The 70,176-nt window shown below is 34.8% G+C and overlaps 6 protein-coding genes across 10 annotated transcripts; 1 reads left to right on the top strand and 5 right to left on the bottom strand.

Moving 5' to 3' along the window:
* Positions 1–10,396: 10,396 nt before the first annotated feature.
* On the bottom strand, positions 10,397–18,310 carry LOC117916393 (4-hydroxy-3-methylbut-2-en-1-yl diphosphate synthase (ferredoxin), chloroplastic). The gene is made up of 20 exons (XM_034832362.1): positions 18,206–18,310; positions 17,398–17,624; positions 17,002–17,159; positions 16,549–16,655; positions 16,122–16,222; positions 15,961–16,037; positions 15,161–15,280; positions 14,829–15,059; positions 14,341–14,457; positions 14,191–14,265; positions 14,014–14,091; positions 13,381–13,440; positions 13,215–13,277; positions 12,898–13,042; positions 12,650–12,788; positions 12,120–12,197; positions 11,873–12,032; positions 11,681–11,779; positions 11,460–11,564; positions 10,397–10,745 (listed from the first exon to the last, which is right to left on the bottom strand). The coding sequence occupies exons 2-20, from the start codon at positions 17,603–17,605 to the stop codon at positions 10,644–10,646; spliced, it is 2,223 nt and encodes a 740-aa protein (XP_034688253.1). The 5' UTR covers positions 17,606–17,624; positions 18,206–18,310; the 3' UTR covers positions 10,397–10,643.
* A 3,046-nt stretch (positions 18,311–21,356) lies between these two features.
* LOC117916506 (ruvB-like protein 1) lies at positions 21,357–38,383 on the bottom strand. Its single transcript, XM_034832578.1, has 13 exons — positions 38,331–38,383; positions 27,726–28,024; positions 26,777–26,965; positions 26,469–26,600; positions 26,208–26,357; positions 25,808–25,963; positions 24,186–24,320; positions 23,364–23,429; positions 23,170–23,276; positions 22,444–22,543; positions 22,240–22,331; positions 22,080–22,149; positions 21,357–21,941 (listed from the first exon to the last, which is right to left on the bottom strand). The coding sequence occupies exons 2-13, from the start codon at positions 27,804–27,806 to the stop codon at positions 21,852–21,854; spliced, it is 1,368 nt and encodes a 455-aa protein (XP_034688469.1). The 5' UTR covers positions 27,807–28,024; positions 38,331–38,383; the 3' UTR covers positions 21,357–21,851.
* Positions 30,037–32,632, top strand: LOC117917086. Its single transcript, XM_034833314.1, has 5 exons — positions 30,037–30,327; positions 30,423–30,662; positions 31,259–31,680; positions 32,147–32,177; positions 32,246–32,632. Exons 1-5 carry the CDS (start codon positions 30,037–30,039, stop codon positions 32,531–32,533), a joined length of 1,272 nt encoding a protein of 423 aa, XP_034689205.1. The 3' UTR covers positions 32,534–32,632.
* A 1,424-nt stretch (positions 38,384–39,807) lies between the features above and the next one.
* LOC117915862 (yrdC domain-containing protein, mitochondrial) lies at positions 39,808–43,138 on the bottom strand. 2 transcript variants are annotated; one of them, XM_034831593.1, is made up of 5 exons: positions 42,952–43,138; positions 42,639–42,858; positions 41,166–41,341; positions 40,474–40,765; positions 39,808–40,106 (listed from the first exon to the last, which is right to left on the bottom strand). In XM_034831593.1, exons 1-5 carry the CDS (start codon positions 43,013–43,015, stop codon positions 40,040–40,042), a joined length of 819 nt encoding a protein of 272 aa, XP_034687484.1. In that variant the 5' UTR covers positions 43,016–43,138; the 3' UTR covers positions 39,808–40,039. The 2 variants fall into 2 exon arrangements, with proteins under 2 accessions (XP_034687484.1, XP_034687486.1); XM_034831595.1 differs by having other exon boundaries at positions 42,639–42,852.
* Positions 43,139–43,645: 507 nt separating this feature from the next.
* On the bottom strand, positions 43,646–49,829 carry LOC117916862. Of its 2 annotated transcripts, XM_034833059.1 has the most exons (8): positions 49,431–49,827; positions 47,572–48,069; positions 46,561–46,726; positions 45,839–46,136; positions 44,974–45,046; positions 44,789–44,879; positions 44,361–44,440; positions 43,646–44,152 (listed from the first exon to the last, which is right to left on the bottom strand). In XM_034833059.1, the coding sequence occupies exons 1-8, from the start codon at positions 49,509–49,511 to the stop codon at positions 43,883–43,885; spliced, it is 1,557 nt and encodes a 518-aa protein (XP_034688950.1). In that variant the 5' UTR covers positions 49,512–49,827; the 3' UTR covers positions 43,646–43,882. The 2 variants fall into 2 exon arrangements, with proteins under 2 accessions (XP_034688950.1, XP_034688951.1); XM_034833060.1 differs by lacking the exon at positions 44,361–44,440 and having other exon boundaries at positions 49,431–49,829.
* A 3,683-nt stretch (positions 49,830–53,512) lies between these two features.
* On the bottom strand, positions 53,513–67,743 carry LOC117916227 (zinc finger CCCH domain-containing protein 24). 3 transcript variants are annotated; one of them, XM_034832156.1, is made up of 14 exons: positions 67,169–67,743; positions 66,213–66,305; positions 65,799–66,125; positions 65,596–65,668; positions 65,367–65,499; positions 65,136–65,289; positions 64,878–64,961; positions 64,440–64,559; positions 62,030–62,203; positions 61,810–61,944; positions 60,890–60,985; positions 60,273–60,605; positions 54,105–54,163; positions 53,513–53,986 (listed from the first exon to the last, which is right to left on the bottom strand). In XM_034832156.1, exons 1-14 carry the CDS (start codon positions 67,685–67,687, stop codon positions 53,740–53,742), a joined length of 2,547 nt encoding a protein of 848 aa, XP_034688047.1. In that variant the 5' UTR covers positions 67,688–67,743; the 3' UTR covers positions 53,513–53,739. The 3 variants fall into 3 exon arrangements, with proteins under 3 accessions (XP_034688047.1, XP_034688048.1, XP_034688049.1); XM_034832157.1 differs by having other exon boundaries at positions 54,120–54,163; positions 67,169–67,742; XM_034832158.1 differs by lacking the exons at positions 64,440–64,559; positions 64,878–64,961.
* Positions 67,744–70,176: the final 2,433 nt, after the last annotated feature.

Raw genomic sequence — 70,176 nt, 5'->3', positions numbered from 1 at the left:
TTCCACCCATAGACCTAGTGATGGTGAATGCGTGCAGCACAAAATGAGGGAGGCAGCTTCCACAAACTCATATAAAAAATGGCTATGGCTGCTAGTGGTGAATGTGTGGTGTGCCGAACAAAATGAGGTAGGCAGCTTCCACAGACACATGAAAAAAAAAAAAAAAGCTGGTAGTGGGTGTGGGTTTGGATATGATGCCAACTTCAAATTTAGGTTGTGGTCCCGTTAGGGTTTATGTGGAAATAAAAGATGGTTGGTGAGTAGATGGATAAGAATTAAGAATGTGAAGATGAATCCCAATTCAATTCAGTGCCCATTCCACCAAGAATGTGGAAAAGGTTTCTACCTTGTAATACAAAGTGGAAATGTTTTCTTGAAAGCTCTAGTGGAGTAAATGTTTTGATCCTCCTTAAAAAAAAACAAAAAGTGGTATTTATTTATTAAATTAAAAAAATTTACATTTAAAGGTGAATCATGAATGTTCCAACTAGGCTAACTGGGGTGGGTTGGGTTGGCATCCAATATGCTAAATCCAACCCCCTATCCTTAATTTTTTGAAATTGGGTTAATTTTGGATTAAGTCAAATTGGGATTTAAGTGAGTGGAATCAACCTTTGATGACTTTTTAAATTTTAAATTTTGTATATTTATATCAAAATTTAAATTGTAAATAACATACTATTTTAAAATTTTAAAAAAAATATTTATCTTTTAAAAATAAAACAAACATAATAAATTAAAATTGGCATTTTTTTCTTTTAAAATAATTTGTAAGGATAAGAATTGAGTTGGGTTGGGCTAAACCCGCTCAAATTACATCCCTAGTTGCACCTATCCAGGATGGAGTCAACTGTTGGCCTCATTGAATGTCGATCTCCCACGTTGAATGCCACTCCATGGGTGGGTTGTGCCTCGTATTAGCACCAACATTTTGGTCATCTCTAAATCATCTTGATCGATAAAATCACTTTGCAGCCATTTGATTTGACCCCTCCAACTTATATTTTAATTCTTCTTTTCTTCCTTTGTAAGCACAAATTTCGTAAATTTTTGGTCCTGTAAAAATTAGCAAAACAAAAATAGGAAAATAATGTGAACAAAATATTTATTAAAATTAAAATATATTGTGGGTACAATCTAAAAAAAAATAATATTCTTTCCAAAAGAATATTTTCCCTCTGATTTTTTTTTGCTTTGATCACACTTTGGAAGACGACGATAACATTTTTTTTTTTATTTCGAAGATCAATCGAGGGTCACAAGTGACTTATTCCCGAACGTATGTAGCAGTTCTTTTGCATCTTACCGAACTTGCAGAAAAATTTGATGAAGCTCTTTCTTTTGTTGTGAAGCTCATTTTCCGGTACGAAGTTACCTTTGGATTTTTTCCTTAAGAAATTTGAATTTCAAATTCCTGAATTTTAGTTGCTTAATTCAATGGATGTAGTTCATTGATTTTAACAAATTTTCTTCTTTGAGAAGTTTTACCAACAAGATAATAATAATAATAATAATTTTCTTCTTCTTCTTCTTATTATTATCTTTTTTATAGTTGGATATATATTAAATTTATTCATTTTGAAGAGCAAATTAGTGGTAATTTAATCCACTAATTTTTTTATGTCTACAAATGCCCCCACTTAAGACACATCATCATATGGATGGGGTGAGTCTTTGTAATAATTTTTTTTTCAAAGAAATATTTTAATAGGAAATTTTCTTCTTTTTTTCAAAAAAAAAAAAAAAAAATTCCCACTTTTATTCAAACTCCACTTCGTTTTCCTACTTGCTTTACACTTTGAATAATCTTCCAATTCGTTTTCCTTTTTGCTTTACACTTTTAGTCCTCTCCCAATTTGTCCTCCTTATATATATATATATAATATATAAAGGGGATAATAGTTGAGAAACTTGACTTGAACTTTTTCAGAGAACTCTTTTGACCTTTGGGTGTTTTTCAACCCAACTTGAATTCACCATGAAAAATCTTCACCTCTTTAAACTTGTAAGTGTTTTTTTTTTAAAAAAAGAAAAAAACTTACTTTTTCGAACACGTGTTGGCCTTCATTATTTGCAAAGACGAATTTAATTTCAGGTAATTTAATTAATTAATTAATTTTTTAATTACCTTAATATTTGAGGGGAATTTTTTTTAATAAAATTAAATATCCATAAAAAAAATGTTAATATTTAAAATTTGACTCTCGTGTAATCAAGTCGTAGTCCTGACGTGAAGCGGTGTCATATTTTCGGCACTTAAGTGCTAAAGTCTTTACTCATGCAAATTGACTTAACTTGAATGCATAGTGATATTTCAAGTTTTAACATTTAATTAAAATTGGAATAATACTTGATATTTATGCAAACAAGTTATAGCCCTGATGCTACACGGTGTTGTATTTTCAGCACTTAATACGACTTGAGTGCTAAGGTCTTCACCCATGCGAATTGGCCTGACTTAAATGCATAGTGGCATTTAAAAACTTAGACCCATATTTTATTCATCTCTTTTTCTACCTTTTTTTTTTTGTGTAGGATGACGTTCTTCAAATGTTTCAAGGAGAAAACCATAACCATTCTTGAGGATGATAGTGAAGATTTTGAGGAAGTGAGTACCTTGTTAGTGCATAAGTCACTTATTGACCTTCAATTTTTGTCAGTGCTAGTGACAAATAACCCATTACACATTTCTTCCTGGTCTCGAGTTGCATCTTGCAAGTTTACAAATATCAACAATTCAAAACTTAATAATGTGAAACCTTTTTTCTGATGTTCTGCTGTTGAATTCCTCTCACCCAAGTACTACTGAGGTTCATGATGAATTTGGATTGTTGGGTTCTCATGTTCGTGACTGAGAAGCCAAATTGGGAAGCTCATTCAAAGTACTTAGGGGAATCTTTCTTTACCGAAGGATATTGGGAATGGGTTGAGAAGGTATTGGGTCGACATGGACCATTCCTTAAAAGGATGTAAGCTTTATGAAGCTATCTTTGCATCCTTATTTAGCTATGACTGTCATGCCTTTATGATTAGAGCCTTTTGCGAATGTTGGTGTCCTACCACTAACACCTTGCATACTTCCATTTGAGAGGTTTCCATCTCCCTTTGGGACTTGTATCGTATTGCTGGATTACCCATCATTGGATCTTTTTATGATGAGATGGTATTGAGCGCGGAAGAGTTATCTAATGATGCAACAAAGTCCTCACTCCTACCAAGTTGTTGAAATTTATTCCCTTTATATCATCGAATTTGCTATGAGACAAAAGGGAAGTCTTTAGTCAAGTTAGCCTCTTGGGTGTCATTTTGGTACAAAGGCTCCATGAAGTATGCAAAACCTCCAAAGAAAAGTACAAGAAATAAGGCACAAATGCCTAAGGAGACTTATAACCCCTCTGGGGAAATTGATCATGTTAAATCTTGTACTCAATCAGAGATGAAAGTTTTTTACAACCTTGGCATAGCCGAGACAGATGTTAAAGAGACTTACTTAGCAGTTTTCTTAGCATGTTAGTTATGCAAGTTCGTTCTTCCTTGGGGAGGTGTCAACTTGATTCATTCAGGAGTCTTCAAGATAGCTAGTAGAATGGCTCAATGTGAGACATTTAGTCTTGTTGTTTTGGTGTTAGCAAGCATTTACAACGACTTAAATGAAATTGCTTGTTCTTCGAAGCCTGAGACTAATGCATCTATTTTCCCTATTCATTATTTATATTGATGGTTAGGTGAATATTTCGATACCCATTTCATTTCTCATTCTTGGAACCATCACCCACAGATGACTTATTACGCCGACGAGTTTTCTGCTAAGTGTTTTGATGATTTGCAAGCTCAGACTTTGATAATGTCTTGCAAAGGTGTAATGTTGGACCACTTGGCATTGTGCCACAAGGAACGTGTGCATTGGGCTGATAATATATCTATTAGTGTTACCAAAGCTTATTACCTCATAAGTCTTCGCTCTAACTATTTATCTTTGTGACAAGGTAACCATCGGGTGATCCAACCATATTATCCTCATCGGTTTTCCAGGCAATTTGGGTATCCTCAAGACCTTTTGGGAGGTTTGCCAGAGATTTTTCGCACTGGAACTTTAGAGACGGTGTATCAACATTGGGAGTCATGCATTAGGCTTGATACCTACTCCAAAGTTTCTATACCATATTATCATAGTCTTAAAGAGTTTTCAGTCACCAAGGCTTATGCAGATTGGTGGATCAAAGTGCGTAATCCTGATAAGGAAATTCTTACTGCTGCTTATATGGAGCCTCTTTTTGACTCTTCTCGGCAAATATTCTCAAAATCTTTAGAGAGTAGAATGCGTAATGATGACTCAAGTGTTTCTACTAAGGAGAATATTAAAGACAATGTTGAGAATGATTTTGATGATTTACCTGATGATTCAAGAGCTTCTTCTAAGTGCTCAATGGGTGGACATAAAAATAATACCTCTACACACTTAGAGCATGAGGAAACTATTTTCAATGGTGGTAATACTCACTGTCACAAGACTTTGAAGCTAAATAACAATGCACATGGTCTTTGTGTATTAAATGACGATTCTGAAAATACAAGTGAATGTCCTTCAAACGCTGAAAGATTAGACCTAACCCTATGTACTATGATGAGACTAACTCTTATCCTCTTGATGCATATGTTTTCTTTATTGACGTCCCAATTTCTACCCAACTGATGGAACTTGATGGTGAAGAGGTAATTTTTTTTTGCATTGATACTAACAAAAATAAATATTTGCCTTAGGTGGCGGGTGACAACCAATTTGTCAATGAAGGGGATGAGTCATCTCCTAAGGATCGGTTCAAAAATGTTGTTGCTACTAGGGAGTCAATGCCCTTTACCTCGACTATGCAATGAGATAATCACTCTATCATCCCATTACCTTTGTCTCATTCTTATTTTGATGATGAAGGTATTACTAACATCTTAAGTGATGTTTTGATTGAATCTCAAGGTCAAAAGACCACAATTGGAGATATAACATATGATGAATTGACACTTTTAGCAGTTGCATGTTTAATTGTTGAACAACAATCTCCATGCCCTACTATGGTTGCTCCTTCTACTTCCACTCACACATTCGACGTCGAACAAATCATTCTTAATGCCCAATGCCAAGCAGCGCTTATGATAGGAGAAGGCATTAAGGAGATGATTATCAAAACTTTCAATGAGTGTCTCCCATTATTGAAAGGAAAACTTAATGAGCTTTTCAATGTTATCACGAAGATTGGAGTGGACCCTTCACCATTGAAGTCTCAGATTGAGAAGTACATGGAAAGTGTAGATCACCCCGATGCAGTGCAACGCACCCATTCTATGAAGATATCTCCGAAAGTACAAAACGAACGTTTAACTATTGTTGTGTCTCAGATTGTGGATGCTCTAAACTCTGAGGGTGTATAGACAAACCGTCATCAATCATTAAAGGTTGACTTAACTACTCTCGATGTTAAACAGGAAGCACTTAAGAAGGAATTGGAGCAACTAGGTATACAAAAGAAGCACCTTCATAACTCAATCTTGGAGATCGATGAAATTATGACCAACAAACAGAATGATGTTTCTCGTTTGAGGAAAGAACATGTCATTATCGCCCAAACCCCCGTGCTTATTGATGTTGATGTCAAGACTTTAGAGACACTTCAAGAAGCCTTAAGGACTCAACGTGACGAGCTTGCATGCTTGGTGTGGATGTGATCATTGTACCTTTTTACTTAGTTTCAACTCTCATTCTTTTCCTTCATTCATTATTTTATTTTTATTAAGATGTAATAAAGTCTAGTATTTGTTATCCAAATTTATTTATTAATAAAAATGAGACTTTTTGTTTTTTTTTTTGTAGTGACTGAACTCAAGTGGTTTCCCTAAGTTGCCTACATACCCTTTAAAGAGAGGGGATCAAGTCAAACGTAGTTCCATTTTTTTTTTTTTTTTTAAGCTTTAACATTTGCCAAGACTAAAAGAAAGATTTAATCTTACGAGCATATGTCCTAACTTTTGCCTAAGTCACCTTATCAGGTTTTCAACTTAGCGAATTTATTTTATTTTATTTTTTTTTTGTTTCGTACTCAGTTTATGCTCACGCAGGCCAGGAGCATCACGTGTCTCGAAGGATGATAAATTCATATTCTTGGAACAAAGTTTAATTGAGGGTCAAAGATGACTTATTCTCAACCAAACTTGTGAAGACCTTTCTTAAGCATTTTGGAGAACAAAAGAAATCCTTTAAATTCGTCTTGATTTTCTTCAGCCTTAAAAGTGGATGAATGACACTTTTGTATTGTGTTTGATATTCTTTCACGACCTTGTTGAAGAATGTGTCGAGCTTGGACTTGATTTTAATCCAAGGGTGGTAAACACATGTTCTTGGAGCAAAATTTAATTAAGGGTCAATGATGACTTGATCTCAAGTAAACTTATAAAAATTCCCTCAAGTGTTTTGAAAAAACTAACCTTGTCTTCTTTAACTTTGAAGGTGGATGAATGTCACTTTTTTTTTTTTGTGTTTGATATTCTTTCACGAGCTTGTTGAAGAATGTTTGGAGTTTGATTTTGACTTTTGAAGCTTCATTTTTGGATTTAGCTTCTGGGTTGCATCACCCTTTTGAGAACGCATCATGCTGAAAGAAAAGAACACTTGTATGTAGAGAAGTTGGAGATTTTAGTTTGGAATCTCTGAATTTAACTTCTTTAATACAAAGAGTTTGTTCCTCGGTTTAAGAAGTTTGCCAAGAATGATTTTTTATTTATTTTTTATTTATTGCAGTTTAAGCTTTTGTAGGATGAGAGTAATATGCAGTTTAGGCTCATGCTTTAAGGAGCATTACTGGAATGCCGAGGTTTGAAAACAATTGTGGTAAAATTTGATGTCATGCTCTCTTCATCATCACTGGTGAAAGTGATGGTTGCACAACATGTTGCACAACTATGACATTTGTTCTCAAATTGTTTTACCCATTTTATTTTTGTAGCATAGAGTGATGGATTCCTATGTATCTGGATTAATGCAATTCGTGTTTCCTCAAGAAGTTGTAACATTTCATGGATATTGAAGAGCAAGGGTAAGCACTGTAGGTTTGCTACTACCTTATCATCTTCCTTGGTTTTGCTTGGCTCTGCACCAAAAGTGTTTTCTTCCTCTTTACCTGACTCATCTTTTTCCAAAATCTCATGACAAGAGACCATATGAGTTGATGTCACCATCCCTTTATTGAAGAACTTTGGAGGGAAGTATTCTCCTAAGGTGATAGGAGTGATAAACTTTTGTACCAATAGGTCATCAACCTGTACAATCGTTTGTTTTCTTTTGGGTTTCTTTTCTTCTTTTTTCTTCGCATGTCGATGAATATTTTGCTTACGTTGTTCTTTCCTAGGAAGATTTGGGTATGGATGAGATTCTTGCTTCTTACAAGGTCTTCTTCGTGTCACTAATGTCCAGCCTCCTTCGTTATACGACATTGATTCATTATCAAAATAGAAGTGAAGAAGGGTGTCTTGACATTACACTTGTGTTTGCTTTGGTTTCGATAACTTGCATTGGATAGTACCAGTGCATGCCCTCAGTGTCTTAGATGGAACATGTAACGAAACAGGATCGAGGGATCCAAATGTGACTGTAACATGATTTGACTCTACTATTTCATCTAGATCCAAATGGATTCTTCTTTGTTTTGCAAGTTTCATTATGAGATCTTTTAAGATGAAACATTTCTCTACCGGGTGACTGGCGATTCGATGGTAATGACAATAGTTCGGATCATTAATACGACCCATTTCTTTTGGACGTTTGCACTCAGGTAGCTCAATAACCTTTTTCTGGAGCAAGTCTTCCAACATGCTAGGCACATCAGAGTCGAGAAAATGATACTTCTTCTCCTCTAATTCCTTCAAGGTGAACCGACAACTCTCATTTTCCTGGGTTGGTCTAGCCTCTTTTACTTCCTTCTTTTTATCTCGCATTGAGATTTTGATAAGAGTCGCATTTACCGTCATTGACTTCTGGATGGGTTTTATTGAATTCTTATCACTTGTTTTCCCATTGTGTTTTTCTCTTTGTTGGCTAATGATAAGGTCATTTTTAGCACCATGGTTGGCTATGCTGAGCTCCATGTCATGTGCTTGAGCAACTAATTCTTCAAAGGTATGGGGTCGTATCCGTTGGAGGATGTATAGGAGACCCCAATGCATTCCTTGTATGCACATCTCCATGACTAATACCTCAGATAATCTATCTTTGCAATCAAGGCATAAAGAACGCCAACTGTTGATATAGTCTACAATCGACTCGTCTTTCCATTGCTTAGCGATAGTAAGCTCCATCATGCTTACAATTCGTCGGGTGCTATAGAAACAGTTGAGGAATTCATGTTCCATTTGGTCCCAACTATCGATACACTAAGGTGCAAGGTCTATGCACCGATCGAAAGCATTCCCTCGGAGTGAACGGACGAATTGTTTATCTAATAAGTCACCATTTGTACCTGCATTGTTACAAGTTTTAACGAAATAGGCAACATGTTGTTTTGGATTTTCCTTCCCGTCAAATGATTGAAATTTTGGAGGTTGATAACCCACATACATATGTAGCTTATCAATCCTCTTAGTGTAAGGTTTAGAGTACATGAGCGTACTCTATGAAGGTACACCGTATTGTACTCTAATGGTGTTAGTTATCATGTCCTGAAGTTGTTGAACAGATAATGATGCCAGTGAGGCAGATTCCGCCGTTTTTCTCTCAACTTGCATTGTCCTATACGTATGTGGTGCATCATCGAGAGGAGATGCAACATTCGGAAGGTGGTTGAGTCCTTGACTTGAATCACCCGTATTTTGTACTTGTGCCTCAACCTTGTTTATGAGAGAGGTTATCTGCATATCCTTCTCCTCAACCATCTTGGTAAGTTTAGCGATGGCGCGGGCCATCTTTGTTAATTGTTCCTCTAAAGATGGGTCAGTTGCCATTATCGACATAGTCATCGAGAAATGAGAAGTAAAAGAGTCGGAATGATTAGAGTAGTTTTCCTCATTTGACATTCCAGTTGGCGATCCGGAGTGTGAGTTGACATTGGTAACAGAGCAAAGAGATTTATCCCCAAAGTCCTGTAGTGTTGAAGGGATTTTTCCCTTGCTACGAGGACTATGGCTCTTTGCCCCCAGAGAGACCAAGGTGATGAGTGGTTGGTGTTCATCATGTGTTCTTACCTGTTTTAGCAAACAATCAGACTCACTTGTTTGTTTTGTTGAGAGTGAAGATGTTGATTTTGCTTTGCTACGAGTCATGGGGCTCGTAGCGGTGTCATGTGTCGATTGTGCAATGATAATCTTGTCATTGCCCTTGTTGACATGCACAACTTGAGTTCTTTTAGGTGTCATTGACGTAGTAGAGATCAATCTTCTAACAAAAAATATGAGAGGCAGAGATGTCCCACTGGGCGTGCCAAAAATTTGTACGCACAAATTTCGTAAATTTTTTGTCCTGCAAAAATTAGCAAAACAAAAATAGGAAAATAATGTGAACAAAATATTTATTGAAATTAAAATATATTGTGGGTACAATCTCAAAAAAAAAAATATTCTTTCCAAAAGAATATTTTCTCTCTGATTTTTTTGCCTTGATCACACTTTGGAAGACGACGATGACGTTTTCTTGATTTCAAAGATCAATCGAAGGTCACAAGTGACTTATTCCCGAATGACCTTGTTGAATGGTGAAGAACGCGTATAGCTGTTCTTTTGTCGCTTACCGATTTGCAGGGAGATTTGATGAAACTCTTTCTTTTGTTATGAAGCCCCTTTTCTCATACGAAGTTACCTTTGGATTTTCTCCTTAGGATTTTCCTTTCTGAATTTTTTATTTATTATTATTTCTGAATTTCCTTCCCTTCTTGATGGAAGACACCTCTATTTATAGGTGAAGATAAGGAATTTGAATTTCAAATTCCCGAATTTTAATTGCTTAATCCAAGGGATTTAGTTCCTTGATTTTTACAAATTTTCTTCTCCGAAAAGTTTTCCAACAAGATAATAATAATAAAAATAATTTTATTATTATTATTATTATTATTATTTTTATAGTTGGATAATATATATATATTAATTTATTCATTTTGAATACCAATTTAGTGATAATTTAATCCACCAATTTTTTTATGTCTACACCTCCCTTATCATTTCCCTGGAGTATTATTTTTAATTTGCAAAAGATGAGATTTAACAGTGTCCAATAGAACCCACACAGCAAACCCAGCGTGAGCTTCTCTTTTTCTGTGACCATTAGTTAGAATTGCAGGGAATATGCCGCCCAAGACAAGTTGCCTTGAACAATAACTCAGAATGGAGGAAGGGATTCCTTACTAAAAACATTGAAGCGAGAGTATTTCTTCCAAATGTATGCATTCTGGTTGATAGAATTTTTATAACCTTGTATGAAATTTTGCAATTTGTTTTGTCAATGAGAACACTGATTGAAGAACATAATTTACTCTGATGGAAGATTTTTTCATATTTGTACGGGCATTTACTATATTGATTTCAGCTTTGAGAACCCGATATACTGTGAGGAGACTCAAGGATTTCTCTTTAGCTGACTCTTTATTCCATCAACCAACTAAATCTGCCAAGGTTTACTCTTCTGCGGGAGGGTCCACCCAGCGGCCATGATCTTTTATAAGCTGGATCAAGGCATCAGTTGCATGCTCCATAGCAATTCCTCGCTTTACAACCGTCTGAAATACAATCCAATTCACCATTAAGTCTAATTGCTGAAGATAGGTAAACATCATAATGGCCATAAATAAGAAATAAGGTGCTTGCCAATAAACCATATATGAAACCAGCAAGCCTACTGATACTAGTGTTGGTTTGCCTGACTTCTTATTCATTCTTAGTCTCTATGAAGTGAATAGTGTGTGTGCGGGCGCATTATTCATTCTTATTTGTTATGCTTACATGTTTTTAGTTTTGCATTTGTGTATAACTAACCCATCCACAAAGGTTTCATCCTGGACTCCTGGTGTACAAGACCAAGAGTGGATAATTAACTAGATCTTTTAACTGCCCTGTAAAATGCAATTATAGATATCTTGGCTTGTGAAATGGACAGCATGTTGAATTTTCGACTCAGACATGCTAATTTTGTTCACAAAAATGCTAGTTTCCACACTCCGATCTTCAATTGTTATTCCTGAAATGAAGCTGGTTCATCTTGTCTAAGAAATTCTTTGCCTATAGCTTTTCTACATTACAAAAAAATTTTAGAACAGATTTTGTCAAGTCAATTAATGGGGAACACACTACATACACATGCTGCCATTTTCTCGTACTCCATAAAAGTAAGACCAACATGCAACTTATTTCAGTTTCCATAGGCTGTAGAGATTCTTAAAGAATATTCCAATTTAAACCACATTCTATGTCAAAGTAGAAAAATATTACGGTACCTTCCCGACATAAAGGTCAATCTTCCCTGGAGCGCCACCAACATACCCAAAATCTGCATCAGCCATCTCCCCGGGTCCATTTACAATGCAACCCATGATAGCAATCTGCCATGGAACATTGAAAAAGAAAATGGAAACATTGATTTTGTTTTATCCAAGATTAAAAAAGTGGCCTTTATAATGTCATCTGATTGTCATGTAAAAGAGGATTAGGAAATTACAGAAACACCAGGCAAGTGAGATGTTTTCTCTCGTATCTGTGCACTTATTTCTTGCAGATCAAACAAAGTTCGACCACATGATGGGCATGAGACATATTCCTGTAATAAAAATGGTATAAACAGAAATATTATCAATATCACTAAACCAGATATCTATTCTAGTCCTTTTTTGTCTGAAGAAAATCTTTTTACCGTCTTTGTATTCCTCATTCTGCAACCTTGTAGCAGATTGAAAGAAGTATTCCTAAGAAAATCGAAGTCCTGCTCTGGGGCTTCTAATAGAAGACCATCCCCAAGACCATCTACCAAAAGAGCTCCCGCATTGGCACCAGCACCGATAACCAAGTCATCCCTGCAAACAATAATAGTTTTGAGCAAAAAATGCTCATACCATGCATGCTGCATTTTGGTAAACAACTAGTATGAATTCTTTAATTACCTGTGAATCCCTTTAGGAAACTGTATGTGGTGAATTACAGGGAAGTTCAGAGCATTGTCAGACAGATACTCAAATAGTCTGCAGCCAGAGAAATATCCAAATTATCAATACCAGAGGAGATGGTATATAAAGGCACTAAATTTAGCAATAAATTTAGTTAAAAAGGATCTGAAGAGGAAGAAAGACATTTGATACTATTACTTTTATTTTTTTATTTTTTTTAATAGGGTTGCCTCCTTTACTCCCTATGAGATACTATGTTCCATTCACTTATTTCAGTCAAATGCAGGCAGGAGTTAATCTGGGGAAACAAGATTCAAGATGCATGTAAAATAAGATAAGGTATATTGCTGTCCACGTTTTACTGATTAGCATCAAGGCACAGTGGTAAGAATCACTGCACCCATGGTCTAGCCAATTGGGAGAAAATCAATAGATTCCTTTTCCAGGGGACATGCATGCCCAGGCTTTGCTGAATGGCTTTAACTAAAGAATGATTGATAAGTTTGAACAGCCAGTGACATTACTACCTCCTTGCTGAATGTACTCTGCTGATTTTTTCTTCAGTTAATGGCAGGTCATGAAGAATCATTGTAGCATCAACTTCTTTGAGGATTTCTAGATCTTCATAGGGCTCATCACCACGTACAGACACAACCAAGCGTGTGCCTGATAAAGCGAATTGAATAATATGTATGAGCAATAACATTAAGCTGCATGACTGGAGTGTGACTAATTCAGGAGTCAACTGCTCAAAAAATTGCAATAGAAATGGTACCTTCTGGCAGAAGCTTGTAAGCACCAGTTGATAATTCCTTCAGGTTCACCAGAGCCATGGCATTGGGCAAGGGTTTTGTCAACTGCTCTGACAGAGGAGTTATAACCCCCATACTTACATCTACCAGCCTTTTGAGAGTTAGCCGCTGATAACAATACAAAAGGTAAAAACAGATCAAGCCATATATTACTTGAGCTTGTACAACATTACAGTAAAATAGTTGTAAGATAAAACGAGGCATAACTGATGATAAAAATAAACTAGATCAGGAATTCTTAGCCTCTCTCTACTGAAGCAAAGGGAAATAGGGCCCTTACAGCATCATTGTCGTCTACAGGGGGAAGCTCTCTCAATAAAATTGAGTCCACTGTTGCCAGATCCTAAATCAAAGCCAAAATTTTATCAACAAAATTATCATCCCAATTCCTCATAAATTAAATGCATTACAATCTTGTCATGCAATAAAATGGAGCAGAAATAAACCTTAAATGGCATGCCAATGACAAGCTTTGCTGCTAGTGATTTATAGAAGAGTTCAGGTGTCTGGCAAAAAAACAAAAGAAAGAATCTCAGGAGGCAATTAAAAAAAATTAAGGTAGTAGTTAGAACCAATTTTGATGAATAAAAATGAGTATGAAATCAGGCTAAGATAAAACTGCTTGCCAAAAAACCATAAAGAAGGTTAACAAAATCATAATACAATCAGAGTATTATACATATAAATAATTTTGCATCATGACTGTAACTCATCATTTCAATAGGTGAAAACTCTTAAGAATTATTACATTATGACATAGTGGGAGGCAAAAATGAAAAAGGATAAGCTAAATATGTAAAAATTCTTCTTTATTGAACACCACAGTTTTGTGGTATAAGCATAACATAACTGAGCTCCAGGCTCAAAGCCTAACAATTTCACCAAATATACATGTTTCTTTGTGCAGCAGACATCTCTCTTTGCTATTAATGACTGAACAAAGATTCTCCATGATATCTTTCAACGGAGATTTTGATTTTGAATGTATTCAACAATGTTGAGATACAGAACAAGAAACGTGACAGAATATACAATAAAAATAGGCAAATTGAATGGGAAAATTTAATGGCAAATGTTACCTTCAACTGATCCAGAGAGACTGACATGAGAACAGAGCCATCACGGTGAAGGACACCCCTATAATCCACCTCTTCACCCTGTATTTAAATGAAGTGACAGGTCTCAGTTTCAGAAGCATTTATAGAGCAATAATAAGGCAGAATATAACTCCAATTTTTCCATAGAACAAATCGAACCTCCTTTTGCACTGGCAATTGACCAGTTCTGCGTTGGAAATCAAAATAATGCCTGTGCTTTTCTTCAAATGGAGCCTGGCAGAGAACTCCACAAGGTTAGAATTTTAAGTGCATAAGCACATTATCATATAAAGGGTTGTAGAATTGTACCACTCCTTGCTGAATATCAGATGCCTTCATACCAAGGTTGGCCAGCCTTCTGCAGGGATCTATCTCTTCTTCTGGTGGTTCTGTAAGAGAGACCCTGATTGTATCACCCAAACCATCCTGCATTCAAATATAGTTTCTGAGTTCCATTATGATCACTGCAAAGCCACTGTATGTGATATTTCTTCACATGTCATTAAATACAAAGAAACAAATATGGAGAAGAAGTTGGCAGGATAGCATTCAAATAAATACAGTTCCACATGTCAACCCAAGATACAGTGTGGAATTCACAATAAACTGTGATCACATGTCTTCCCTTCCAAAGCAGCTACAACCTAAGGAGGTCTGAAGAACACACAACTTGTAATCCAAAATAGCAAAAAAGCAACTTGCTGGTTGTGGGATTCATCAGAAGACCGTTATTTGAAGCAATAATTTTTTGTGAACTTGGGACAAATATACTGTTAATAATTAAAAAAAAAAGGTACCTGAAGTAGGGTTCCAATACCAATTGCAGACTTCATCCGTCCATCTTCACCTTCACCAGCTTCAGTAACTCCTAAATGTAATGGATAATCCCACCCTTGAACATACATTTCAGCTACAAGCAGCCGGTATGCCTGGACCATAATGATTGGGTTGCTTGCTTTCATTGAGAAAACAAAGTTGTGGTAATCCAACTTCCGGCAAATCCTTGCAAATTCAAATGCAGATTCAACCTGTTTACTTCATGCATGAGTATCATGCCACTGAATTTCGAAGAATGTAGAATGAAACAAACTTAAAAGTCTTTGTAACATGAAATAGAATGACTTTTCACCATTCCCCTAGGTGAATCCCCATAGTAGCTCATTATACGATCCGAAAGACTTCCATGATTGGTCCCAATACGCATTGCCCTTCCATATTTCTTACATTTCTCAACCAACGGAGTAAAAACCTGGTGCAGTTGAAAGCAGAAGGATTCAATTTTCATGAGGATAATACATTGATAGAGTTACATGCCAGATACTTATTTAATGTTTGGCAATTGGCCCCATGCCTTTTGGCATTAAGCCTCTGTTTGGATAAACTAAACTTTCTGCAAAAGTGATAACAGATATATGAAAAGAACAATGGTGGAAGAGAACATGGCCCCTATAGCAAGTCCTTGATGTGGATTCTAACGTTACTTTAACATGGGTGTCCATCAGGCCTAGTGACATGAATAATTCCTTTTGTTAAAACTCCGTAGTGATACAGCAATTATGGAAGACTCAGAGCAAGTGTTGCTCACTTACCATCAAAGACAGATCAGGGCAACATTCAGACGTTTTTGCCATAATGTATGTTGCAAATCATAAAAAGGATTGTTGAGACAGCTATAGATATAGAACTTTGATATTAACTGAACTTGAAAACAGCAATGTACTGTAGATTGCCTAATTCCTTCTATCTCTAATATATTTACTCTAATACTTTCCATTTGAAGGGAAAAAAACAATTCATATTTCTATGGTAGATCTAGGAACTAACAAAGTGAAATGGAAGTTTATTTGGTAGGAAATTCTGTTTAGAGAATTGCAGGTTCGAAATAAGATTAATAAGGGTAATAAAAAACTGTTTAATAAGTGGTTTGACCTGCTCAATATGCTCAAGTTCTTTTTGATAGTCCTCATCTGTGAACTCTAGCTTCTCAAACTGTGCTCGTCTATCAGCTGCAAGAAACCACTTCATTGAATATGGCATGTCCACACATATCTCTAAAGAAAAAATAAAGTAATTAATTTTGGACTATGTACCAAAGTTTCCTGGGTTGACACGGATCTTGTCAAAGCATTCAGCAACTCGCAATGCAACAGAAGGAGCAAAGTGAATATCTGCCACCAGAGGTATATTATAACTGTATAAACAGTAAACTGATGACATTAGATTTCCCCATATAAAATAGAGACACTTGATTAAAAGGGATAAAATAATCCTTAAATAGGAAAAATATAACCCTCATTTTTTAAAAACATGTCCTATCAAAACAAAATTTTTAAAACATGGAAGATGACACTTTTAGATAAAAATACACTCCATTTTTTTTATACCCATCTTGCATCAAAAAACCTTTTGAAAAAAAAAACCAATTAAAACCATTTTTCCCAAAGCAGGGATTATTTATGATTTTGGGCCAAATATATAGAATATAATATTGAATACAGTTGAATAAAAAAGACCTACTTTTTCTGAACAAGGGAGTTCTTAATTTCAAAGCATGCATCAGCTTCTCTCTTCCCTTGAACTGTGATCCTAACAATATCTGCTCCCTTGTCTGCTATTTTCATGACCTACCAAAACAGCAGTTAATCTGATAACTGTCTGGACATTGCCAAATCATGACAAAGCATAAAAAGATCATCAATGCTCTTCCATTATTTCCACCAATTTGATTTATACTTGGTTTTTATAGTTTGCGATGGTTAAATTAGTTTGCAAAGATCACTCAATGCTATTAAAGGCTTTGGCAGTGTTCTACAACCATAAATCAGTGCTTTATGGACAGCCATTCTGTGATTTAGATTTAACTAAAACCATCACGTTTTTCCAAGGTTATACTGAAGGTCAGTCATTTATGCAATTCTTTGAAATGAAGAAATGTTAGTAGAATAGTAGGAAAAAGCTAAATAAAAAAACCTGTTCAACTGTTGCAGCAACATCCTTTGTGTCAGTAGTAGTCATCGTTTGAATTCTTATAGGATGCTCACTTCCAAGAGCCACATTCCCAACCATCACAGTGCATGTTTTCCTCCTCACAGTTTTGTGAATGGACTCACAATACTTTTGCCTGGGAACTACATTCAAACAATTGGTCATCAGATACACAACAGCCTAACAAGGCAGAAATCATATACACATAGTAGCTAATACTTTCTACCTTGTTTCTATGCTGATTGCTCAAAGAAAATGCAGAGAAAGATGTTGAAATGAAATATATAAACCTTAATTTATGAGAATTTCAAACATCAAGACTCCACAATTAATATACTAAGCAAAGACTGAATAGCAAATAATAAATCATAGAAATTATACCTAACAGAGGGCTCCCTTCAGATGAAGCTTGAAGTTCTGCGATGTCTGAACTGGGGTTTGAATTCCTTATCACCGACACCTTCCTTCTTCCATACGTAATCCTCTGCATATCAGAAACTCTTACAAAATCCACACTCTTCGAAGACCCTAAGTTGCAATCCATTCTCCTCAAGCCTGAAAACGAGGTCGGAACAGATCCAGTCGCCATTTCCCCTGTTTGCCCTCACCTTAGAAGACCCAGAACACAACACACAAAATTCAATTCAATCCGTACCACTAAATTGATCGAGCCAAAATACAGAAACAACTCTGAACTGTGAAAACACTAATGGTCCGTATGGATGCTCAGGAACCCGAGGAAGAAAAGGCAACCAAAAAAAAGGAATTTCGCTTTCTCAGTAGACTGATAGTCCGTTTGGTTGATCAGAAACCAGAGAAGAAAAAAAAAAACAAAAGAAAAAAAATAAATTTCTTTTTCTCAGCAATTCTAGTAAGCATCGCACTCGGCTTAGTTCCGTCAATAACAAAAATATGTATTAAACCTCCAACTTCTTTTCCTTTTCCTTTTCCTTTTCCTTTTCCTTTTCCCTTTCCCACCAATCAAACAACAATTTCCTTTTTCCCACATGAGATCAATTGAACTAACAACAAAAATAAATAAATAAAATCCAACAAAAAAAGGAAAAAAAAAATTAACAACAATATTATCACACAGTCTAATTAGGCTTCGATCACTCCCAAACCTACCACTAAAAACATCCAAAAAAACCAGATTTCCGAAACCGAAAGCGTTTACGAAATCATTTACCTGAAGCAGTTTTGGAAGCTTGGAGGACCAGAAGAGTGTGGAGGTGGAATTGGTGGTGTGTGGAGTTTCAGACACAGAGAGACGGCATGTGTCTGAGGATTTTCACAAATTTTGTGTATATAATTCATTTTTGCCAGGTGGAAGACGACAAATTTGGATTTTCGGCATCTTTTTTTTCATAATCCATAAAAAATGGACTTGAATTTATGATTCCGGTGGTTTCCATATATAATCTTGACCCCTATATTTTCGTCTTATTCCTTTTTATGTCTGTAATTGTTTGTGATTTCTGATTGTGACCCCACATTAGGAAAATCTTTCCATTTGTGACCCATGGGGAAAAAACCAAATTAAAAAAATCGTTAAAAGTTATGTAGGCCCGGTTTGCAGTTTTGGAAAACAGTTTTAAAAAAAAGTTTTTTAAAAGTTAATCTTTAATATTTTATAAAATAAAAATATATTTAAAAATAGGAAATGTTTTAAACTTATTTTAATATTTTTAAATATATTTACAAATAATTTTTATATCTAAGTACTTTATTTTAATCATTTTATATATATAATTATTTTTTAAAATAACTCTTAAAAAACAAGTGAAAAACAATCCAAAAATAATTAAATTATGTTTTCTGAAAATATTAGGAGTTGTTTGATCATGTTTTTCTAAAATTTATTTTTAAAAATAAGTTTTAAAAAATATGATCAAATGAGTCCATATTTTCCTTTTGTTTTTTAAAAATCGATGAAAATAACTTTTACTTGTTTTCTAAAAATTATTCTTTATTTCACTTTGTTTTAAAAAAATATTTTCAGAGAACAATGGTCAAATAGAAAATTTTAAAAATAATTTTTTTTTGTTTTTAAAAAATAGAAAGCTATTTTTAAATCACAAGGTCAAACAAATTCTTATACTTCCTATTTTTTAGAATAAAAAATAAAAAATAGTTTTTTTGTTATCAAATATATTTTTCTATTTTTTTAAGTGAATAAATTGTGAAACATATACTTAGAATAGATGGAAATTAATGAGAGAAAGCTAATGATGGTAAGCAAGGGGAATGAAATCAAAATAATATGGAAAGAAATATTATTTTTTATAAAAATAAATTCATGGTAAAGATTGGTATCAAGTATATATGGATTTTCTTTCTTAATATATATTTTTTTCTTTTTTTGTTTCTAATTAATTAAATATTTAGCAAATAAAATGAAAAAAATTAATTTAATCCCTTTACTCCCCTTATATCCATAAGAATATAAAAAAAAATGTATTTAAAAAAAAATAAAGGGGTTTTGGATGAATAGTCAAACATGTAGATTATAATTTGACTAATAGTATAATGTTACGGGAATGGTTGACTGTAGTCAGAATATTTCCCCCCGGCGTTGGCATTTGAAATATGATTAAAAAAAAAAAGGGGACTTTTGTGAAATTTTGAATCCAAATATTAATTTATAATTTGTTAGAATCCTGCGCTGGAAGGAGTCTAATTTTGAAAAGTTAAAGGGCTCAAATGCAAAACGTATGCCACGCACGCGCCGATCAATTTAGGAGGAGGAATATTCCATTCGGGGAAGTGAATGGCTAAAAGCCGGCTCCATCTTTGTGCACGTGGGGGTTTTTGATTGGGCCGTGACATAGTAAGAGTGCCCCTTGCCAGTTAGAATGTAGATGGGTGGCATGTGATGCACGAGCCCGTACCGAGACTGATTCAACCACGTGAACCCAATGGCCAAACCCTTGGGTCTTGGCTTTAGTCGTAGCTAGTGGACCCTGTTTATACTTTCCAAAGATGTTAACATCTAAATCAATCACCACCCAAAATATTAATTAAATAAAATTAAATTAAAAAAAAAGTGTAAAAAGGGTAAAGAAATAATAAAGAGGATTTAAATAAGGATAAATATTAAATAATTTTTTATGAAAGATTTTATTTTATTTCTAACTTTAATTAAATCATAATATATTAGTGCCTAAGGGTGAGCGTTATTTTGTTTTTTTTTGGACGATATATTATGTCGTTATAATTTTTTTCTAATATGTTTAGACACAGAAAAATTGGAGGAAAAATGTAAAAAAAATAAAATAGAGAAAAAATAAATAAATAAAATTAAGTTAATAAATTATTTTTATACACTTCTTTAAATTTTCTAATTTATTTTCTTTCATTATATAAAATTTAAATAAATTTAAAATATATAAACTTTTAATTATATTTATATTTTTCTCTTATTTTCGTTTTCATTCCAAAACCTAGTAAATGAATTCAAAACTTCCTTTGAATTCATGAGTCATACATTTAACAAATATGTTCACATTAAGTTGGTGTTTGATAAATTAATATATTAATTAAAAGTGACTTAATTTAGTTTAAGTCATTAAAAAAATTTAACCTGTTTGGTAAAAAAAAAACATAATAATATTACTTAAAGTTAAAAATAATTTGAAGTAAGAAATAAAAATAATTAACTTATAATTTAGTCCATATCTTCATTTTTCATTTTTTACCCTATTTACTTTAATTATCTCAACAATCTCCTTTATTATTCCATGATGTCTTATGTTAATTTATTTTACTCTAATTATAATTAATAAAAATAAATATATCAATTTAATGATTTAAAAATATTATTTAAAGTTAATTTTATCAATAAACCTTATATTTAAAGTAAAAATTAAATAATTTAACTTAAAATCAACTTAAATTATTAAATAATTATTATTAAATTATACCAAACACCCCCAAATAACTTAAAGTGAAAAACACATGGCATATAAGAATAGTAATGCTAGATCTGTTGAGTAGACCATTCAACAACAAATGTGTATGAATATTATTTAAAAAAGGGTAAAAACAAAAGGCCACTATGCTTTGAAATATATATCGTTTTGGAGCGAAGTGTAGTAGGTGGACGACTCAACATAGAAATTGCAATAATCGTGTAATGTCTGAATTGACTATTACAAATGTCGTTTTTTTCCTGTGGACTGTCAATATGCTAAGAATTAAGGACAAAGTTTGGAGCATTAACACATGGGCTCCCACGCTTCAACTCATGTGAAACATGATTCTAAGGTGCAGCTCCCCATCACTCTGCCCACCAAAATGGACTTTGTTTTTAATGCATACCTTAATTTTGACAACATACCTCATGAAAGGAGTGCTACCCCATCAACCAATTTGAATTTCCCAAAGGGATTTAAAAATAGAAAGCAAAAGAGTCGATTTCTAAGTTCAAAATATAACAAGATTAAGGCTGCTAAGAGCAGATCTACCATGCAAGAAAGTAATCTGTCTTTTGGGGTCTATAAAGAGATTAGTCTTTGCAAATACATCATCAATCAACAAAAACTCTGAGACTCCTTCATATTTTTGTTGTCTTTGCAAAATAGGTAATTGGTGGGATACCTCCGGTGACATCCAGAGGATTCAAACCAGCTCCACTTGGGAGCAACCACCACCCATAAGGCACCGAGAAAATGCTGAGCAAGTTAATGGACAGCAAGGACTGGATCGGATGTAGAGGCAGGTGCTATCCATGATGTCAGAGTGGCTCCTCCTTGTCCTCTCAATCACTAAATGCCATCTCATATATGGTTCTTTTCAAAACAAAAGCATGCATTGGAAGGATTAAGTTAAAATTATCATGAGATGTATCTTTCCTGCTGCTCCTGCAGAAGCCTTGCTGAAGACTTTGCGTCTAGATATAGAGCTTTCACTTCCTCCAGATCAGCCTATAGATTGTAAAAATAGAAATGTAAAATTCCCATGAATAGGGTGAATATTTTTCAAGACAAGACACACTAGGGGGTTTTGTTGGTAGAATTGTGAGAGCATGCATATATCAAATGATTCATCAAATCTGTAAGTACCTTGCAAATGTTGTCTCGACCATTCATCCTGGCCATAATGCTAGCAGGTGATAAGAGCTGAACTGCATGCCTGATGGAACATTATGATTAGATTTGAGTATTCATGGGAGGAAGGGTAGCTAGGATCCTGTGTACAGAATATGTAAAATGCAAATCAGACCTTAATGAAGCTTCTTGTCCAATTTCTCCAAGGTAAGCTAGACTTTCTTCATCTATAATCAGTTCCTCCACCTGTGCACGGATTGCTAAAATCTGTTCGATCAACGAAGAAGAAAAACATCAGATAGGAGGGAATTTGATAATGTGTTCCAGAAGTTGAAAGTGGGTTAAACTAAGAACAAGTCTCCGAATGATAGACGATGACCTGAATCATATCGGCAGGACCATAAGTTTCCGTCCGTACAATCACCAACCGGTCTAACAAGTCAACAGGTATGCCATGAGGACTACTCATATCAGTTCCTCTGCAAAATGAGAAGGGGCCATGTTCAGAAACAAGAGCTTAAGGTGATCGAGGAATCCAGGCAACGCCTAGATGTTAACTTCTATAAAAATCGGAGTACTTGCAGTAAGTTATTTATACATGTTATAATAGTTAATACATCTTAATTTTTAACACAATGGGCTTATTGTACTGTAACCAACTTCACTATTGTCTGGTGCAGCTGTGGGTTCTAGTTTAAGTGTTCCTCTGAACAGATCTGTATAGAGAAGAGGTTATAAATTAGGTTCACTGCTTGCAGTTTTTCAGGTAAGTCTAAAGGATGTCCAAGCCCAACAAATGGATTGAACTAAAATAATACACTCTGACCAAAACAGATCACACCAGAGTCATTGTCAAGCCCATCTCCTCGCCAATTTGTTGGTCCATTAGGAAACTCATAAAAGGTATATATGGTCAACTAGCTGTAAATTGTGCATTCACTGATAGATTGTCTTATCTTTCACTGGGGTTCAATATTTTAAACACATCAACAAACAGAAATTGATTCCAAAAGAAAAAAAGAAAACTGCAATGGTCAGAAAAGATAGGTAATTTTTTCATCCTATTCCAAGTTATTTGGTCATTTTCACAGGTAGAATGCCATACCTTACATTACATATTCCCCTATTTGTAGCGAAAATTACTATTGGAGACAGTGAGCTCTCTAGAGCACGATTCAAATATGAAAAACACTCCATATCCAGCATGTGTACCTATGAAAATAAGTTCAGAAATCCAAGATACACAAAAGCAATTTGGAGATAATCCAAAGATGAAAAGGGATTAAATGAGAAAAAGACCTCATCAATAAATAGGACCCCAGGAACAAGCTCTGCCACACCTTCATCGATGTAACGGTTAACAACCTGTCATTCACAAAACCATTTCATTTAAGAAATTTATGAGTCAGGAAGCATGAAGGACCTTATCATCTTGGCAAAATTTTAGTGGGGAATGAGTACAAGATGAATATGTTCTGGTGCATGGGTTGTGCATGTGGATGATGCTATATGCATGGACCTTGGGCATGGCCAAGGTCATGGGATCCTACAGCAAATGATGAAGAGTTTTGATGCTAAGCAAGAGTGGCTTGGTATGGCACACTCATGTGCACATGGGTGCATGCATACACACCTGAGGAAGTGGAGCATGTGACAAGGCTGGCACTCATCAGGGGCATGTTTAGCTGAGGCAAAAAGAAAGGGCTTATTGAAACCTAAGTGTGTGGGTTATGGCATGACATGGGCACACCTGGGGCACCTTGAGGCACATCAAGACTCTCCGGAAACAAGTGCAAGGCATTATTAGGCCTGCATGCACCCAAATATGCAATGGCTTGGGCAAGGCATAGGAGCATGGCACATATCAGATATTGTGTGGCTGATACACATTGTGGAGTTTCAAAAATAAGTATTGGTTGGTTATCCTATGCAAATACCAACACTCGTGAATAGTTTGAGAACAAAAGAAATATTTACGTATGGGTTAGGCTTTATGAGATATAACTGAGGAGTTTAAAAAAAAAGATTGTTCCCCAATTAACCTGTTTGTATAACTACAGATTTAGTGTTCAAAAGAAATGAAAAAATATAGGTTAATATCTCCCATCCAGAAAATGATACCTTGTTAATTTCCTGTCGTAACTTATCAGTGATTTCTGTTTTCCTGGGCTTCATCATCTGACCCATTAGGGACAATATATCTTGTCCACCTTGAGGCCGTGCATTTGCAGCATCCAGGTCATGAAGTGTTACATCCTGATTACAGAGAAAAGAAAAAAGCAATGAGAAGATGAATAATTAACATGGGGAACCCACTGTGTCTCTGAAACCACACCTTATAAAGATGTAACTTTAGTAGTAAACAAGGGCTTAAATCTTTGTATCAATAAAGATAAAGGGGTTGGACATATGAAGAGAGAGATTAAAAACTTAGGTGAGATATTACTGAGATTTAACTAAAAGTTAGCCGAGTGAGGCCCCCTCATTTTGTCTCAACCTTCATTGAGAAGTGAGAATCACCCATCTCAGACATTTAACTCTGTGGTAGCAACCTCTAAAACTAAGGAATATAGAACACACCAGTCAATCAAAAGCACCACTAGAGGGCTTTACATGTTTGGTTGTGTTTAATTCAAGAAAGAAATGAGAGAAGTTTCAATCCATCCTTAAACCTACAGAACAGAGACATTCAATGCAAAATATCACCTAAAATATGATCAATGGCAACTAAATTTGCACTTAAGTTTTGATGCGTAAGCTCCCTGTCCCATCATCCATGTGCCAATAAATTCTTCTGCACTCACCACATCAAGTCCAGGAAATCAAAGCGGTATATGAATCATGTGTCCCCTCAATTGTTTCTATCACATTTTTGACACAAATGAATTAGTCTCAATGGAAAGAAGAATGCAAATACACTCTGATGCAGTGTATTTGTTACTGAGATTTAACTAAAAGTTAGCCGAGTGAGGCCCCCTCATTTTGTCTCAACCTTCATTGAGAAGTGAGAATCACCCATCTCAGACATTTAACTCTGTGGTGGCAACCTCTAAAACTAAGGAATATAGAACACACCAGTCAATAAAAAGCACCACTAGAGGGCTTTACATGTTTGGTTGTGTTTAATTCAAGAAAGAAATGAGAGAAGTTTCAATCCATCCTTAAACCTACAGAACAGAGACATTCAATGCAAAATATCACCTAAAATATGATCAATGGCAACTAAATTTGCACTTAAGTTTTGATGTGTAAGCTCCCTGTCCCATCATCCATGTGCCAATAAATTCTTCTGCACTCACCACATCAAGTCCAGGAAATCAAAGCGGTATATGAATCATGTGTCCCCTCAATTGTTTCTATCACATTTTTGACACAAATGAATTTAGAGTCTCAATGGAAAGAAGAATGCAAATACACGTGTGATACATGTAACAAGTTTGAACAATTCAAGAAGAGTAAAATCTGAACTATTTTGAAATCTCTGATGCAGTGTACAAGCCTGAATACTCAAAGTCAAAACTGTAGCTCTGCATAGCTTCAGCCTGTTTGACCTGTTTAGACTTACAATTCTTCATAATAAACTAATTAAGAACACATGCAACTAGAAACCACATTATTTTGATCACATGACAGTTTACTCAAGAAGGCAAAGCACCCAAGATACCATTGCAACTGAGAAATGAACAATGGAATCAAGTTCCAAGCATGGTTCATGAAGATCCCAGAATTTATCAAAAACAAACCTGAACTATCTCCTTCTTTTTGTGAACCTCTCCTTTAGGAAGTGGAACATACTCTTCCGCCTCAAGGTCAAATTCTGTAGCAAAAGCATCACTTCTGCCCACCCTTTTAACAGCTCCACTATTGGCTTCAACATATATAACATCACCAACAGCTACCTGCAGATTGTATTGAAAAATAATGAAACCATACACAAAATAAAAAATAAAAGAAAAAAATAACAATCTAAGCATGCAAGTAGACCTATAAACTAATGATTAACCCCATATACTCAAGTGCTCATGCACAATGTCATGACACTATTCCTATATGCAAAACTTGCATTTAAAAGCTTCAACAAAAAGGTTAAAATTCTTAAGGATATAAACAAACAAACAAAAGGAAAAGAATCCAAGACCTCACCTTCTCCTTAATCAAAGCATCATAAATAGTTGGGTCCAATTTCAGCTGCTTGGTTCCCTTCACAGTTTTTAATCCAATAATCACATGGCTAATGCTTTTTCCATAACCACCTGTTGTGCTCTCAGTTTCTTCTGGGGAGAGTTCTGTCACCTAAAAAAGAGAAGCTACTTGATTTAAAGATGATAATACAACAAAAAGATCATGATATTACTGGCAAGTCAAACTATTAACAAAAAAAACTCATAATCAGTGATAACTTGCCTCTCCTTCATACACTTCCTTATTTTCCTTGATACGTAGACCAATAGCCCGTCGGAAATTTTCCATTAAAATCTCAGTTTTCTTTACCTCTGATGAGTATACCTCTGATCCCACCATTGGGCAGAAAGGAACCTGTAAATCAGAAGTAAAAAGCAGATCTCAGACCCCTGAAGAGTAAGGCATTCAACATCCCAGAGCTAGACTGAAAATCAACTGGAGAGAACCCCAGAATCTAAATCTACAGCTCTGATAAAGAGAATTCAAGACACTACTGAACAAAAAATGGTAAGAGTACATTTAAGTTGTACCTTGCTACCGAGCTCTTGGGATATGCCAAGGGCCAGTGCTGTCTTCCCAGTACCAGGAGGTCCAGCAAATAGAAGAGCCCGGCCAGCCATCTTCTTCTGCCGTATCATATCAACTACAAGACCAGAAGCCTCTCTTGCCCCAATCTGTCCCACAAAGCCAGCAGCCAAAGGTATTGCATTTCCATTGGCCTGGAAGTAAACAGTAACAAAACCCACATAATCATATCAGTTAGTTAAATGGAGATCAATCCAGAGAACCAGTTCATCAATACATAATTACACGGGAAAGATAGTACAGTGCACTGTTTCATACTTCTATTTAATATTATTTTCCTTTTCTGCCAAAAAAAAACATTCATAATGGTCATCAAGTCCCTCAAAGTTCTTAAAGATCAATTTTTTTGCATATAAAGCACATACTTTCATCATATCAATACCCCTCCAAAAACTCCCACTCCCCAATTACCCATACAATGATATAAGCCCCCTGGAAACCTAAAAGTCTACAAAATAACATAGCTACACCAGCAAGCACACTGAAACATTCAATTAAAATGGCAGATAAAAAAAAAATACAAGACACTGAGTTCTTAACATAGTTACACTGAAGCAACCAAGCAATGCCCCCCATTTTGGGAACCTTACTACAAGCTGTTGAATAATTTTATTTTCCTGAAATTCGGGGGAAAAAAACACAAAAAAACTTGTTCAAAGGTTGCCCATGCCATACAGCGTAAAATTCTCAAAACCACACATGACCCTGAATGCGCAGCTAATCTTACTATGATCAGAGAAAAATGATGTCTTAGCTTCACAGTAGAGAAGATACACAAATGCCCAGCGACAAACAAGCAATAAATAAAACCCTAAAATCTCGAAACGTGGAAAAAGGAAAAGAAGAGAAAGGAAAATCAGAAAGAGAGAAAAAGATGAAAGTGAGTAGAAATACCTCGAGACCGAGACCTTTGATATGGGTGTGAGTGGCGACCCTCTGCTTCTTTGTAGTGGATTGAACCTCCTCTATCTTCATGCTTTCTCTCTTTCAAACTTTGCCTTCGCTTCCTTCTGGAGGCTGTAGCTCTGACTAGTATTCTCTTTATGGGGATGCTTCGGCGGACGAAGGAATTTCAAAGCCGCGCTCCGAAGTCCATGGGCCCCCAATTCCTGTCATGGGCCTTCTTGGTATTCAAGTCTGGCCCTTGGTTTTGCATGATTTTCTTTACTCCACCAAGCCTGGACCTCCTCTATCTTCATTTAAATAAAGGAATTCAAAACAATTTATTTTTCACTTAAATAAAAGAGATATATATATTCTGACATAATTCCGTGTATAACCGTTAGAATAAATATAAAATGGGATAACCGATTAAAAGGGACAAAAATCCCTCAATATTGCAAAACTAACCCTTTACTTATTTAAGTCTCAAAAATGACCTACTTCGGACAAAAATACCCCCTTTTTCAGCCATTTTTCCCTCCAACTCCAATTTTCTCTTGTGTTGTGTCTCTTCCTTACCCTTCTCTTGTGTTGTGTCTCTTCCTTACTCTGCAAACCCATTTGTTCCATCTGTTAGCCTGCGAGAAAGAAATCATGAAGGATTTTTCCGTTTATTGCAAGAGAACAAAAAGGCAACACAATACAAAGAAAAAACAGAAAGTAAGTTTCACTGTTTCATTCTTTGATTTTAGTTTTTCGAACTGTATATATGAATCTTCATCTATGAAATGAGAAGAAACCCTAAGTATCTTATTTTGGTTCTTATTATTATTATTTTTTAATCAAACTCTATTTTTCATCTTTCTGATATTGTGTATTGATTTAGTTCATGAAAATGGAGGAAGAAAAAAATTCGGTGATGAAAAATACGAAATAGAAGAGGTATAAAATTTTGGGAAAAAAGAGAAGTGAAAGAGAGCCAGGTTTTGAAACCTCGTCATCGTCATCAGAAAATGAGAAGAAATCAACTGATTCAGTAAGCATTAATTTTCTACTTGAAATTTTGATTTTTAATTTTTTTTAATTTTATCATTTTTAATAGATTATTATTATTTTTTATGAATTTATTTTTCATGAATTGATAATCTAATTGTTGGAAATTTTCTCAGTGAGGTTATAGTCCAAGGTTTAAAGCAATATTTGAATGATTAGAAAAAACTAAACTTAACTACTATCAAGTTTACCATCAAAAGGTTTTGAAATTTTGTGTAATGAAGTTATTTGTTATGAATTTATAACGTATTTGAATATAATTTTTATGAAATTATTTTATCCAAATATTTAGAATTTTGATTTAAATATATATGTTAAGAAAAAACTGAACTTAACTGCCATCAAGTTCACTGTCAACAAGTTGCAATTTCAAAATGGTTTTGTTTTGTTTCAAATTTCAATAAACACTAGAATAATGTCTCCAATTTTTTGTAACTGCAACTTAGTAAACTATAATAGCTTCAATTGCATTAGTAAAATAATATCTTTAGAATATTAGCATTTGACATGACATCCTTAAATTATAGGAAAATAAAGTCTATGTTAAGAAGTAATACAAAATGATGGATTTAACATAGTTGGATAAGTTTGGTAATATAATTTTGCTCAATTTATATTAATATTTTTACAATTTGTTATTATCTTGCAGATTGACATTCCTCCTCCTCTCTTATCTTTTATATCTAAAATATCTAAAGAGGAGTACTTTCCTGGAAAAATTGCATGTTTGTCTCACTTGGTAGCCATTGAAAATATTAAGAAGAAATTGATTGAACCACAATTGGAGATGTTTAGAAAATCATGTTTTGGTCATTTTTTACTCCTTCCCAAACTTAGATTTTCAGCCCAAATTGTTCATCAATTGTTGTTACGTCAATGTGAAACCAAAAAAGACAATGAAATTTGGATTTTATTAAAGTCAAAGGGCTTAAGATTTAGTAAAGAAGAGTTTGCATTGATTACGGGCTTGAGTTTTGGTCCTATTACAAAATGTGATAAAAAATCATTACGAATAAGGGACACATACTTTAAAGGAGAAAACAAGGTGCGTAATGATGAGTTGGAGAAAGTTTTTTTTTTCTTTAGGAGAGGAAAAGAAAAAGAAAAAGAATAAGAAAAATAAAAAAAAAGAATTTGAAGATGAAGAGGTGATAAAGTTGGCACTTTTGTATTTTTTAGAGCATGTTTTATTTGGGAAAGAAGGAAAAAATTTAATAGATATGGAATGGGTTGCTTTGGTTGATAATTTGGAGGCTTTTAACAAGTATCTATGTGGGGGGGGATTTGTTATGAGAGGACACTATTTGGTTTGCAAAGAGCTTTGGAGAACCGGGTATCCAAATACCAAGATAAAAAGAAAGCAAAGGGAGAAGCTGCAGTTGAAGCATATAGTCTTGTTGGATTTCCATATGCATTCCAGGTTTGGGCATACGAGGCTATTCCACTTATTGGATTGAAATATGCCACTCATGTAGCTGAGAGCTATCCTCAAATATTAAATTGGAGTGCAACAAGTGCTCAAAGGTCTACTGAGGTTGAAAATGTATTTCTAGAGCCTCATGTAAGTAATTCTTTACCTTTAAATTTTAAGAATGCAATTATAAATATTATTGTATTGTTGTTTATTAATAATTATATTTGATTTGGACTTTATAGTTAACTTTTCATTCGCTTCTAACACCCACTTTAGAGGAGCAACAACAAGACTATTACAAACATGTAGATAAACAAGGAGCTTCAGCAGAAATGTTGCACCAATCAAATGCCTCACAAGATGCCAAGAAGGATGACTTAAGGCATGAAAAAAACTCATCTGACACTGCTGCATATGTTGCTGCTGCTACTTCTGCAATGGCAGAAGAAACAACAAATGATGCAATCGCCCCATCAATAGAGGTAACTTAACCTAAACTTAGCCATCATAAATAATGCATGCATTTTTTTTTTTTTTGGTACTTTATTTAATATAAGATGTTCATTCCATAATTAACATGTGGAACTTGACCTTAACTATAAATAAACTTATAGGAAGTTAAGTTTGTAGGGATCATGAAAAAACCTAAATTTAACAAGTGTGTTATTTCAAAGTGAACAAACTTGTCATAATATATATATATATATATATAAATATTGTAAGTGTTAAATTTTTATTTCATTTATGTGCAATATGTGCAGAAATTATGGATGGAGTTTGTGAAATTCAGACAAAGCTCAGAGTTAAATTTCAATCATCTAAAGAAAGAAATTGAAGGACTCAACTTGAAGATGGATGAATTGAAACAACTTTTATTAGAAGTTAGTGACATGTTTACTTGTTTAAATTTTCTAATACTTCAATGTTTTGACATTTGTGTTTTCTCATATTTATTATTATTGGGTGGTGTATGCAATTTTAGGTTAAGAGTTCGAATGAGGAACATGGTATGCATGACACTAGATTCAGAAAATCTAGTACAAAAGCAAATGATAACAATATGGGCTTTGATTTCCAGACTGGAATTTTTGAGGATGTTACAGATGATGAAGTGGAGAGGAATGACATTCCCATGGATGTGAACATTGATATGGAAGCTTCTAGAAACCTTCAGCTTGCAGAAAAACACATGACTAAAGAGTTGAAAGATGACTACTCTATTGATGATCCAGTTATTGATATTGCCAAGTTGTTTGGTACCCCAACTATATCGGGCGAGTTTTCAGTATATGTCATACCTCACCATCTATCTCCTGCCATTTTTAAGCGAAGGCGTGAGATTAAAAAGTCTCATATCTTGCAGCACCCTCTTACAGATCCCACCAAGAGAAAGAAACTAAGAAAAGAGATTGAGAAACCATTAACTTCATTTGATCCTTTGCGTCCAATCTCTGAAGAAGCATTAGAGTCCTTTCAAAAGTGGATGAGTGATGACCAAGGGTAAGTTGTATACATCCATACTTGTAAATTTGTGTTCTTCATAAGTTATAAAATTACTAATGTTTTTATTTTGTTTTATGTCAAAGGTCCACAATTGACATTGACTACATACATATAGATAAAAAATGGTTTCAATCACTGTCTAATCATGGTTCATGGCTTGCTGACACGGTTTGTAAATGATGCATTTTGTTTTTATTTTTATTTATTATTATGTTCAGCTTACAACCAAATAATATAACTAATTTACTTTATTGTAATTGTTAGCACATTGATGTTGCCTTCTTCTTTTTTCGGAAGCGGTGAATAGAAAATCCTCATATTTTTTCCCAAAAGTTTACCACAGTGGATACTATGTTTTGGGTATGTGTAGTTTGAATTTTAGTTATCATTTTTAATTTTTTTGTAATAATGAATCTTATGATCTTGGTTATTTATTTATGTATGTTAACTTTATTCTATGTAGCAAAATGCTCAAGCAAGATGGATTAAGCATGGCAAGAAGTGGAACCAATTCAAATTACCAGAGAATGACATCCTTATTGATTATGCCAATGGTTTGCAGCCTCTTTATTCTGTCAAATGGCCTGATGTTGACATTGTGTATGTCCCTATCAATGTTCGGGCTAGTCACTGGGTTTTAGGAGTTGTCCATCTTCATCGAAGGATTATATACGTATATGACTCATTGATGGGCATCAATAATAATGCAAGATTGCAAGTTGCCATTAAACCATTAGCCAAATTGTTGCCGCATATATTGAATGCAATAGCATATTATGGTTTTCATGGTGACACAAAAGTTAACTACCAGGAATGGGAAATTGAACGGCTGCAAGATATTCCTCAATAGGAAAATGAGTAAGTGATCTTAAATTTACTTTCATAACTTATACACTTAATCTTTAATAATAGCCCTAACATTGATTATCTGTGTACCATGCAGTGGTGATTGTGGCATGTTTGTTATCAAATATGTTGAATACTTAATGCACAACCATCCATTGAAGTCATTAACAAGTGCACGAATGGACTGGTTTCGGGAAAAGATGGCAGTAGAGTTATTTTATATGAAATACTTGCCTATGCAATGAATTCATGTTGATATTTCACATTTTGATAATGTAGTTGGATGGTTTGTTATATGTAATTGGATAGCTTCGTATATGTAGTTAGACATTTTGATAAATGTAGTTGGACAGGTTGATATATCTACTTGGATATTTTGATGAATGTTGTTCGATAGTTATGTATACAATTGACATTTTAAACTAAACTTCAATGTTGTCAAGTTGTTATGTGTACGAACTTGAAGGTAGTTAAGTCCACAGTCTTAATAGAACACATGAACTTAACTACTATCAAGTTAACTGTGAACAAACTTGATAGATATTAAGTCGAAATCTATTCCAGAATAACATATTTAATCTGGACTTAACAGGTATCAAGTTGATTTTCTATAGACTCATAGGAAGTTGTGTCTACAATTGCCATTTTTACTTGAACTTAACTATTGTTAAGTTATTTTATGAACAAACTTGAAGGTAGTTAAGTCCACAGTCTTTAGACAAAACCTGAACTTAACTATTGTTAAGTTGTTTTATGAACAAACTTGAAGGTAGTTAAGTCCACAGTCTTCAGACAAAACCTGAACTTAACTATTGTCAAGTTGTTTTATGAACAAACTTGAAGGTAGTTAAGTTCACAATCTTCAGACAAAACCTGAACTTAACTATTGTCAAGTTGTTTTATGTACAAACTTGAAGGTAGTTAAGTCCACAGTCTTTAGACAAAACCTGAACTTAACTATTGTCAAGTTGTTTTATGTATAAACTTGAAGGTAGTTAAGTCCACAGTCTTTAGACAAAACCTGAACTTAACTATTGTCAAGTTGTTTTATGTACAAATTTGAAGGTAGTTAAGTCTACAGTCTTCAGACAAAACCTGAACTTAACTATTGTCAAGTTCCTTATCAATAAACGTGAGAACAGTTGAGTCCATAGTTTGAGAATAAACATGTAATTTTCATTCATACTTTATACATAACTCATCATAACATATATGTACAAAAGTAACAAATATCTCCATTTCTATGGGTATGCAAAAAAAGGGGATCATTATTATAATATTCATTTATGTGCTTATCCTATCACCTTATACAAAAAAGTAACTTACATTTCTGTTCACATGGGTACCAAAAAAACAAAAAAGCTCACTATTACAATTTTCATTCCATGTAAGTTCATAGAGTGCCAAAGCTATCATGATATCAAGGGATTGGTCGTTTGCATGTTTTCCGATTATGCCCATATTGACCACATCGACTACAACGAGATGTGCGCTTGCTCTATCCACCAAAAGGAATTCTTACTTTCCTTGGTCTTCCTGTTGGGCGTCTCGTTTTAGGTGGTAACACAACTTTGTCACGAATATGATTAGGTACTACCCAATCTATTTCATTTCCAGTTGGATAAATACACATTGAATATGAAGATAACAATGTTTTAGTAGTAAAATACTTGGAGCACAAAGTGTAACATGAAATGTTGTAAAATCTACAAGCAGCAATAGCATGTGCACATGGAATATGATCAAGATCAAATTGTCGACATGTGCATGAACGAGTGTCTAAATTCACTTGAGCACTAATGCCAGCATAGTTAACATTACACTCCTTGGAGTTGATAGGTTCCACTAGATATGTTGCTGACATATTATACCTAGAACGAAGTTCTCCATCAGCCCACATGGTAAGTTCAGTTGACATTGACATTGCTTGTTGTTGACGAGTCACAAACCATTTTTGAAGTAAGTTTCTCAATTCTTCAACCAATTGCAAAATCGGAAGATCTCTAGCATTTTTCAACACAACATTAAGGCTTTCAACGATCCCTGTCGTCATGATATTATATCTTTTTCCTGTAGAATATGAACGTGCCCATCGATCAACACCTATATCCATCAAATATCTTGCTGCTCTTGGGTCAATCATCTCTAGTTGCCCAAATATAAAATTAAACTCTGAAACAAGATAAGCATGGGCAGCATCATGGAACAACTTATGAATTGTAGGATTCTTGAACTTTGTCTTCAAATTTTGTCTAACGTGATAAGTGCAGACACCATGCCTCGCATGGGGAAATACTTTATGTACTGCTTTCTCAATGCTACCATGTCGATCTGATATCACAAACAAATCATCAATGTGTCCAAGTGCATCATGTAGTTTTTGTAAAAACCACTCCCATGAGGCATCATTTTCTGAATCACCAATCCCAAAGGCTAAAGGGTATATCTAATTGTTGCCATCTTTACACGCTGCAATAAATAAAGTCCCTGAGTACTTTGCTTTCAAAAATGTCCCATCAACTGCAACCACATGCCTTATTGATGTGTGAAACCCAACAAGAGATGCACCAATCGACATAAAAAAGTATTTGAATTGATTATCACAATCAGTAACTATATCAGTAATGGTACCAGGATTTTTTTGCTCTAAAACATAGCAATAGGATGGTAAAGTGTTATAAGACTCCTCAGGTGATCCCCTAATGGAACCTAGAGCAAGTTCTTTGGCTCTCCACGCCTTATCATAACTGATTTGAATGCCATACTGCTTTCGAATGTCTGCTACAATGTCTTTTGGTCGAAATTCACAACCAACCCCTTGATATGTTTCTCTTATACTCTCACCAATCAACCAACTACTTGCATGTCGATTGTCACGAGACATCATATCTAACCAACAAGTGTGTGTTGAATAGAATTTCATTATTTGAAACATATTGGAAATCCCCAAACTTGGTAGCACGAATTCGCCACTTGCATTCTTTATCAAAACATTCAACAAGCAATAACTTAGTAGTGGATTTAGTTGTTTTGAACTCAAACTTCCTTTTCAGAGCCATCATATACAACTTCCTTTGTAATTCTTTCTTACTTGAGTAAATTTGGTGTTCTTCTAGATGGTCATCACTAATTCCACTAACTATAGGTTGTTGCATCATGTTTTGTCTTTCATTTGCTACATCTTCGATTATAGTGGGATTGTCATGTATGAACCCATCACTTGTATCAATCATGGTCAAGATTTCTGCACTCTGAGTTGAACCAGTTTTGAATGAGCCAATTTGGGTCACTTGCTTATCACTAGTAGGGTTAGTATTCATTCTATAATCCTCCTCATTAATTGCAGTCTCATTCATGTTCCAATCATGAACTTTATACCCTTCAAGTGACTCATTTTGAAATATTGGTTCATTTTCACCATCAACAGTAAGAGTTTCAACTGAATCACAATGAATGTGTCTACTTTTATGCATCAACATTGAGTCCCCATTCAATTCTTTATCAATCTCAGAAGACATATGACATTCAAAATAAGAATTGCAAATTGATTTCTGATTGTGATTATCAATTCTCTTTTCAACTGTGATGCACAATGGAACAGGCAGCTTACCATTTGTACAATTTAAACCAATAAAGAATTTCACATCCCCATCATCAGTTAGTTTTATAGGACTTGTGGGTATGTCGGCATTGAATACATACTTCATTGAAAGAAAACAATTTGTTGGATCTAGCTTCAGAATATGATGGACAACCCCTAATAACTATTTATATGATATAGTTTTCGGGATCTCAATGCCTTTACCTTTACTTCCTTCGAAATAGAAAACATTTCCATCTTGTACCCATTCTCCTTCATATAAAAGCATTATTCCTACTTCATCAACCACTGAAATAACAGAATAATTCAATTAGTGGCATCAACAAACAATATTAGAATATTTTTTAGTTACATCATAGCATTAGCACCAATAAGTAGGTATTAATTTTTAAAAACTCATTCATTATTAAATACATATTATTTCATTACACATATTTATTTTTTTAATAAACAACAAATAAATAACTTTATTAATCATCTTTACTACCTCAAATAATACCAATAATGATATAGAAATACAATGTATATAGTTATTAAATAAATTCAGACATTGTAACTCTAAACTATTTTAAACAATAAAAATATATTTATTTACTAAAAGATTGGTTATGTTGTAATTTATTTAATATCAAGGGTAATTTGCAAATGATTCAACTCAAATTGAGTATAATTAAATACAATAACAATAATATAATGTTACTATAAAAATAACTATATACACTCTTAACTTACTTCAAGTTCAACTTAACACACGTCAAGTTCAACTTAATATCCGTAAGGTTTTGATATATAACTAAAAAAGATAACTTTATATATTATGTCAAAACCCTATTAACACATATATTTACATCTATATAAAGCACAAATATGCAAACAATATCAAAACCATCATAAAATTCCATAAGTTCTATTACTTACCATCATTTGATTTTTCCATATAGACAATGTTTCTCCACACTACACTTTTTAAGCTGATTGTTTCCTTCTTTTAATCCCTTTTTTCATGGCTGCAAATGATATTAAAAAAATTATAACAATTTCAAATTTATTTAAATATTTACTACATTTCATTAAATGTTTGAAAATATTCAATAAATAAAACATGAAAGAAAAAAATATGGAAAAATAAAAATAAACGTACACTGTTTATCCAACCACAACTTAAAGCGCTTTAAGTTGAAGAAATCTGAAGAGAAACTGTGTGAGACTTGAAGAAATGCATTGAAAAGAGAGAAACGGAATAACAGGAGAAAATGAAAAAAATGAGAAAGTGGAAGAAATAATAAAAAAGAGGTGAATGGAGGGAAATAAAATTAGAATGGGAGGGAAAAAAGAGGTGATGTAGCTGAGGGGTATTTTTGTCCAGATCGGGTCATTTTGGAGGCTATTAAAAGTGGGGGGTTAGTTTTACAATATTGAGGGATTTTTGTCCCTTCTGATCAGTTTTCCCATATAAAATTTGATAATTGAAAAACTAATTATCAAGTTTAGAAATAAATTGAGAACCGTCCAAATAGTTTTTCAAAACTCCTTAAATGATGATATTTCAAATAGTCACGACATGGATTGAAATATCGGAATTTATCGGCGATATTTCGCCGAAATATCAGATATCGGTCAGCCTTGAAACGATAATTGGGGTCCTTGAAATCCACCCCGATCCAGGAATATCGTCAAAAAATGGACAAATCGCCGATATTTCGCCGAAATATCGGTGGAGGGCCGATAAATCACGAGTGGATCTGACGCGCGGAGCAACCGGAGGAGGATTTCAAAAACGCCGAAAATATCACCGATATTTCGGTATTTTTACCGATTTTTCAGGAAATTTCCCGATATTTCCTACCAGTCCAGCGGATACAAAATTTGTCCATTTTTTTTTTTTTTAAAAAAAAACATAAGATGCTATTTGGTAATCTGATCATGATATTTAGGCAAAGGTTTTGTTTTTCAGCCTGGCTCAAAAATCGTGGATTTAGGGTTCGTGAAATTTAAATCCAATGGCACAACAGCAAAGAGACCCCTAAAACAGATCCAGAAAACACAGGGAGCAAAAGAAAAGCAATTTTTTTGGTTTTCCTTGGGGGTTTTGCATGGATTTTCTCGGAAATCAAACGAGGACGAATTTTCCCGGAAATCGAATGGGGGATGGATTTTCTTGGGAATCAAACGGGGGTTGCAAAAAAAATTAGATTAGTACCTGCGAGGATTGAGAGTGGCAGAGGAAAATAGGGCTTTTTTAGGGATTCTCTCGTCTGGAGGGCAACTTCAGAAAAGGGCTTCTTGATGCCCGAGTGAGAGAAGTGAATGCCATTTTGATTTTTAGATTTAGTAGAGATAAAAAAAAAAAAAAAAACAAATCATGAGACTCTCTCTATATAAATAATTATTAATTATCGACTTTTATTTTGATTATTAAATAAATTAATATTAATAGAAAAAGTTGTTACTATACATTTTTAATAAAATTTTAAAAATTAAATTTCAAATAAAATATTTTATAGAAATTAATTTAATATTTCATTTAAAATATAATAAAACATGTTTTAATAAAAGTATTTTGAAAATTTTAAAATAAATATTGTCTTCAACAAGTTGGATTCCCTTCATGTAACAATATAATGGAACCATATCGATCTTCCTTTTGATACTAAGGATTATTGCAATGTCATATGTATTATATTTATGTATAAATTGTTTTTATTCAATAAATTATTTTTATTATTTTTAAAATTCAAATATCGAATTTACCGATATATCTCTGTTTACGTTTTTTTTTTTCTTGATCATATATATATATATATATATGTTTTTCCAATCATTCCTATGAATTTTAAATAATTTTTCTTGCACCAATATTTATGAAAAAATATCTACCGATATTTCCGATATATCCGTAAAATCGAAATACCGACGTATCCGTAAAATCTGATATTTCAATCCATGGTCACAACTATCAAGATGTTTCAAACCTCTCAAGATATTAACTTTAATTAAGGTGCAAATAAGATCGGTTTGATTGATTTTTGGGTAAAAAAATGAACCAAATTGATATAATCAATTTTATATATGATAAAAATTAAAGTGACCAAATTTAGAGTAAAAAATCAAACCAAATCAAACATTTTGAGACCGATTTGATTTGACTTTCGTGGATTAGTTTCAATCCAACTTAATGAACTTTTTTTTTTTTTTTTGTCTTGAATCCAATTGTAGATTTGAGTTTATTTTGAGCCAAATCCACATTTATATTAAATCTTAAATCTAATTTATATTTAAAAATATATTAAATGCATTTAAAATTAATTTGATCATAATATAAAAATAACGAATTATTTTAATATAATCCAATATAAAGAAGAAACTTATCAAATATTAAATAATTATACATAAATTTCAAAATATTAGTTTGGTTCAATTTTTATTGATTAAAAGACAAGAAAATTGAAAATCGACAAGAAAATTGAAAATTGAAAACCGAACCAACAAGGTCAGTTTTCAAAATTCTCAAACCGAACCAACCTTTCTTATTAGCAAAAACTCAATTAATATAATTGGTTTTGGTTGGTTATGATCGATTTATCAGTTTTTTCAATTTTGCTTATTGATCCCTATAAATATGATTCATCCCAATGCTTTCAAGACGGAATTGGTGGTGAAGCCGAACCGTAAGGAAAAATGCAAATCATGTCAGTCTAAGAGATATCATTTTTGAATTACTTGTCCAATTACAGAATTATATCTTGTGGGAAAAGTTATTCAAAAAGTACATCTGAAGAGAATACTTAAAAAGAGTTAAGAGGAATGGCAACTGATTCTCCCATGCCCAACCAGAATTCATTCCCACCCATGTGAAAAAATCTGTTTAAAATGTTGAGGGACGGCAACATATGGTTTTGAATCACCTTTTTAAGCAGCTGCTGCCTCAGGCATTAGAGAGTGCCGCTCCAGGATTGCAACAGTCTCTTCCATGGCACTGCAAATACAAGGCAATACCCATCAGAAACTCACTATTTAAAAGGCTTACAAATGAACATGTCAAGAGCTGCAAGGTGGTAAGCATTCAACTCAAGTAAATAAATGATCACTACAAGCAGAAACATATAAAGAGCAGGTGAGGTCTCTGGCATGGAGATCACCAGAGCTGGTGGCTTGCTCAAGAGCAGGACTATCTCTCTTGCTGCCAAACGAAAGCTAAACCACCAGATGATCAACAGGCATATAATTCATCAACTTCCTGGCATAGATTGATAATCCCAAAGCAACCGGAGGACATTGAGGATAATTGCCATGAACCAGAACAAACATTACAAGAAAAGAAATCTAGGCATTTGAATGCTTACCTCCCCGGTCTAAGGATCTTGTACTTCCCTAACCTGGAGAGGTCCACCACTGTTGATCCTGCACGGCCTGAGGGAAGCACACCACCATCATAGACATATGCACAGTGTTCCCACAGGTTCTCAAAATCTTTGATGCAGACACTACTAGGCTGCCCACTCAAGTTTGCGCTTGTGAGGGCCAGTGCAGTTTCTGAACCACGGGCAATGACTCTGATAAAGTCACAGTCAGGCACTCTGACTCCTATACTATCCAAGCCTGGGTTCAGAGACTTCTCAATTATGCTTAACTCCCCTGAACAACATCCAAATTTATGTTTTCAGATGACAAAGATTCAAGATATGTGGACAACTGAATTAGGAAAAGCAGTATCTAACTAATATAGTGAGGACATAAAAAAGACAATTATTATAAGATTTAACAATCTTTTTTATAGGGTTATAAAATTTAACAGTTGCAGGAATTCCTATAAATGGGTCAAATGGACACTATTTTCTTTTCTAAATTAACTACTTTAGGCACCAGAACCAAAGAAGTAGGATATTTTCCAGGAAAATTAAATGTGCTTGGAGTTCCAATCCCATATTTTATTGTCAATGATGGATTTTTGATGGTCAATTGAACAGCTCTCTTAGATCCTCAAATATTGCCACTTGTTTCTTCTTCTAAAAAGAGACACATAAGGGCTACAAACCTCGCCGTAGCACAACAGTTACAGGTCCTGGCAGGAGAGAACCAAGCAAGCCGTCAGGCAAATGGTCTGTGACAGCAAAGCGCTGTATGTCCGATACATCCCCAACACAAATTGCAAGAGGGCTTGTATGTTTGCGGCCTTTGATCTCATATATCCTATTGACTGCTTCTGAAGAACTGCAATTACACCCCCAGGGAAGGAAACAATGCATAATCAATTTCATCTCATGAATATAAATATCATTGGGTGTTGTTTCTTCATAAAGGATTATGATTAAAAAAATGGATTCTTCTAAAATTGTTTAATCAAATTGCTAAAGATTGAAAGCGGGCCCATCACAATGGGAAAGATAACACGTGCTCCTTTTTTCCTTTCCTCTTACAACATATATGCAAAAATAGGACATTTTCATGCTTAGAGACAAATTTCAGATCTCCATTCACTTTAAACTTTTCATCCACAAAATAGTATAGATGTTTGCCGGGTAGCGGAACACATTTTAACAATGAAACTTACCATAAGCAAGTTTTAGCAAAATGAAAATTGTTTATCTATGACATGGTTCTCAGGTGTCACATGTAAGCTTGATGTAAAGAAAGAGCATGACTATGTGAACTAAAAATCAATACATCTGTGAAATGGGAAAATAGGTTTGGATGTAGATGAAAGAGGTGGATCATTTCCATTTATTTCTTAGTTTGCATGACCCAGGTTATAAATGGAACTCCTAAAAACTTTTCCCACAGATCTGATGCTCTTAGTCGGGTGATCCCCTTATTGCCTTTCCTTTTCAATCCAGTTATGGGGCCTCTGAGCAAGGCACATATAGCTAATGCATTAGAGGGAGATTTTCAGAGGATTTTGAGATGAGTGACAGAAGTGTTTTGAGGAGGCAACTTCACTCAATAGTTAAAATGTGGATCACTTATTACTTTAATCTGCGTGAAATGGGATCTTAAGGTGTCTGCATTTATGCTTTAAGGTGCTTGTGGTTTTCGGATTGACTTGAACAAGAGCGAGTTGATTTCTCATAATGAAAGGAAAGAAAATTCTTTTCCTTGTTTGGATCCTATTCCATTGGGAACTTGATGAGGTAAATCCTCAGGCTTCCTTGCTTGGCCCATCTTTAAGGGGTTGTTGTGTATATCTGCTAGAACATCCATGGATGCTATCATCAGACCTACAATCAACAGGATTTTGATTGAAGAGATGGCAAATACAAGGATGTTGGCAGCTATTTAAGTAGCGCAGTAGGTTCTCTTGGTTTCCATCTACATAGAGCTTCTCCCGTGAAAACCATTTAGAGCCCAAAACATAATAGGGTCATTAATACTCTCTTGTCGAAACAGAATGATTTCCCTCTATATGCATCAAATGAAAAAAGAAAAAATAAAATAAAATGACAATAAAACTGACTTTCAACTCAAATATCAAACACCTACAATGCACAAAAATAACCAAGAAAAAAATTACCAAGCATCACAAGCGAATCCATAGAGGGTATCAGTGGGCACGGCAATGACCTTCCCTGCCTTGATAGCTTCAATTGCTTCTTCCGCGTGAGCATCTGTTGCAGGGCGAACGACCCCCAATTCACTTCCCATAACAGCCTCCATTTTCTTGGGAAAACTGACTCTAAATCTCCTGTTCTGCTTCAAAATTTGCACAAATCCAAACTTGGCCACACCTAAAACTTAATAATAACGCAAGCTATGTATCAAATTACCACCAAAAACATATATGGTTGAGGGTAGAGCGGAGTGAGGATATTCTAAGTGAAGAGCACCTCTGAGAGGAGAGCGAAACGTAAGAAGAAGCGATCTCTCCGCAAATTTCGCGGGAATATTCATACTCTGTACTGGGGTTCGTTTGGTTGGTTGGTTCCGACCGTTACTGCGGAGTCAGCCGCCAAAAACAGCGAATGCCCTAATCCATTTGGGCTGTGGCCTGCTGCAGGCTCCTGTGTGACTCCGTTTTCTAATTGTGAAACGGTGTCGTTTTATTGTAATAATTTTAGGCAATAGTAACCTTGGTGTTGCTTGCTTTCCTTCCCCCTCTATTTTTTTTTTCTTATATTTTTTTTTTTTTTGAAATGGGTTTTTCAATTATGGTTATATTTTTATCATTTTGGTAGGCATAATATTTTTTAATAAAAAAAATATCATTGTATAATGATATTTCCTTTATTGATCCACTTCCTCTCACAAAGACTTGTTATAAATATTATCGGATGTCTAGTCTCGTAATCTTGTGGGACATAACATGACAAAAATGTCATATTTACACGAGGCCGAATATAATTTCCCATGTAAGTTGGAGAATGTTCCTAGTACTATGACTATGGTTCCTCGAAAGCACTAAAGAAAACATAATCTTTATGTATAGTCAGGAATAATAGTGCTGTAAAAACCCAGCCAGTTGGGAGCCATTTCAAAATTTTATGCTCATTCAGAGCATCTAAAATCAGCAGAGCAGAGAAATACACTTAAAATTCCTTCTGTCATTATTCTCAAGCCTGTTCAAGACAATCTAAGTTAATTACTCAAAATATGATGTATATATATAAATCATCTGTTTTTTTCTTTTTCTTTGTGTGAAAGTAAAAAAGCTTCAACTTTGAAATATTACTACATAGCAAAAACATCAAGAGTTTCTACTTAGGAGGTAGATAGAAAGTTGAAAAAAAAAGCGGTAAAAAACATCAACAGGCTATTGATTCAGCTCCTACTAAAAGTCTCTGGGTTTTCAGATTCAGTATGGTGGCGCTGGTGATGTGAATTTGCATGGTGGGAAGCTGCAGCAGACTCAGCTGCTTGGCCTGGTTGCGCACCCACCTGGGAACGTTGACGCTGCTGCTGCTGCTCTGACCAGGCACGCCATCTGAGTCTCCATCTCAACAGCTCCACAATAATAGAACTCCCACTCATTGCAATGCCCAACCCGGCAAATGTAGAGAGGAGAATGGATAGAACGGCTTGTACACGAACCTGTTGAAAGTGGAAACAAAGTAATAAGAATCATATGGGAATGAAGTGCAATTTATGTTTTGGACATAGCTCATATGGACTGAGATCAAGATGATTCTGTAGCTGAATTTGCTCCACCGAACTCCATCAGGACCGATACTCATTTTTGGTTTCTCAGTATCATTCTTTTGGCAAGTGGTAAAATATTTTTTGTTTGAGAATAACTTACCAAGGAATAAAAAATATGCGCGAAGAGAACCACCAATGCAAATTGAATAGATGCATAAACCCAGATAAATCTTCTCTTCACTGTATACATAAAGGTTCAGGGGTATTGATTCAGGGAAGCATCAAAGACAAAAAATAATGTTATTGGCAGAATTTTCCACAACACTTGATGGTCAAGCAAAATCTAACAGTTGGGAGCAATTCATTACCAAACAAAAGAATATAATATTGTTGTATATTCAAAATTATTTCACTGGATTGATCTAGAGCAAGTGAAACTCAATGAAATAACCATCAAATAGTGGGGTTCTGCCTGTAGGTTCTTCTAATACACTAATGTACAGTTGTCGATTGCAGGGGAAATATTCTTACTCCTACAGGAGAATCAACCATCTCAAATATATTTATTAAGGGCCTTGGGCAGCTTACCCATGGTTGAGGCAGTCATGGAGGCAAGAAGACCCAGTACACAAGAAAAGGGAAGAGAAATGGCTATTGCACTTGTACCCATATTTCCAACCTGCATTCGGGAAAGAAAAGAAAATATAAGAAAAAATTATATAGAAAAGTAATGACTGACCTCGAGGATCTTATGTGAAAGTTGCTACTCTTACCAGAAGCTGCTCGAGAAAACAAAAGTAGGCAAGCATACTGACAATCACGAGTACAGGCAGTTCATGCCAAACCCTAATAAGATTTGCAGTAAAAAGCTTTAGGAAACATTAAACCAGAAGCCAAATAAGATGAATTCTCAATGTTATGCATGAAGATAATCTAATTGTTGAGGCTACAATATTGTAAACAAGCAAATACAGCTGCAGTACAAAATAAGAATCAGAATACTTAGTCTGCAGGCATCATTATGGAACAATTGGGAATATTAAAATTTGTAATTACAAGAGGAATTACTAATATTGTTTGATATTTGTCAATAATCATAATCTATTAAATTATGCGATATATGTTGACAATCAAGTAATTTATTTATTCATGTGCAGTGAATTAGGCCTTGTAAACTTATGGACAAATGGACAAAATTTCTCAGAAGGCACTCAAAGAATTCTGTCACGGAGACAATAAGATAACAACACCAATATATTATGTACAGTTTTATTTTTTGGTCGAGTTTCTTGACTAGAAAATTAGGTTCTTCAGGTTACATAGAACTAAATTACTTCATGATTCAATCTATGTTCTGATGAACTTAATTTGGACAATTTTTAAGTGCTATACCAAGAGGTTCTTTTATATGAAACTAAAAATAAGTAAGAGAACCAACAGGCATAAAATATGAAGAGTGCCAAAGCTAATCTTGGTAGAATGGTAAGTATATTCTTATTGAATGGTGTGCGGTTCAAACGTGGGGAGTTCCTCATGGAAAGTGGTTGTTATGCAATTGGATTATGAAACCCCCAAAAAAGGTCGAACAAAAAAATATTAGTGTCATTTTTGGGCATGCAATAATACCAAATCACTTGCCTGTATCCATTAACTTCTGTCTGATGAGCTCTATTTGATCCACTATTTCGAGTTTGAATGCTCTGGATCCTCAAAAGAGTGACAGGCAGGTTTTGAACCTCTTGCTTGCATACATCACAGTTTTTGTTACCCTTGATCCTAAACCATTTGACAGCACACTCCTGGTGGGCTAGAGCAAGTTCACCTTTGCAGCTGCACTCCATCTTGAGAGTCTCACCACCTTCACACAGTTCAACCAAACAAATCCTGCACACAGCCTCTTCTTCAGGTATATCCTCACCATCAGCTTCATTATTTTCTGAATCATGAGACTAAGATAAGATATTGGTTTGTTATCACAAGTAACAGTAAATTAAAAAGAGAAAAAGACAAGTAGTTGCTGAACACAGGAAATTACGAATAATAGGATTTAAAAACAAGCATTTTTAGTCACAGCTTATGCTCCATTTGGTAGCAAGGAAGAGAGAAGGGAGTACAAAAGATGTGGAATCAAACAGAAGGTAAAGGTATATTTCAAGTTTTGACAACTGCTACAAACTTAGTACATTCACCATAACTGGCCTAGTAAATAAACTAGGCATATGACAAGTTGCCAGCTTTGCCAGTCCCAAACTATTGAACATCAGAATAGGTATAAGCTATAAAAGGAAACAGATTTTAACCCTTAATGAACTATCATGTTGCAAATAGAGTGTATAATTTAGTCAAAATAATGAAATTACCTGCTTCCACTGCTGGACTTGAATTCATTGTCATTGCATCCAATTCCTTCACCCGGGGAGTTGAGGGAATTACACGAAAAAATGAATCCATTCTCTTTATGCTTCTATCTTTATTGTTTACAGGGACCGAAAGTGAGCGAGATATTCGCCGATGGACTCCTCTTGTCTGCAAAAATGAACAGCTTAAAATAACGGATGCTTAAACAATAGATGAATAAGACCTGATCTTAAAGAGTTTTCCAATATTTAGAGGGGAAAAATTGTTAAAAAATTAATTAGACAATGTCAAATTAAGATCTATATGTCTACATTTATGTGGTTGCATGATAGAAAAGGAACTTCACCAACCTAACTATTATCGCCTGCTTCTCTATTTTATTCTTTCTGATGACCAAGAAATTCAGACATCTTCTGTTCAATATCAGAGCTTTAAATTTTTAATATTCACAATGAGGGTCTCACTGCCACTCACTACCCACATGCACAACATGCGTTCCATGCTGCAGCTTGGGCTGTAGAGGTAGTGATTTCCAAACGAGTCCAGCCTTAACACTAAAATGTTTTTGCCTGGTGGTTCAATGCAACATAATCTACATTCAGCTTGTCTCGACTCAAGTGATACAAGTAAACTTCAAAGACATTATCCTGCTCAAATGGGTTGTCTTGATGCTTTTAATCTCTAGAATTTCTTCCAACTTAACCTAAGATGACCATGCTAAAAAGGTTTTTCAGGACTAGGCACCCATGTATCGGGATAACCACTATAAAATGCATACAACAAATAGTATAATCTACACGTAGCCAGGTGGGTTGAATGGACACATTGGTCAGCCAGGCTCATGGTTGGGTGAGTTCATATGCAACGCATCACACCCCATCCCACCACCAAACAAAAAGAAAAACAAACAAATAAACATGTGCACATAAAAATGCAACCATATCTTTATTAGAACATTTTACCAACTAAATGAATTAGATTAGGCAACTTGAAATGATAATGCAAAGACTTACATCTGATTTCAGTGCACTGCCTATGCTTCCTCCACTTACTGATTCTGGGTTTGAATGCTCAAGTGGAGTACCAGGTAGAGATGATGTTCTCTTCATTTTAGGAGTGAATATCTTTGAAAGTGACAATGACCTTGAGATTGAGGGTTTTTCTCGTGAGGTTGTAGATGAACCTCCTAGAGCTAGGTTAGCAGCCTTATCACTATCCGAAGTAGCACTCCGATTCTTAAAGCTCAATTTTGGTAGGAGGCTTTTTTTGGATGATTTACCTTTAGTAGCAGAAGGACCTGGAGACCCAGTTACTCTTGTATCACTTGGGCTAGGTGTCAGAAAGAAATTTACTTTTTTTGGAGTCGGACTTGGTGTTGGAGGCATCTTTATTCTAACAGAATCTTGAGAGGAGGCTTCCATTTCTCTTGAGGGTATCTCTAGGAAGAGGTTTTGCCGCCTCCATTGCTGAAAATGTGGTGTTTCTTCAGTTATTCCAGTTGAATCTTCAACCTGAAAAGAGAAAGAATATAGAACTGAGTTAGTAAATATGCAAAATAAGCATATAACGCTTCTCATTAGTTTCATCCTATATTCAATCTGACCAGTTCCCAAATGCACTCCAAATACACAATGGAAATAGTACTGCACCACCAACAGATAAGGACAAAAGCTTCATGCCCAGAAACAACAGATCATCAAAGGATGAAGTTTGCTTTGCGTCTTCAACTTTAAGTCCATTTGCCACAAACTGTATTACTGTTTTCAGACGATCATTTATGTAAAATTTTCAATTTTTTTCATGCTTTGGTAATCAAGCAATCTGCTTCCATGGAAAAACACATATCGGAGCTCCATGATCCACTAGAAGCAAGACCGATAGAATTTATGTCAAACAATGTTCACAAGGCCACACCCTAGACACACAAAATCATAGTCCTTTAAAAAAGCATCCCCAGTTTGCCTGAAGTCCATGTTCCATGAGGATTACCATTCACTGGGGTCTATAAGTGTGGGCCTCAATCCAAAACTTTCCTAACCCACAAGATGGAAGTTTCCACCAAACTTACAGTAAGGAAATAGTATAGAGGATAAAAAACCCCAAACCTAACAAGAAAACTAGAACAAGGAACAGCGATTTTCAGTCCTCTGGCTCTAGACATTACGTCCTGTTCTTGGTTACTCAGTTATCAAATTCAATAACCACTAGGCTTGCGTAAATTCCTCATCTCTTGTCCTAATTCAAGAAAACAAAAAACTCAGTTGCCCATCATAGGTAAAGGGATAATTTCAGTTGAGTTGTAACCAAACTCACCACAACAAGGTTGTACAAGTAGAAAAGCATGTAAAATTTATACTTTCTTCATAGACCAGGATTTCATCTTTGCAGATATAGCCATCCATATTAACTAGATAAAGTAAAATGTACACTATTTGGGAGAACTATGCCATTTTCTCATATCCAGATTCTGTATCAAATAATTTCCATGTATGTGGTAATTCAATTTTACTAGGAGAAAATATGAACAGCCAAGTACCCACTTAAGCTCAGTCATCCAAAATTTTCAAAAGCAGATTCTAATGCTCAGGAAACAAAGCAAATTCAGTCAATGGATTCAGATGAACCACTGGTAGTGGCAGTAAGGTATTACCATCAAGAGCCAATTAAAAAGTAACATATTTCTCACCCAAAATTGCAAAAAAAATAAACAGATTTTGTACTTTTGTGCCCAAGGCTAAACCATCATAAAATTAGTCTTGTAATATTTTTTTATTCCAGAAATAAAAGTTAAAAAAGAAAGGGGAAAAAAAGGAGAAAAAGAGAAGAAACAAATGAAAACATAGCAAAGGAGTCGTCAAGGGGCGGAAAATACCTCCTGAATTGGAATAGCAACTGCTCTTTCACCTTCATCCACATCATGCCCTTCAGCCACTGGTTTTTCCTCACCTCTCATTCTCTCATACCAAAACAACCAAAACCCAAAAAACTTAAGGACCAGAGGCGCCCAAAATCAAAGAATTCCGCTAGTTGAAGCAAGAGCTCAGTCAACCAAGCAACTTCCAAAAGGCCCAAACAACACGAATGAAGGGGCAGATAAAAATGGAGAGAGAGAGAGAGAGAAAGAAAGAGAGTTTGAGTGAAGTTTGAGGAAGTGGAAGTTATGATTCTTGAGATGGGGGCACTGCAGATGAATAGATCGCTGAGTTATTGCATTAATGGCAAAAGGTGGTGGGATAGGAAGGGTGGCCTACTGCCACTTCCACAGACATTTGGTGCATTCTCCATTACTAGTGATCATTATTTATCGTTACAAATTTGCTTCACCTCCCTCATCATTACATGTTTTCTCTTTTCGCAAAATTGCTTTTTAAATCAAATAAACTCTCACTTTATTAGGTAAGGAAAACGAAAGAAAGAAAGAAAAACATGAATAAATTCATTCAGTGTATATATTTTTCTCAAGATTATATGAAATATGATAGATAATATAGTTTATTTTTCTTCTTTTTTGAAGATCTTCAACTAAAATATTAGTATGAAAAAGGAAGTTTTATTTGTACTATAGAAAACCCATTATTAGTGTATTCCATTATCTATTAATTTATTATTTATTTTAGATATTCATTTAATTTGTAAAATTAATAATAAAATAAAATTATATATATAATTGTTCAATTTATAATATTTATTTAAAATAAAAAAATTATACCATATTTCTATATTTCTTATTAAAAAATACTAAAATTTTCTTAGTTTTAATAATATTTAAGATTAAAAATATTTAAAATTTATAAATATATTTTTTATATTATGGTATTCAATATATAAAAAATTATTTTTTATATATTAAATAATAAATATATTAGTATTATTTTATAATATGTTTTAAAAATATATTTTAAATTCTTTTTTAAACCATAAATTTATTTTTTTAATTAAAGTTTTTTATTTTGTAAAATAAGTAATATAAAAAATAATTAAAAAAAAACATAATAAAAAATATATAATAAAAAAATAATAAATAATATATTTCACTACTTATCGTATTTCACATCTGATTAATACATAAGATAAGAAATAATAAGTAAAAAATTACCTTCTTTCATTTTCTCATTATCATATCTTATTTCATATCCGATGAATCAAATATAACTTAATAATAAGAAATTAGGTAATTTCATTTATAAATAAAAAATTTAGCAGTACCTAACTTCAATTCACCACTTAGCAAGTAGTAGTAAAATAAAGGTATAATCAATATTTTCTTATATAATATTATGGATTTAGATTTAAAAAAACAAAATAGCATGGGTTTCCCTATTATTTCATCATCATTTTTATCATTTTACCAATGGGTAGGTATTTTTTTTTATATTTCATCTGTAATTAATCAAAATTTGTTAATTCCAAAACAAAACATGCTTTGTGAAATTCAACTTTTGATGCCCATATATTTTAATATCACCTACTTCCAATACAACTAGATGAATAAATATTATATTGGAAGGCTTTGAATAATGGAGATTACAAGTTCAATAGATATGGAATCAACACCAAAATAAGTTGTTCAAGATTTCTCCCTCCTTGTGATGGGAAAAGAGGGTCAAGATCCCATAAACAAGGTTTCCCATTCCAGAATTTTGGTATTTAAAAGAAGCACTTGAATCAAAGTGTAGTATAAAGACAAAGCACTTGAATCAAAATGTAGTATAAAGACTAATAATGGCGGCAAATTGAATGTTGTATATTAAAAGGGTCAAAAAGAATGTATGGCTTTTGCTTTTGCATAATATGCCTTTAACAGGAGGGCGGGAGAAAAACCCACTTCCCTGCTGTGGGGGAAGGGCTTTAGTTCCGTCCCCATCAACTCCAAACCCTTCCTTTCATGGGGATTTCTTTGTCCAATTCACTTCATTTGGACCATATTTACGAACATGTATACATATAAAAAAACAAGGGGGAATGATCTTAGAACAATATTATGTTCAATTATCAAAGCTAGGCAAACCCCACATCATACAGATCCTGTGTCCGATTTATCATATACTATAAGTAACAAATCACGTGGGATCTCAGCTGACCCACCGCCTCCTAAATGCCACCACCATGTAATTAAAAAATAAAACTGTGTCGAACCAGATAAGAAGACATGAAGAAAGATATGAAAGAAAATGAATGGTTGTTAGGCATGGAACTACTGTCACTACAAAGAAGAAAACACAAGGCTCAGTTGAGATGTGATTTGAAACCATTCAGTCTTTGTCTGCTACCATTTTACAAGCCAAATCACACTCATATTTTTTTTCAATATTCAAGGGAATTTTCTTTTTCTTTCTTTTTGGGGGCCATCCATTCATGTGGGTGTGTGAGACATGGGGAGGTTGTGGGTGTGTGAGACACGGGGAGGTTGTGGGTGTGTCCCCAATTTCAGAAGTGAAAATGACCACACAATGCTTGAGGATATTCTGAAAGAGGGGGACTCGATAGAAACCCCGGGATTCCAAATTCAAACAGGAACCTTTTATCCTCGCCTATGGCGATGCTCAAGCTTTGAAATAAAAGGAACAGGACCCCCTGGCCACACATTTTGCTAGATTATAAACAAGTGTGCCGCCTACAATGTATATAAAGGCCATCCATATAGGCAATTCACCAAATCCTTACCTGTCAAGTATAAGAATTTTAATAAAGATGATAAAGCAAAAGAAGAAAAAAAAGCAGAGGGCGGATGAGTCTGGATGCAGCAAACCTTTTCCTATGAAGCTTGAGCTACTTTAAAGAGTGATTAAGGCTTAAAGTTGTATGCAGTAGGTTTGGTATAGATGAGGTGGGGCTCGGAGATGTTCTCTTTGTTTCTTTTTTCTAAAGTGTCTAGGACGGTCCACCTATGGTTGGGGAACTGGTAACCCAGTACTGGATTGAAAGATAAGCCTCCAGCTCTACAGTAGAGAAGGCATTCAGACTTCATTATCAGGTTTACCTGGAATTTAGAATACAATAATTATATGGAGTACACGTAATACCGCATTAAAAAAAAAATCAACATATATGGTGACAGGCATACCATGAATTGCCTCCAATATGGTAGCACAATACACTGCAATTGGATGTCCGGGTTGACTTGAAAGTTCATCCTATGAGAGATCAGGCACCAGCACAGCCACAGGCAAGGAAGCAGCCCCACCACAATGTGTACATAGTACATATTTACCTAATAATTAATTACCAACATTCCCGTACCTATATAGGATGACATAAGGATCCATCTAGTGCTAAAATCCCTACAATCTTCAAAATATTAATAACAGCATTAGGTATGCTAAAGTTGGTCCCAAGCTTTTTTGCCTATCTCAGTTCCAAAAGGTCCCTCAAAAGGCATTATCCCCTAGGCAACACATCATCTGCCACATATGGGTATAAATCAGTTCAGCCATGGACTTGGAACTTCAATCAGGCTAATCCATAATCTAAAGGAGCTATGTTTGGTTCAAAAAAGGTTTGAGGGAAAGAAAATTGAGAAGAAAAATACAAGGAAAGAAAAGGGGGTAAGTGCAACTTATAAAACTTCTTTCGTTTGGTTTTCAATGGAAAAGCTGAGGGAAAGAAAATTAAATTGCTGAGGAATGGTAATTTCCTAAACTTTTACCCACCTTTTTTTTAAAAGGAAAATGAGGAGAAAAATCTTTTCACATTTTCCCTTTCCTCAGTGTTTTTTTTACCTTGCTTTTTTCCATTGTATCTCAACATAAGAACCAAATATAGCTCAAAAGTCACAACCCCAACTCCACTGGTTGGCTGGATATATATACATATATATATAGGGACATGCAAGAGTTCTAACAATTAGAACTTGGCAATATAATAGCCTAAAATCTTTGCTTGTATTTGTTATTAGAAATTACCTCTCCAGCCATCTAATCTGGTAGTACCAAGCCCAAAGGAAACACAACCACCAAAACAGAACCCCAACTTTCCTTTTCTGTTTCCCCAAAAGGGATCCAGTGATCAGAAAATCTCATTATGGTTGAAATTTAAATATAACAATCATGAAGTTAAATAGGCTTCAACAATCATGAAAATTTTATAAACATCAAATAAAAATAATAAACTAAAAGCTCTTATCAAAACTTCCAATGGCAAGGATTTAGAACCAACATGATCTCTTTTAAAGCTTGGTCCATTTACCTCTCCAGTAGCATCACCATTTCGCAGTGAGGAGTATGTGGAAAAAGATCAACAGCCATGGCTTTGACAGGTTGGAAAGGCTCTGAGTTGGGCATTGACTTGGCCCTATGCCGCGCCAGACCAGCACTGCTCATGTTCCTCCACCCTCTGTTGTTTTTATTCCCTTTCTCAGTTTTATCAGTAGATGGTGTGCAGAGCTCAATGGCATTTGCCACCAAGCTTTCAGGATTACAGGAAATGTAACTGAAGAAGACAAAAAGGAAGTAAAAATAAGATTCCAGAAAAGGTAGTATAACACACACATAATACACAAGCAGCACACACGCACACCCACGCATATAAGCAATAAGACAAATAATACAATGTGGGCACTGACACAAGCCTCCGTAGACATGCGTGAGTTCTCAGAGCTTTAATCACCTGCATTCACACAAACAAGAATCATATAAACAATTTGTCCCTTTATGGGTATGGAAATGCAGTCAAAGACTCATTTAAAAAAATAAAAAAACTTAAATCCAAAGTTCTAAATCCAGTATAAGCATCTTAGATTCAATTTAGGACTGCAAATGGAAGGTAAGAGTCTAACTGACAATAGATTCGCAGAAACCATTTAAGTGATCAATATGGCAAAGAAACTGGGTGATGAGCATGAGATCTACTCTATCACTAATCAATTTCATAGTTCGACAGAAATTATTAGCTTGGATGATCCAGATTTGAGTTGCTGGGTTTTATTGGAGACAAGATTGCACCTATGTAATCAGATGAGGCATACAGATTACGGTTGCAATATTTGTAAGCAACTATCTCTTAAGTCACATGGTTGAACCCAGGGTATTCCTCTTATATATCCCTCTAAAATTATTTCAGTAAATAGCAAAAATCATGTATAGGAAACTATGCTAGTTTATTCTAGAAATTTTTTGGGCTGAATGATTGAACCATGCAAACTAGAATGGATGATTGAAGGGTGTAGAGCCTATTCCCAAAGAATTTCACTCCACTCACTTAACCTTGGTGTTGGAATCTCACCCAACCTCATCCATCCATATGCAATATCTGGTTAGAGATGATATGCCCTCTTTAGAAGTCTAAAATTAAGGTCACAGAAATTTAATAGTATTTTGGTTGGAAGACAAGTGTCGATAGTTGATGTTTGAGTTAATATTTTCTTCATCTGTTGTTAAAATCGAGGCTTTAAGCCTCACATGTATTGTGAAGCACTTAGGTTGAGGGAAGCATTCATAGCAGATCTTTGAGACTTTGAGTTATTAGTTTCTTATTTTATTATTGTTGTTCCTATTCTTATTCTTATATATTTTGATAGATTTAGTTTCAGTTATGTTTAACTGGCAAGTCCTTGGTTTGTTATAGTTTTATTATTCTTTTATTTTTTATTTTTTAATAGGTAAGTGAAAAGATTTGATAAATAAGCGCCAAAGAAATGACACACCAAAATGCACAGCATGTACGCAAAATGCATCAAAAGGCACAACCAAATTACAGAACACGCAAAAAACAACTCCCTCTCTTAACGAACACATACCTTATCAATTCCCCAATTAGTTTCCAAAGTAAACATAGCGTCACAATTGAAGCTTATAGGATGTGAAATCAGTTGATCAGAAACTTCTTATGATGGAAAAATTATTTATTTATTTATTATTTTTAAATTTTTTTTATGGATCAATTTGCTCTTACACCAAATTGATGTAGGACTATCAAAGCACCCTTTTCATATAGAAGAAATTGGGCTCATAAGGGAATTAGATAAGAGGAGGAGAAAGTAGAGGATAAATTATAAGAGAGTAATAAGGAGAGAGAGAAGATACAAATTTTCTGAATATTTCTCAAATTTAATTATGACCCCCATTGTTATAATCAGCACTATTTATGAGGATTAAAGATGCTAATCTTAAGGAAATACAATTTTAATCCTAGTTGAAATACTAAACTAGAATAATAAGAATTAGAACTAAATTAAAAACTAATTCTAATAAGAATAGAAATCCTAATTTTAAATCAAATAGGAATCCTAATTAGAGTGCAAATAGGAATATTTCTCATCCTCTACATATACATCTAGAATAAACTGGAAATGAGTGACCTTGATCCTCATCACCAACAATTTTCTTTCGTTTTCAAAAACTAGAGCCTTACTTGGACCTTGGGCAAACAATATGTAGATTTTGCAATACCAAACAAAATTAAATCAAATGATTCTAACTACACAATTTTCACCAACAAAATATTGGTGAGCCCCTGTTAAAAGTGGCAAATTTACAATTGAAGGAACACAAACAGAACCAGCTACACATTAAATCAAGATAATGAAGTTATAGGAAAAGTCTGCCACTTTCACCATCAAAAGATTGGTGAATCTATCTAAATATTGATAGTTAAAAAGATTTTTTCTTTTATATAGGTAAATGCACAAGTAAATTTTATAAACGAAGAATAAAGAGCGCCTAAAGGTCAACCCAAAGCATACAGGAAGTATACAAGCAGCGCCAAAAGGCAAAAACAAAAAAGAAGAGGGGATACAAAAAACCTCACCCACCCTCACCTAAAACCCAACCAATCAAAAAAGTCGATTAAAGGTAAAGGTCCTTCATCTATATACAGCTTAGTCCAAGACCAAAAACTACACACAAAAGAATTCTTCATCCTATAAATCGAAAGCTCTTCATTGTCAAAGGTTATCATGTTTCTTTCCTTCCACATCGCCCAAAAAAGGCATAAAGGAGCCAACAACCAAGCCTTTTTACTCTGCTTGCCTATAAAGGACCCATGCCAACCAAGGAGAGTCTCTCTAACCAAGAATGAAAGAACTCATGTCACACCAAAAAGATTAAATAATAAGTCCCACAAAACCCTACTCTTCATGCAATGGATTAAAATGTGATTAGTAGACACTTTGTCAACAAGACAAAGGAAACATCTATTAGGAAGGGTCCACCCCCTCCTTTTTAGTTGATGTAACGTTAAGACTTTACTCCACAAGACTTCCCATGCAAAAAAATCCACTTTGGGAGGAACATAAGGGCTTCATATGATACTCCTCGGAAACAGGACTACATTTCCAAGCTCCACTGCCCTATATAGGGACTTAACAGAAAAAAATCTCACATTTAGTCTTTTTCCATAACACCCTATCCTCCAAATTTGCACTTACCCTCTTCCCTTGAATTGTCAAGAGGAGTTGTTCCACCAAGTCCACCTCTCAATCGTTGAAAGGCCAAGAAAAACAAAGACTCCAACTCCCCCCCGGCCTCAACTAAAGAGTCCCAAACCTCCACCACCAACTCCTCTTTGAATACTGCCAAAGCATACAATGAAGGGAAAGATTCATACAATACCTCATCATCACACCACTTATCCTTCTAAAATCTCACTCTTCTACCATTACCCACAGAAAACACAATGTTGTTCAACAAAGAACCTTCCTTCCTAATCTCCTTCCACAACCTCACTCCAAACCCCTCTTTCACTACCCGAGTATACCACCCCCCTTGTTCTACTCCAAATTTCCAACCGATAACTTGCTTCCAAAGAGCCTCCCTTTCTTCCACGAAGCACCAACTAAATTTACACAAAAAGGCCCTATTAAGTGTAGAAAGACATCTAACACCCAAACCACCCCTTACTTTTATCTGAGCAAACAACCGCCCACTTAACAAGATGAGTTTTCTGCTCCAAAGCTCCCCCACCCCAAAGGAAGTCTCTTTGGATTTGCTCTAGTCTCAATCTAACCACTTTAGGCATACGCAAAAGAGACATGTAGTAAATGGGAATGTTGGACAAAGTGCTTCAAATGAGAATGAGTCTCCCTCCTTTAGAAATAAATTGCCTCTTCCACATGGCTAATCTCTTCCAAAACCTCTCCTCCATCCCATCCCAAGCCACCACAGATTTGTGCAAAGCACCCAAGGAAAGCCTTAAGTAAGAGGAAGGAAGTACCCCTATTTTGCACCCAAGCTCAAGAGCCAACTCCTTCCCATTCTCCACCCTTCCCATCGAAAGAATCTCACTTTTGTCCAGATTAATTCTCAAGCTAAAGATGGCTTCAAACCACATTAACAACTAGCTCAAGTAAGCCAACTGGTCCTAATAAGCCACATAAAAAAAATCAGTGTATCATCAGCATACAACAAATGGGTGATTTGAATCCCCTCACCACCCCTTCCTTTATTTTTTTTTTTGATAAGTGAGTGTAATGTATTACGAAAAAGACACTAAAATAGCGACTTAAGATGTACAAGAAAAGGGAGACTCACCCCCTTACAGCTGAAACAAAAATTGACCAAACAAGATGTACAAAAACAACCCCTCCCTCATCAGAATCCTACCCAATCAATGAAATCAATTAACGTCGAATGACTATCTTTTATAAACAATTTAGACTCCGACCAAAGCAAATATACAAAAAAAACTTTCAGCTTTGCAAGGATAGCACACCATCATCAAAAGCAATCTTGTTCCTTGTCTTCCAAACTTACTAAAACAAGCATAAAGGGCCCGCATTCCAAACTGGCATACGCTTCTTACCCACAAAAGCCCCTTTCCACCCCAAGAGGGTTTCCCTAACAGAGGAAGGAAACACCCAATGCACTCCAAACAAAGTAAAGAACAATTTCCACACTTCCCTTGTTTTTTCGCAATGGAGAAGAAGATGGTCAATAAACTCCTCATGCGCTTGGCACAAATAACATCTATTTGCTAAGGCCCACCCCCTCTTTTGAACTTGGTCCAAGGTAAGAACTTTTACCCAAGTCGCTTCCCAAGCAAAAAAACTTACTTTTGGTTGCACACTTGAGTTCCAACAGGTTTTCCACCTTCTCTATTTCCCAATCATTAAAAGTCTAGAGAAGCAAGGGCTCCAACTCCACCCCTCTCCCCCCTTTCCTCACTTTTTGAAGTAGACCACACATCTTTCACCAAGGCCTCTTTGGAGGTAGCAATGGCAAATAAGGCGGGAAAAGAATCGCATAGAGATGCAACTCCACACCACTTATCCTTCCAAAAACTCTCTCTATCCATTTCCCACCATAAAAGAAAATCTAGAGCTAACAAGGTGCCCCAGCTTCCTAATTGCTTTCCACAAGCCTACACCATACCCCTCCCTTACTTCTTGAGAACACTAACCTCCACGTTTCTCCCCATATTTTCCCCTTATTACTTGATTCCAAAAAACCTCTTTTTCATTTGCATAGAGCCAACTCCATTTGCCAAGGAGAGCCTTATTGAGCAAAATAAGGCTCTTCACCCCCAGCCCCCTTTTCTCTTGTCTAGACAAATTGTCAACCATCTAACCAAATGAGGTTTTTTCTTCAAGGCCCCACCTCCCCACAGAAAATCCCTCTGAATCTATTCCAATCTCATTCTAACCACTCTAGGCAAATGGAGGATAGACATAAGATAAATTGGCAAACTAGAAAGCGTGTTTCGTATCAAGGTGATTCTCCCTCCCTTGGAGATATATTGATGCTTCCACATAGCCAATCTCTTACAAACCTTTTCCTCAATACCATCCCAAGCTGCCACAAAATTAAAACGAGCACCCAACGGCATCCCCAAATAAGTAGACGACAAGCTTCCCACCTTACATCCGAGTTCCGCAGCCAAGTCTACCACATTCTCCACCCTTCCCACTAGGATCAGCTCACTTTTATCCATATTAACTCTCAAACCAAAGATTGCCTCAAACCACATCAGCAACCACCGCAAAAACATCATCTGCTCCTCCCACGCCTCACAGAAAATCAACTCATTGACTTCTCAACTGGTGGGTGTTGTATTGCATGGATGCCTAAATTGGTAAACCAAATTGTAGATAAATTGCCCAAGTGAAGAGCTCTTTTATCAAAGGCTTTTCCTGCCGCCTTAAGTGTTGTTTTTCTATGTTGGGATTAAGTTTCAGTTGGGGGTTTTCTGGCGAGTTTCTTCAGGTGCCCTGCTGTTTGGGGATGACCCCTCTTTCCAATGTCTCTTTTCATCAGTGTTTGATTTGAAGGATAGCTCATCCTTATACTCATTTCTGTTTCGGTTAACAAAATCTAAGCTTTTCTACTGAAAATGGCTTACTGAGGAACCAATGAGATTCAGAAAAAAAAAAAAAAAAAACCTATGTGCAGTGGATTTTACAGGTCCAAATTCCATCCAGGAGTGGAATTAGAATGAATTCAATCATAATATTTAAAATCTTTCTTTTTATTGTACCTTCATCACTTAACCATATCAAAACTCAAAAGCAAAAGGTTTCAACATACAATTCCTTCTTATTTAAATTCTGTCCAGCACCAAACAAGAGAAAGGAAATAAAAAGCAACTTCTTTTCTACCAATTTGTTAAATTCATTTTCCTCAGTAGTTGATTTCAGACAGAGTGACATTAACATCGATTATCGAATATCTACTTGCAACAAACAAGAGTTAAAAATGTTATGCTTAATAGAATGAACATGACCATTTCAAGAAAGACCAAACAAATGTGTTAGCATGTGGAATAAAGCCTAAGAAGTACTTACAATGGGATGAAGTCCACCACGTGGAGGATCAACTATAGCAACAAAGTTTTTAAATTGCTGCACTGAAATATTCCCATCTTTTGAAGAGCAACCATTGTGAAGTTCATTTTTGGATTCTCGCTGAACATTTTCTAAACACCCAGAGGCACCTTTACCACTTTCAAGCTCATGGCTTGAGCTGCCTTCAGGATTTAGTGCATTGTTAATGGACTCCATTTTGTCTTCACTGTTAGAAATCACTTTGTCATCGCTTTGAGAGAAATCTGGAACCTCATTTTGCCTCTGAGGCACACTTAAATACTCTTTCAGTAGAGAACCCATCACATCCTCTGCCTACAGGAGTGGCAGATGTACAAACACAAGACATAGCAGTTGAGAAGCAAATATGAAAATCAATTCAGAGAAATTTGAAATTAAAAAATGATATAAAATAAGAAAGAAAAATAACTGAAATTACATATTTCTTTTCATCATGATTTGTCCTCACAACTTGAATATTGCAATGAAAACCTCTATTTCATGTCTTCTTCTTCCTCCATTTTTTAAGACCTCAATAGCTGGTTTATTTCATTTAAATAGTACAAATCAAGTAAAAAATAAAGAACCCAAATCCTCACCTTCGCACAAACAAATCTACAGTTTTCGATGCCATTTAGTTCGGCATTCCTCTGAGCATCTGAAACTGCAGAAGCATTCATTTCAATGCCAACAACCTGGAAAGATTTCAAAGCGAAACAAAAATCAGAAATTTGAGACAATATGATTAAATAATAAGAAAAGGAGAGAATTTCTTAATGGAAACAGCAGTAGACTGTAAATACTCTGAATATCAGGTTCAGCGAGGCAGTGCAATATAAATTATTATTTTTTTTTTTTGATAAGTAAACAAGATATGCATTAGAAAAAGGCTAAAAGCCACAGAGCATACAGGGAGTATACAAGGCGGCTAAAGCCTCAAAAAGGAGCTACAAGACCAAAAAAAAGACTACCTCCCCTTAAGTGGATGCTATCCACTCCAAAAAGCCTATAAGAGAGAGAGACTCCTCGCCTAAGTACACTTTGGCCCAGCTCCATAAGTTACAAACAAAAAAATTCTTTAATTTCTGAATATTCAACACACCCCCCCTAAAAGTTAGCATATTCCTCTCCTTCCAAACCGTCCAAAAAATACACAGCGGTATGGACTTCCAAACCTTTTTCCTTTTCTTCCCTACAAATGGGCCCCTTCAGGTAGTTAAGACCTCCTTTACAGTTTCTGGAAAGACCCATTTAACATCTACTAACCCAAGAATAATATCCCACAGAGCTCTAGCCACTATACAGTGTATAATATAAATTATAATAGTCCCTTATATGAATATTTTTATTTAAGCGGATCCCTGTTGTTCTTTTCTTTTCTTCTTCTTCTTCTTTGAAGGCTTAAAAGGTGGACCTCAGTGTCGCACAAGCATTGAATATTTGGATGTCCATCAGATACAATGTCAGAAAACAAGTTCAAAAGAACTAAAGTTCATAGACATTGGTGGGTGAGTATTACCATACCGACACGATGTGCTAAGGTAAGGCCAATTGTTCCAGTCCCACAACATACATCAAATAGCAAGGTATCAGGACCCAAACCAGCCCAATCCCCAGCAAGTGAATAAAGCTTCTCTGCAGCCAGTGTGTTAACCTGCAGTATTTTGAGACTTAAAATTTTACAATTTTACAAGCAAACTTTTGAGTAAGCAGAAGATTCAGTCATTATAGGTCCTAACTTGAAAGAAAGCTGTGGGAGATATACAGAACCGAAGATTGCTTATATAATCATGAATCCTCGCTTCTACAATCTGACCACCTGCATCAGGTCCAGAGTCACTTCCTTCTTTAGGAATGGGCAATGGCCGTAATGGAGCATCAGCTGATGCAACATTTGATATTCCTTTGTGATCCTGCATAAGAAGCAACCACCAAATAGGAAAGGATAGTACTTTGAAAAAGGATGGATTGATTGTTTCATAAATAAGATTATGTCCAGAGGGTGCATACATCTCAAAGGAGGTTATTTTTATACATCAATCAGACAAAGCATATTTAATACATGTAGGCAAAAATGCATGTTAATTAAGCAGCATTTAATAGTACAAACATGCCATGCATTCCATCTGGAGATTTGGAGCACCATGTATCTACAGATCGACGATTCCATCCAAACTTTCCAACTTTGTATATCCTGGTTTCTATTCCTTATCAGCAGTCATCTTGACCATAAAAAAATGGAATGGCCTACATGTTGTTAATTAAGCAGCAGTTAATAGTACAAACATGCTATGCATTCCATCAGGAAACTTTGAGCACCATGTATCTACAGACCAACGATTCCATCCAAACTTTGCAACTTTGTGTGTCCTGGTTTCTGTTCCTTACCAGCAGTCATCTTGATCATAAAAACTGGAATGTTGTTTAACACATCCATTTTAATTTAGCAACCCTAAGAATTTCTTCCAGTTGGTCCCCTTATGTTAACCTTTTCTTTTCATTTGCTTCTACTTATCAATAGATATCTTCTTGCAAATGCTTACTGATTTCATCAACTGATGATCTCACCATCATAGAGGCGCATGGTATTCCTCTACAAAGTTGCTGCAACTGCAGCTGACGTGGTGGGTGCGTAAAAACATTCTGATTTTTAAAAAATCCTACTAACACAGAAAACACAACATATATATATTGGCAACAATGTAGTGGCATATATGTAAAAGCAAGCAATATTTGTGTATCAAAATTGAAGGAAGCAAATCTGAAAAATAAAATTTAGACGGGAAAAAGACAAAGGAAGTATATCAAGAAGTCTAAAATATTTTGGTTATTATGTTTGAGTCTAAAGACTTATATCCCGCTATTAATGTAAGAATTCAAAGTACTTTGCTTACAAAGTGCAGCAACTGCAAAATAAGAATTTAGCAAGCAAGTCAGCCTCAAAAGAAACATATGGGAAGTTGCTGAACTTCACACCACAGATTAAATGTTGGTGAAATTCGCCAACATATCAGAGGACAAATTGGGTATTGGTCAGCCTCGAAATGATAAATGGGAGGGAAAATCTATCCGACGGGAAGTCGGTGATTTATCAAATTTTTATGGCATTTTTTCAGAAATTTGAGGATTTTATCCTGATAGTTTCAAGTTTTCAGAAATTCAGGGATGGACAACAATGACAACCCAGAAGCCTGAACATCAAAGAGAGCATTGACATGGTTTTTGGGAGATGAGAAAGAGTAGAAATGAAAGCATATTATGTTGGTGCTGGTCACAGTGGTTTGAAACTCATAAAATGATTCTTGGTTGAAAATTCAAGCTGTTTGATAAAGGGGAGAAGTAGCCGTTGATGGGTTGTCATCCTTTACCTGACTGCTTGCTCCAAAGGAGAAAGAGGAGCAGGAGTTCACACTCTGACAAAGATCAGGCCATTGACAGTGGTGTTAGAGCTTGAACCAGAGTTGATGAAGTACTTGTCAGGGAGAGTGTAAGATGAGGAGAGGAGCAGATGAAAAGAGAAGCGGATGAGGAGGAAAGAAAAAAGAAAAATATGATGTGAAGCTTCTCCATGGAAGTCATTGGGAATCATCACTCTTCTAGGTGGGAGGAAAGCTAATTTAGCAATATTTAAGGAACACTCTGACAAAGATCAGACCATTGGCAGTGGCGTTAGAGCTTGAACCAGAGTTGATGAAGTAGTTATCAGGGAGAGTGTAAGCTGAGGAGAGGAGCAGATGAAAAGAGAGGTGGATGAAGAGGAGAGAAAAAAGAAAAATGTAATGTGAAGCTTCTCCATGGAAGTCATTGGGAATCATCACTTTCTAGATGGGATGAAAGCTAATTTAGCAATATTTAAGGATATATATATATATATAACAATCCAACTTTAATATATGCATTATTGTTTGTTTTATCATTTCTTGGAGTTTTTATTAACATTTTTGTGAGTTTTGATTAATTTATGTGCCACTGATATTTTTAGTCTCAATTTCCATCCAATATTTCAGTAACATCCAACCACAGATGTTTCTGCAATTTCCAACATTTTAATCCTTCCTCCCAACTATGTTGCTAGTTATAAATGAACTAAATGCAATCAATAACTAAAACTATGATTCAAGCAGAAAACCATGAACCAAAGGTTGGTACCTGGACGACCAGTGCTGTAAGAGGCAAAGGAGAACTTGCAGTAGCTCCCATAGTGAATGCCTGAGCCAACCTCTCAAATTCACCATTCAGTATTTCATCATCAATGCCCTTTGAACAAACCTAAATTTGAAAGTTTATAAAGAAGGGAGGGAATGACAGTAAGCCAAACTTCTAATAAGAATGTTCCATGGCTGTTAAATGCAAGATTTGTTCGTTAATTACATGATAAATTTTCTTCTCCCAATTATAAAAGGAAAACAGAACAATGTTAATCCACCCTTTTATTTGACCTAAGTTATTGAGCATAATTAGTCAAATTTGGTTAATTTTTTCATTCTTTTTCAACAGTATTGTAAAAGTTTCAAAAATTATATGACTAAACAAAAACTTAACCTTGAAGAAAAGAAGATTTAAAATGCAAGTCCATCAGGTATATACCTGAACCATAACAAGGACCTCTGAAATACTAGGCTCAGAAATTTTAGCCTCAGCGGCCTTCCCTGGTTTTCTTCCTTCTCTAACCTAGTAAGAACCATTATGAAACAAAGTGCAAAAACAAGTGAAAAATAATATATTCATTATCAGGTGCATCACAACAGCATGCTAGACAAATCCAATCACTAATTACCAACTCCAAGCACCAGAATAGCAAGAGTGCTAAAATCAACATCATATAAAGTTTTTACAAATACATACTGTTAACTGTCGCCAGAATCCAGTGTTGTTAAATCTGTTCCAAAGGGGCAAGCCTGAGTGTTGAAGAAATTCCTGAAAGATTGTAGCATATCTGCGAGCAATCATAGAAACATTTGGGCAATCTGCAGGTTCTTCAACTGCTGTTATACCCTCCCTGAAATAAACATTCTTTCTTTCTGGTAAACAACACCCTGTGCAAAGAATGCCTCTAAAATTCCAAATCAAGATTACCTAAAGTTACCAAGCATAAACCCGACAGTTGGCTTGCCCTGTAGAGAATATCCAACTGAAAACTCACATTTGTTGCGATATCCATTTACAAGTGGTGATTCAAGTATGCCCTCAAATTTGCATGGGAGACCACCTACAGGATTTAAATGGACAAAGCCTGCTATATTAGTTCCTAAAGTTCTTTCTTCTTTGAAATACATTAAGGTTTTACAGGAAGTACGAACACCACCTATCTCCCTAGATTTGAGAATCCATTCTGGTAGTGAAACACCATTTGGACAAGCTTTACGAGCATTTCGAGTCTGAAAAATAAATTAATTGCTCTTAATAATTGTTCTCATTGGACATCATGATTTAATGAAATATGTTATAGTAGCAACAGAGTACAGAAATTATGATAACCAATAGAAAACAAGGACAGGTGTCACTAACAAGCTTTTTGAGAGTTTGCATGAGAGAATTCTTCTTGTGCTCCAACTGGTCAGTGTAGGTCAAGTGAGCAAGGGGAGTTGCTACATCACGAGCACTTCTTGCTTTCAAGACTGAATCGGGTGCTGAACTGTCGCAAACAGCATCACCATCCTCCAAACCAAATGAAGACATTGAGACATCAGTATCATCACCACCCAATGCAGTTTCCATCTTCTTTTGGGTGCTCTGATGGAGAGGCAATGCTGAATTGTTTTTCTTCTCAAATGATCGGGGAAGGATGTCTCCGACCTTTAAATTCTTGTTGCCAATAGATTTGCCTTCCAGCTCCTGTCAAGTTGAGATTCAAGGATACAAAATAGTAAAGTTACTCCAACTTTGTGAGCACTCATAAGTGTATAAGTGAATAAGGGATACCTCCATTGCATTTTTCAGTTGTTCGGCACTTTCAAAAGTCACAAAACCTATCATCATGCCTTTCTTTTTCTTGGCTGATTTATAGATAACTCCCTGGCAAAGGCAACAATTGCAATCAACTTATAATTTGACAATGCTAACTCTCATCCATCTTATATAAAACAAAAAATTGTGAATATGAAAACCTCAAAAAAAAAAAAAAAAAAGGATTCAAGCTAAGTAAGATAGCAGAAAAGAAACAACAGAAAGTAAACTTGAAAACTTTCTCAAAGTACTGGATATTTCTTAAGAAAGGGCTAATAAAATAGCAAAAATTCCAAAGAAACACAACCTGAATTTGGTTAACAACTTGGAATATTGATCACAGAGCCATCAGTTCTTTCTGTTCTTAGCTATTTATTGACAGCAACATTATGGCAAAATTTTCCAAGAGACCAGTATACCATTTGATTTTAAGTAAAAGGATCACAAAAGCATAAGAATGGATATAGTACACAAAAAAAAAAAGTACGTTAATAAGAAAAAAAGGAGTTACATTAAGGTGTGGGAAATTTGACTTGCAGTAGGAAATTATTTTGTTGCTCCTTATTATATAACTAAAAGTATAATAATTTTCAACAAAGAAACAATCATCCAAAATTGACCTATTGCTAATTCATGATCATAAGCTACTGGTTTATTTGCACATTGTTGGGTACTGTTGTTTCTTTCATCAGTTAACTTGGAAGTTTGCATTTTCTTTTTCTTCTCCTCGATTTTCTGGCTGACCAAATAGAACAGTAAAGGAAAGAAACTAAATCCAAAACCCACATTACGAAAACAAAATAAAAGAGAAGATTTAAATTTTCGTTTTTTTTTCCTTTTTCACCTAGTTCTCGCCTTCTCGGCGGCCAAACAGGCAGTAAACGTTTAAAACACAACAGCAAAAAAAATTCCAAAAAAAACACCCCACTTGCCTGCTGACCGAGAAAATCCCTCAACTGATCGGAGTGCCATTTTGGGGGAAGATGCAGCAAGCACTTGCTGAGGCCAGGATCAGCACAACCATCGTCAACAACAGCCTCCGTCATCATAACATCATCCTCCTTCGAATCACACTTCTCCCCACTCTCCGACTTCAATAGCTTCTTCGCCCTCTCCGACGTAGGATCCCACGTATTATCTGGCCGCTGCCGGAGCTCCTCCTCGCCGTGGGCATACCGGCACGCATCCCCGTGGCTACAAGACCCAGAGTGACTCCTGAAGTACGAACAGAGACTCGTTTTCCACAATGGGTGACGGCAGTTATCGGAGTCTGCAGGGTCGCTTCTCTTCCGCTTCTCACCGGATTCAATGACGTCCGTTGATTGAGGAACGGAGGGTTTGAGTTCCTCATCGCCGACGTGTTCCTGCGGTGGACAGGGTGCATCGTTACCGTTGATTGAAGGGTTTAGGGTTTGTTTCGCCGAGGTTTGATCGTCTGGAGATGAGGCCATGGGAGAAGAGTGCGGCAACTCACGTCCAAGTTCCTAATTCCTAGTTTTGCCAAGGAATGGGCTCGGCCCGCCACGCCAAATTTTCAGTGAAATAAAACTTTAGGGCTTCCGATTTCCATTTTATTAGTGTTGTTTAATTATTAAACAAATACTACAAACACAATTCCCATACATTAATAGTTGATTTGTTAGTGATTTTAATAAGGGTTTTTAATATTTTTAATATTTAATTTTTTTATTTTTTAAGTATTTGAAGGATTAAGAGTGTCATTTGAAAGTAATTTTAAAAAGCGTTTCTAATATTTATAACACTTAAATGATAAAAAAAATTTAAATATTAAAAATATTTCATAAAATTACTATGAAACGAATTATAAAAACATTTTCTAAACTATTAAACACATTTTTAAAATCCGTTTAATAGTGATTTTAGGAGACACGAACTTTTAAAAATCACATATTAAGTAATGAAAACTTAATTATCCACTTTAAACAAAGAAAATCATTACTATATATATATATATATATATATATATATATATATATATATATATATATAATTCTTGTTACCCCTTTTTAATCTTGTACTAATCGGAGTTTTCCACATGTAACCACCTAAAGAGTTAGTTGTGGTAACGGAACTGTTCATGTTTCCAAATAACGGATAAGCTCACCCATATTCCTAAATGTAAGGAACATGTGCGGATATGATCCAAAAAGTTGTTTTGAAGTGTGAAAATGGGAAATGATTCGAAAAGTTGTATTTACACGGGAGAAGAAGGGAATAGAAAAAGGAAAAAGGATCATTAGTCTTGGTCAATCAAATTGATCATGCCCCCTCAACAACCCTTTCTTTCTAAGGAGAAGCTTCAAGCAAAAGTTGATCTTATCTTTCTTTTAATGCAATAAAAAAAAATCTTTATTTTCATAATAATCACAATTAAGAAAAGCTAAAGATAGGATTATCACGATTTATAGTATCTAGATGTTGTCCTCTAGTACAACACACTTGACTGTTTGTGTTTTTATGTATAATAGATTAAATTTAAACAATGTAAAAAAAAAAATCAACACTAAAAAGTTATAAAGTGTTTAGAATTTTGATTTTAAGTTGAAAATGGGAGAAAGAAAAAGAAAGATAGCAAATTAATCTTTAGTTTAGAGACTAATGTCAATCTAAGATCAAGTTGAATCTTAAGACCAAACTTAGATCCTTTAACTTGGTTTTGGATTTTAAAACACAAATCTCTAAACTTTAAGTAATACTGCATGAACTATTTTATTTTTTGTAATTTATGTTATAACCCATCATTTATAGGAATGACAATGGGACGAGTTTTTTGGGCATCCATCCCACCCCACCCCATCCCTAGTGGGATGGGTTTGAGTTTTAAATAAATGAGTTTGGGATGAGTTTAATTTTTCTTTTTTTAAACTAGGACAAGTTTGGATATTGTCTTGTCTTGCCCCATCATGTCCTCATTATATACAAAATTAATTTTTAAAATTAATTTATTTTAATTTTTAATATATATATATAATAAAATATTTTGTAATAAAATAAGTTGTAAAAAATTATAATTATTTAAGTATTTATCAAATATATTTATTTTAATGTAATTAAAAATTTTAAAAGTAATTTAAAAAAATTATTTAAAAAAAAAAAAGTTAAATGGGACGGGGTTGGGCGAGTATGAGAATTTCTCATACTTGCCCCACCCCATCTCACCTCGTTTAAATTTTTTAATGATACAGTGATGAAAATTATTTTAAATAAATGGGGCAGAGGTGGGATGGGGACAACCCGTTTCGAACCCACTCCATTGTCATCCCTAATAATTCATCTAATATATTATCTTTAAACATGATCACAATTGATCAACCCGAGTTATCTAGTGATCAAAATATTCACAAAGGCTACTAGAACCCTAGTAAGGAGAATGCATCTTAATTAAGAAAAACTACACACAAAAATTATGATGCATTGAATAAAACACACCCAAAGTGAAAGTTACCATATTTCTACTACTCCTCTTTTGAACTTTTCGGTTTCTTTGCGACTTCACCAAAAAAAGAGACATTCTACCCTTTATGGTTAGAGATCAAACACTCAAAAGCCATGTTTGGATACTAAAAAACTTAAGAGGAAATATTTTGTAAATGAAGAAGAGAACTTTATTGTATCTATTAGGAAGTGTTCCAAATTTCTAATGAACATAGATTCCTTTTTGTAAAGAAAATTGTATAGTATATTTCCTAAATTAGTATATGTTATCATAAAATTAGATTTCCTTTATAGAAAAAAAAAACACTATTAAGAATAACTTTATAAATATTTTAGGTCGATAAATGAAAATATTATAAGATGGATATGAGTTTATAAAAACCATACAAAGTGGACAGTTATGTGAGAAAGAATGGGACACACATGTTGGAGCAAGTGATTCATGGTTTATAGTGTAGATATAAGGAGTATAAAAACATAGAAT

Source organism: Vitis riparia, chromosome 6 (genome assembly GCF_004353265.1).
Source record: "Vitis riparia cultivar Riparia Gloire de Montpellier isolate 1030 chromosome 6, EGFV_Vit.rip_1.0, whole genome shotgun sequence".
NCBI classification, from domain to species: Eukaryota; Viridiplantae; Streptophyta; class Magnoliopsida; order Vitales; family Vitaceae; genus Vitis; species Vitis riparia.
The sequence above is the reverse complement of the archived record's forward strand: the minus strand, read 5'-3'. Positions and strand labels throughout refer to the sequence as shown.

What these genes read in the sequence shown, in the direction of transcription:
- LOC117916393 (XM_034832362.1), bottom strand. Translation starts at nt 17,605, where the DNA reads ATGGCGACTGGATCTGTTCCGACCTCGTTTTCAGGCTTGAGGAGAATG. An exon ending in GGGATTCACCTAGGGGAATG is followed by an intron (nt 15,060 to 15,160) that starts GTGAAAAGTCAT and finishes TGAAGTAAACAG; the next exon opens with GTTGAATCTGCATTTGAATT. An exon ending in CTCACTTGCCTGGTGTTTCT is followed by an intron (nt 11,565 to 11,680) that starts GTAATTTCCTAA and finishes GTTCCATGGCAG; the next exon opens with ATTGCTATCATGGGTTGCAT.
- LOC117916506 (XM_034832578.1), bottom strand. Translation starts at nt 27,806, where the DNA reads ATGAAGATAGAGGAGGTTCAATCCACTACAAAGAAGCAGAGGGTCGCC. An exon ending in GGACAAGAAGCTTCATTAAG is followed by an intron (nt 22,150 to 22,239) that starts GTCTGATTTGCA and finishes ATGTTCCATCAG; the next exon opens with GCATGCAGTTCAGCTCTTAT. An exon ending in GTCGAGACAACATTTGCAAG is followed by an intron (nt 21,942 to 22,079) that starts GTACTTACAGAT and finishes TACAATCTATAG; the next exon opens with GCTGATCTGGAGGAAGTGAA.
- LOC117917086 (XM_034833314.1), top strand. Translation starts at nt 30,037, where the DNA reads ATGTGGGGGGGGATTTGTTATGAGAGGACACTATTTGGTTTGCAAAGA. An exon ending in ATGTATTTCTAGAGCCTCAT is followed by an intron (nt 30,328 to 30,422) that starts GTAAGTAATTCT and finishes TGGACTTTATAG; the next exon opens with TTAACTTTTCATTCGCTTCT. An exon ending in AGCAAGATGGATTAAGCATG is followed by an intron (nt 32,178 to 32,245) that starts GCAAGAAGTGGA and finishes AATGGTTTGCAG; the next exon opens with CCTCTTTATTCTGTCAAATG.
- LOC117915862 (XM_034831593.1), bottom strand. Translation starts at nt 43,015, where the DNA reads ATGAATATTCCCGCGAAATTTGCGGAGAGATCGCTTCTTCTTACGTTT. An exon ending in AACTGTTGTGCTACGGCGAG is followed by an intron (nt 40,766 to 41,165) that starts GTTTGTAGCCCT and finishes GATGTTGTTCAG; the next exon opens with GGGAGTTAAGCATAATTGAG. An exon ending in AAGATCCTTAGACCGGGGAG is followed by an intron (nt 40,107 to 40,473) that starts GTAAGCATTCAA and finishes TTGTATTTGCAG; the next exon opens with TGCCATGGAAGAGACTGTTG.
- LOC117916862 (XM_034833059.1), bottom strand. Translation starts at nt 49,511, where the DNA reads ATGAGAGGTGAGGAAAAACCAGTGGCTGAAGGGCATGATGTGGATGAA. An exon ending in GCAGTGCACTGAAATCAGAT is followed by an intron (nt 46,727 to 47,571) that starts GTAAGTCTTTGC and finishes TCATTTTTGCAG; the next exon opens with ACAAGAGGAGTCCATCGGCG. An exon ending in AAGTCCAGCAGTGGAAGCAG is followed by an intron (nt 46,137 to 46,560) that starts GTAATTTCATTA and finishes CTCATGATTCAG; the next exon opens with AAAATAATGAAGCTGATGGT.
- LOC117916227 (XM_034832156.1), bottom strand. Translation starts at nt 67,687, where the DNA reads ATGGCCTCATCTCCAGACGATCAAACCTCGGCGAAACAAACCCTAAAC. An exon ending in TTTATGCTTGGTAACTTTAG is followed by an intron (nt 65,290 to 65,366) that starts GTAATCTTGATT and finishes TGTTTATTTCAG; the next exon opens with GGAGGGTATAACAGCAGTTG. An exon ending in TAGCACATCGTGTCGGTATG is followed by an intron (nt 60,986 to 61,809) that starts GTAATACTCACC and finishes AAATCTTTCCAG; the next exon opens with GTTGTTGGCATTGAAATGAA.